The sequence below is a fragment of the Heptranchias perlo genome, unplaced genomic scaffold, assembly GCF_035084215.1.
Source record: "Heptranchias perlo isolate sHepPer1 unplaced genomic scaffold, sHepPer1.hap1 HAP1_SCAFFOLD_163, whole genome shotgun sequence".
Taxonomy (NCBI): domain Eukaryota; kingdom Metazoa; phylum Chordata; class Chondrichthyes; order Hexanchiformes; family Hexanchidae; genus Heptranchias; species Heptranchias perlo.
Window position 1 is genome coordinate 273,034 of NW_027138892.1, and position 71,708 is coordinate 344,741.

At 47.1% G+C, this 71,708-nt stretch overlaps 2 protein-coding genes, 1 non-coding gene and 2 pseudogenes across 4 annotated transcripts; 2 read left to right on the forward strand and 3 right to left on the reverse strand.

Moving 5' to 3' along the window:
• Positions 1-6,622: 6,622 nt before the first annotated feature.
• Positions 6,623-38,095, forward strand: LOC137309366 (probable G-protein coupled receptor 139; the record flags this gene model as incomplete). The annotated part of the gene is made up of 4 exons (XM_067977617.1): positions 6,623-7,577; positions 14,209-14,275; positions 23,450-23,546; positions 37,829-38,095. Coding segments are annotated over 4 exons (1,386 nt in total), but the record flags the coding sequence as incomplete, so codon positions are not given.
• On the forward strand, positions 14,748-14,919 carry LOC137309395 (U2 spliceosomal RNA; annotated as a pseudogene).
• A 6,181-nt stretch (positions 38,096-44,276) lies between the features above and the next one.
• On the reverse strand, positions 44,277-47,145 carry LOC137309367 (zona pellucida sperm-binding protein 3-like; annotated as a pseudogene).
• A 2,962-nt stretch (positions 47,146-50,107) lies between these two features.
• On the reverse strand, positions 50,108-50,181 carry trnak-uuu (transfer RNA lysine (anticodon UUU)). The gene has a single exon. It is a non-coding gene; the product is annotated as a tRNA-Lys (tRNA).
• A 16,615-nt stretch (positions 50,182-66,796) lies between these two features.
• Positions 66,797-69,663, reverse strand: LOC137309376 (zona pellucida sperm-binding protein 3-like). Of its 2 annotated transcripts, none has more exons than XM_067977624.1 (9): positions 69,287-69,663; positions 68,275-68,390; positions 68,084-68,187; positions 67,821-67,998; positions 67,609-67,735; positions 67,449-67,528; positions 67,247-67,368; positions 67,041-67,175; positions 66,797-66,958 (listed from the first exon to the last, which is right to left on the reverse strand). In XM_067977624.1, the coding sequence occupies exons 1-9, from the start codon at positions 69,428-69,430 to the stop codon at positions 66,840-66,842; spliced, it is 1,125 nt and encodes a 374-aa protein (XP_067833725.1). In that variant the 5' UTR covers positions 69,431-69,663; the 3' UTR covers positions 66,797-66,839. The 2 variants fall into 2 exon arrangements, with proteins under 2 accessions (XP_067833725.1, XP_067833727.1); XM_067977626.1 differs by having other exon boundaries at positions 68,275-68,463; positions 69,287-69,368.
• Positions 69,664-71,708: the final 2,045 nt, after the last annotated feature.

Below are 71,708 nucleotides of genomic sequence, written 5' to 3' on the forward strand. Positions count from 1 at the left end.
TCATCTCACTATAATTTATTAAGGAGGTCAAGGTCTTGGAGAGGATGGAGAGGAGATTTTCAGAATTATACCAGGGATGGGGTTTAGTTGTGTGGAGAGAATCGAGAACCTGGGATTGTTCTGCTTCGAGCAATGAAGGTTAAGGGTAGAAGTAATCCACGTGTTCAAAATTAAGAGGGGTTTTGATCGAGTGAATAAGGAGAAACTGCACGCACTGGCTAAGGTGCCTGTCCACCTCATATGTTGCAGGAAAGGATGCCCCGGAGCATGGTACATTGGCGAGACCATGCAGACACTGCGACAACGGATGAACGGACACCGCACAACAATCGCCAGACAGGAGGGTTCCCTCCCAGTCGGGGAACACTTCAGCAGTCAAGGACATTCAGCCTCCGATCTTCGGGTAAGCGTTCTCCAAGGCGGCCTTCGAGACACACGACAACGCAAAATCGTCGAGCAGAAATTGATAGCCAAGTTCCGCACCCATGAGGACGGCCTCAACCGGGATCTTGGGTTCATGTCGCGCTACATGTAACCCCACCGCGGGCGGGGGGGGGGGGGAGAGAAAAAAAAAACTTATCTGTTTTTAATACAACTGGCCATTCTTTGTCTCTCTCTCTGTCTCTTTTTTTCCCGGGGATGAGGGGGCGGACATATGAGGAGAGGTTGAGTAGATTGGGACTCGACTCATTGGAGTTCAGAAGAATGAGAGGCGATCTTATTGAAACATATAAGATTGTGAAGGGGCTTGATCGGGTGGATGCGGTAAGGATGTTCCCAAGGATGGGTGAAACTAGAACGAGGGGGCACAATCTTAGCATAAGGGGCTGCTCTTTCAAAACTGAGATGAGGAGAAACTTCTTCACTCAGAGGGTAGTAGGTCTGTGGAATTTGCTGCCCCAGGAAGCTGTGGAAGCTACATCATTAAATAAATTTAAAACAGAAATAGAGAGTTTCCTAGAAGTAAAGGGAATTAGGGGTTATGGGGAGCGGACAGGAAATTGGATATGAATTTAGATTTGAGGTTAGGATCAGATCAGCCATGATCTTATTGAATGGCGGAGCAGGCTCGAGGGGCCGATTGGCCTACTCCTGCTCCTATTTCTTATGTTCTTATGTCTTTGTAATCTGACCGCTTGCGTATTCAGTGGTCTTGGGTGTAATGTTCCCCTGTCTGAACACCATCCATGCAGAGGTGTGATAACAGGCAGTTGGAAAGATTATCTGTAATCACCAGGCATTGTTCTGTTACTATATATGCGGAGCTTTTATGGAAACCTTCACACACCTGACGAAGGAGGAAAGCTCCGAAAGCTTGTGATATTCAATTAAAACTGTTGGACTATAACCTGGTGTTGTAAGATTCCTTACATTTGTCCACCCCAGTCCATCACCGGCATCTCCACATCATATATTCTTTCAGTTCTGGTATCATACTTGTGAATCTTTTTTGCATCCTCTCCAATGCCTCTATATCCTTTCTATAATATGGAGACCAGAACTGTGACCAGTACTCCATGTGTTCTATAAGCGTTTAACATAACTTCTCAGCTTTTGAATTCTTTCCCTCTGGAGATGAACCCCAGTGCTTGATTTGCCTTTTTATGGCCTTATTAATCTGCGTCGCTACTTTTAGTCATTTGTGTATCTGTACCCCTAGACCATTTGGTCCTCCATCCAATTTGGACTTTTATTATCCAAGTAGTGTGAGGCCTCCTTATTCTTCCTACTGGTAGATGCCAGTGTTGTCGATGTAGTGGAACAGCTTGGCTGGTTCTGCAACATATGTTTTCAGCACTACAGCTGGGATGTTGTTGGGGCACATAGTTTTACTGTGTCTAGTGCGTTCATCCGTGACTTGATATCTTGTTGAGTGAATCGAATTGGCTGAAGACTGGCATTTGTGATGGTGGGGACCTCAGGAGGAGGCCGAGAAGGATCATCCCTTTGGTGCTTCTTGCTGAAGATGGCTGCGAACACTTCAGCCTTGTCTTTTGCACTCACATACTGCGCTCCACCACCTTTGAGGATGGGGATGTTCAGGGAGCCTCTGCGTCCCGTTAATTTCTTAATTCTCCGCCACCATTTTTGACTGGATATGGCAGGACTGCAGAATTTGGACCAGATACGTTGGTTATGGGATCATTTAGCTCTGTCTATCGCCTACTGATTCCGCTGTTTAGCATGTAGTCCTGTGTTGAAGCTTCACCAGGTTGACATCTCATTTTCAGCTACACCTGATGCTGATCCAGAGATGCACTTCTACACTACTCATTGAACCAGGGTTGGCTTGATGGTGATGGAGGAGTGAGAGATATGCCGGGACATGAGGTTACGGATTGTGGTGGATTAAAATTCTGCTGCTGCCAATGGCAAAACAGTGCCTCGTGAATGCCCAGTTATGAGCTGCTAGATCTGTTCTTAATCTTTCCTATTTAGCAAGTTGAGAATGTCACATGACACGATAGAGGGCTTCCTCGTTGGGACCTGGTCTCCACAAGGACTGTGCGGTGGTCACTCCCACCAATACTGTCATGAACAGATGCATTGGCGACAGGTGGATTGGTGAGGACGGTGTCAAGTAGATTGTTACCTTATGTTGTTTCTGTCACTCACTGTCACAAGCCCAGTCTAGTAGCTATATCCTTCAGGATTCTGCCAGCTCTGTCAATGGTGGTTTTACTGAGCCACTTTTGGTGACTGACATTGAAATCCCCACCCAAAGTATATTCTGTGCTTCCTCCAAGTGGTGTTCAACATGGAGGAGAACTGATTCATCAGTTGAGGCGAGGTGATAGGTGATAATCAGCAAGAGGTTTTCTTGCCCATGTTTGACCTGAGGCCTTGAGACTTCATGTGGTCCAGAGTCAATGTTGAAGAATTCCAGGGTCACTCGCACCACACTGTATATCCACTTCAGGTGGGTCAGGCCTGCCGGTGGGGGAGGATGTACCCAAGGATGATGGTGGGACTTTTGCTGATAGCTTTGATTCTGTAAGATTGACTAGAATGTGGGACTGCTGTCCCAACTTTGGCGCCAGTCCCCAGATGTTGGAAGAGTTTTCATGGTCGACTGGGCTGGGTGTGCCTTTGTCATGTCCGAATTCGATGCTTAGGAGGCAGCCAAGTGGTCCGTCCGATTTTATTCTCCTTAACCTTTTTTATAGCGGTTTGATTCAACTGAGTGTCTTGCTTGGCCATTTCAGAGGGCAGTTCATCATCACGTATCGGCCAGACCGGTAAGCACGGCAGGTTTCCTGCCTTAAACGACAATAGTGAACCACTTAGGATAACCTGACAGCTTCGTGGTCACTTTTTGTTCCAGGTTAATTTTGTTTTTTTCCATTTAAACTGAATTACAATTCACAAACTATCGGTGGCGATAGAGGGAATAGTCGGACCAGGCTGGCAATGGGAGTACAGAAAATTCAAGTAGAACTTTCACATTGGTGAACTGAGTTTCCATATTTCTTGCACGGTGTGCTTGTGGTTTGAATCTTCATTTAATATATTTAACTTAGAAATTGTGGCTCTGCCTTTGTACAATTCATTGTTCCAAAAGGTTACTCAGCTGGTCGATGTGTAATGTTCCGTCACCTTAATGATTGTGATAGTCAAAGGTCAGATGGGACCAAAACCTGTTTGTTCAAGAGTCTGTAAGTAATATCAGCAGATATGCGATCTAATTGTCTCATGAGAGGTTTACTTGAACTATAAGTATCTCGCTGCTTTAACTTCGTTACCTGACATTGAAGTCCGCATACCTCTTTACAGCATCGAAATTAATCGTCTCCACAGAGAAATGCATGTGCCTGCAATTGCGGAGACAGAAGCAGTTTATTACCCTATTCTCGCAGCAATTGGGTTACCTGGTAGGTCATTATCAGCACGTATGGTGTAAGTAACAGAACATTGAACTATTTCAACGCTGAGTCTGGTAAACATAGAATGTTATTTTGCAAAGTTTTGTGATACAGCTAAAACTTTCATTCTTATCCCATTGGTCAATGCACCGAGTAACTCACCCTCGCTCTGTGCTGACCTGTCGAGTCTGGGGTCTAAATGTGTCCTTGGTGCTCCCTGGCCAGGCAGGGGTAAAACAGGCAGGGCGCACAGTCCTGAGTGTAATCCACTACCTCCTGGTGGAAAGCGCGCCTGTTGTGGAGATCGGGTGAGGAAGGACCGGGTGAGATTGTCGTGTTTCCCGAGGACCGATCGCCTGGGGTTCCGGAGAGCAGATTGCGGCTGTGTATCCCGGCATGATTCAGTGTCTTCAGGATAGAAGGACAGGGAACAAATGGAATACGCATCAGATAAATAAAACATGTGACAGAAACTGTCCTCCTGAGTTGAAGGTACAATCTTGTATTCCCATCAAATGTTCCTCTCAGATCATAATTATATTCCTGCAATGACTTTACAGGACTTTTATGCATTTGATGTTTAAAGTATTGTAAGGGCTTGGTGAAAAAAGGTGACTGTAGGAATAAACGGATCATTCTCAGGTTAGCAGGCTGTAACTTGTAGGGTGTCACAAGGATCAGTGCTTGGGCCACAGCTATTTTCAATCTATATGAATGACTTAGATAAAGGGACCGAGTGTAATGTATCCAAGTTTGCTGACGATACAAAGCTAGGTGGGAAAGTAAGCTGTGAGGAGGACACAAAGAGTGAGCAAAGGGAGATGGACAGGTTAAGTGAGTGGGCAAGAAGGTGGCAGATGGAGTATAATGTGGGGAAATGTGAGGTTATTCACTTTGGTAGGAAGAATAGAAAAACAGATTTTTTTTAAATGATAAGAAACTATTAAATGTAGATGTTCAGAGGGATTTGTGTGTCCTTGTACACAAAACACAGAAAGTTAACATGCAGTTACAGCAAGCAATTGGGAAGGCAAATGGAATGTTGGCCTTTATTGCAAGGGGTTGGAGTACAAGAGTAAGGAAGTCTTGCTGCAATTGTGCATGGCTTTGGTGAGACCACACCTGGATACTGTGTACAGTTTTGGTCTCCTTACCTAAGGAAGGATATACTTGTCTTCGAGGGGATGCAATGAAGAAAAGAAAGAAAGTCTTGCATTTACCTAACGCCTTTCCCGACCTGCCAAAGCGCTTTACAACCAATAAAGTACTTTTGAAGTGCAGCTGCTGTTGTAATGTAGGAACCACAGCAGCTCATTTGCTCATAGTACAGTCCCACAAATAGCCATGTGATAATCACCAAATAATTTGATTTCTTAGTGATGTTGGTTGAAAGACAGTATCTACTGACAGAGCAACACCCTCAGTCCGACACTGGAAGATCGGCCGAGATTGTTGGTGCAACTTTCGTGGAATGGGGCTTTGAACCCACCACCATTTGACTCAGAGGCGAGAGTGCTCCCAATTGAACTATAGCTTATAAATAGAAGGTTCGCTCGATTAATTCCTGGGATGAGAGGGTTGTGAGGAGCGATTGAGTAGAATGGACCTATACTCTCTGGAGTTCAGAAGATTGAGAGGTGATCTCATTGAAATATGTAAGATTCTGAGAGGGCTTGACAGGGTAGATGCTGTGAGGCTGTTTCCCCTGGCTGAAGAGTCCAGAACTAGAGATAATTGACTCAGGATAAGGAGTCAGACATTTAAGACTGAGATGAGGAGGAATTTCTTCACTCCAAGGGTTGTGAATCTTTGGAATTCTCCACCCCAGTCGGCTGTGGATGCTGAGTCATTGAATATATTCAAAACTGAGATCGATAGATTTTTAGATTCCAAGAGAATGAACCGGGCGGGAAAGTGGAGTTGAGGTCGAAGATCAGCCATGATCTTATTGAATGTCGGAGCAGGATCGAGGGGCTGGATGGCCTACTCCTGCTTCTATTGCTTATGTTCTTATGTACTTATGTACTAATGACTGCATGCTGCTGCCCATGTATGTTATTGTGGAGAGTGGGGGAAACCAGACTTGGCATTAATTCAAGAGGGGTTTAGCTGGAGAACATGAATGAGAGTTGGCGGTCATTTGTTCTTATATAGCGCGGCTTCTGGGATCCATCTCTTAGAATCATAGAGTTGTTACAGCACAGAGGCGGCCATTCGGCCCATCGAGCCGGTGCCGGCTCTTTGTCAGAGCAATCCAGTTAGTCCCATTTCCCCGCAGCCCTGCAATTTTCTTTCCTTTCAAGTATTTATCCAATTCCTTTTTGAAAGAATTGTGCACATATATCCCCAGATCTCTCCGTTCCTGCACCACCTTTAGAATTGTACCATTTAGCTTATATTTCCTCTCCTTATGCTTCCTGCCAAAATGTATCACTTCACAATTCACTGCATTAAATTTCATCTGCCATGTCCCGCCCATTCCACCTGCCTGTCTGCCTAATTTACGGGAAATTATCTTGTCGCATTTGCTTTCAAATTTGTTGACGTCCTGCCCCGTGGACCTCCCAGTGTCGGAATCGACTGAATAAACTTAATCTCAAGGGTCACAAGTGAGGACTCAGCTGTCGGGTGAGGGATCCCGGGGCCACCGTCACCCGAAAGGAACCTCCCAGAATGAGCTGCTCCTTCGGAACAGAAGGCAGAAGCCAAGGGGCAAAACCAATAAATAAACACAATCATAGCCCATGTACATCGGTTAAACTGAGAGCTCATTGATCAGCCCGGTTAGTGATTTCACTGTTTCTGTTTCTCTCTTTCTCTCAGTGAACTTGCTGGCGATTGTGATCCTGTCCCGTGGAAAGTGCGGTCTCTCCAAATGTATCACTCGCTACCTGGTGGCCATGGCGACGGCGGATCTCCTGGTGATTGTCTGCAATGTGATCTTATATCGGATTGCTCATCTTTATTGGCGGGACACTTTCCTGCTCTACACTCCTGTTTGCAGATTCATTCTCTTCCTGGCTCCTACTGCCACAGACAGTTCTGTTTGGTTAACGGTCGCTTTTACCTTTGATCGTTTTGTAGCCATTAGTTGTCAGAAGCTGAAAACAAAATATTGCACTGAGAAAACTTCACTTGTGATTATCGTGACTTTGAGCGCGCTGTTCGGTTTAAAGAACATTCCCCGGCCCTTCGTGTATAATTCGTATCCGTATGTAACAATTAACAATATACCGTGGGGTTGCCTTGTATCATCACAGTTTTATAATCTACCCACATGGATCGCATTTTCTTGGATTGAACAGCTGTTAACCCCGTTGCTTCCATTCTGTTTGATTTTATTGTTTAATGCTCTCACCGTCAGACGCATTTTAGTGGCCAGTCGGGCCCGAAGGAGCCTCCGGGACCTCAGCAATGGTGAGAATGACAAGGACCCTGAGATGAAGAACCGCAGAAGGTCCATCGTTTTACTTTTTGCCATATCCGGCAGTTTTATCCTGCTCTGGATGACAACGGTCGTATATTTTTTATGTTATCGAATTAAAAGCATCTTTAAACACAGATCTTTCTATAACCCTTTTGCAACCTTCGAACAAGCGGGAATTATGCTTCAGCTTCTGAGTTCCTGCACGAACACGGCCATTTACACAGTGACCCAGAGTAAGTTCAGAGAGGAGCTGCTCAATGTGATTAAATATCCGTTTACTCTAATTGGTAAATTGGTCAAATGAGGAAAACGGCTGAAGTGAAGCGGGAACTGACTTCCCAACATCACAACTCAATTCCAGATCACAATTATCACCTCAATTTACCAAAGGGACTCAGCATCAGGGCCATCGATATCTCCTTTAAACTAATTTGTTGTCATAAGTTAGATCAAAATTAAATTTAATAGCACCCGACATAAAATGAGCAAAAGCAACAGACAGTAACATTATCAAAACATGTTCTGTATTCAGATCATTTTTTAAACACGTCCTCAGGGAGTCTGACCCGAAATGTAATTGTCCGGAGGAAGGGCTGTGAATTAGCGACTGGATATTAGTTTCCACACGGGGGGGGACAGGGTCGGGGACACACGTGGGGGACAGGGTCGGGGACACACGGGGGGGACAGGGTCGGGGACACACGGGGGGGACAGGGTCGGGGACACACGGGGGGGACAGGGTCGGGGACACACGGGGGGGACAGGGTCGGGGACACACGGGGGGGGGACAGGGTCGGGGACACACAGGGAGACAGGGTCGGGGACTGGACTGGACTAATAATCGAGCCCGCCTACAGCATCTGTGGGGTTAATTCTCTCTTTTAACTATTTCTGGGCCCCCTTAAAACATTCCTGTAACTCCGTGTCTGATATTTTAACAGCCGGTTGTCCTCAATAGTCTGGGAATGACTGGTGTTGATCACAGTGAAGGAATGTTTCCACATTCAGTCGCTGTTCTTTTTAAGGGGCACAACTAATTAAACCCAAATCATACAAAGAAGGACAAAAGAAACTTATTTAATTAAATCATTAAGTTGTTGCTGATGTCGACTGTACGGTCCAGCCCCTGCGGTGCCCACTGGTCGCGGAAAGCCTCCAGCAACCGGCGGACACCGAGTGCTCCTTCTCCAGGGCCACCCGGGGCGGACAAGGCCACGGAAGAGAGGCCGGCAGTCAGAGCTACCACCCCCTCGGGCCAGGTCTAACCTGGACCTGTGGATGGCCACCTTGGCCGGGCCCGGGAACAGATCCTCCGACTGACCGGCCCTCCTCCTCACCCGGTGGCCAAAGACGAGGAGCGTGGGACTGAAGCGCAGCCAGAAGTTGAGGAGTAGCCCCTTTAAATAGTGGAACAGGGGCTGCAACCTCTCACACTCCTTGTAGACATGAAACACGGACTCATCCAGGCCGCAGAAGGTCCGTTGCTGTTTTAAAACGGCCGATTAGCCTGATATTTTTTTAATAATGACTTATGACTCAGTTAGAATAGTCAATAGAGGAATTTAACAGGAGTAGATGAAGTTTCCGTCAGTCAGAAGGGATTAACAGAGAGTAAAGCCGGGTTAGCTGGAGACACTGCCGCAGAAGGAGAACTGAGGAATGAGTGAATACACAGAAGGCCAGTGTTGGAGGATCAAAGAGTGTGGGACATGGAGATGGAGGCGTTTGCAGAGGTAGGACAGGCAAACCTTGGAGGGACTTATAGGGAATGTGTTGAGGGACAGGAAACCAATGGAGGTCAATGAGATCTGATCAGTGGAGCAATGGGAGGGCGGGGTATGGGGATCGGCAGGGAGGTGATCGAAGAGGAGGAGTCCAGAGATAATGCTCAAAGGAAGAGATGTTGACAAAGCAGGAAGGGGTGAGGCCAATGTGTGTTTGGAAGAAATCCACGGCAACACCACAGCGGTTAGGGGGAGAAGGTGAATTGTACAGACAGGCAGTGAGGATTCAGAAAGTACCTTGTATGACAGTGTTACCACTCATCAGACAAGTTTCAGTCAGAGAAAGAGTGAAAGGGGAAAACGCCAAATACAGGGTCGGAGAGACAGGGTCGGGGACACACGGGGAGACAGGGTCGGGGACACACGGGGAGACAGGGTCGGGGAGACAGGGTCGGGGACACACGGGGAGACAGGGTCGGGGACACACGGGGAGACAGGGTCGGGGACACACGGGGAGACAGGGTCGGGGACACACGGGGAGACAGGGTCGGGGACACACGGGGAGACAGGGTCGGGGACACACGGGGAGACAGGGTCGGGGACACACGGGGAGACAGGGTCGGGGACACACGGGGAGACAGGGTCGGGGACACAGTTTTTTTAAAAAGTAAACATAGCTCCAGTTAGCTCAGTTCCTGTAGACAGCAAGTTGTACACAGGGTGTTATCACTAATATATGAATCACCTTCTTTGTAACTGTGACAAATTTCAGGAGTTTGTTGGATCCCTTTTGTACAATGTGTGACTTTGCCAGTAAGGGGTTGGACTGTGTAAGAAATCTCCATGTGCTATGTTAATAAAACTCAGGTCCTGGTGTCACTGGGGACCTGCTCTCTCTTTACTGTAAGAAATCTCCATTAAATGAATAATCTGTGAATCTAAATAGCTGAGATAATCTTAAAGAATGGCTGACCTGCAGCACGAACACAGCTGTCCGTGGGCCTGTCTCTCTGTCTCCCACCTTCCCGTTCGAGTCTCTCTCTCTCTCTCTCTCTGACACGGTCTGTATCTGTCTTCATCCCTCTCCATCTCCCATTGCCTATCTCACTATTCCTGTTGCCCTGCTTATTTGCCTCCAACTCCTTGCACACTAGTGTATCTCTCTTCCTCCCTGTCCCTTTCTCTTGATCCGCACCCCTCCCGACCTTGCTCCCCATCTCCCATTCTCTCCCAACCGAGTTCTCACCTCTGAGTCCACCTCACTGTTTCCCTACCCCTCACTCTCTCACTTCCTTTTCATCCCTCTCTATCATCCCCATCAATCACTCTTTACCCTCTCTCTTCCCTCCCACTCTGTCCCTATCCACTTTCTCTCTGTGCCTGGCTCTGTTCTCTGCAATTTTGAAGACCCATTTTCTACACAATCCCCACATTTTGCCCCGTTCCTGGATCTCTCTGTCTGCCGTCCACCCCTCTCTGTTTAAGTCACTCCTTTTCTTTATCCACCCTCCCTCTTTCGGAATTTACTTTTCTCTCTCTCTCCACATCCCTCCCTCTCCCTACCCGTCTCTCTCTATATATTCCATTTCTCTGCCTTTAACTGCAGCTGCCACCTATTTGTTCACTCCACTCCATGGTTGATGTTCAGAGATTATGAGGGTGATTTTAAAACGGAGCCGGGAAAGGGGCGGGGGTCAATTTGAGGTCAGGAAACCCATGAGGACGGGTTTCCCGGATGTCCTTACGATTTTGACGGAAGGACGTCTTTTATTTTTTTTTGTCAGTTTCCTGTCTGACTGATCGGTTGATTGACAGGCTGGTCTTTGTGGGACAGGAAACCAGCCAAGGAGAGGACGTCTCCAGGTACATCTTTGTTTGCATGGATGGGAGGGCACGGATGGGCATGGGTGGGCACGGGGGTCGCAAGTCATGTGGGATGGGATCGGGGGTCAGTGATGGTGGGGGGGGGTGCGGGATCAAGGGTCATTGCAGGGGTCAGCGATTGTTGAGGGAAAGGGTCGGGGGTTGGAGGAGAAGGATCGGGGTCGGAGGGGGAGGATCAGGGTCGGGGATCAGTGATCGGCGGGGGGGTGGGGTGTCGGTGCAGTTAGGCTTGTTGGGCCGAGGGGAAGCACTCCTGCTCCTCAGGACCCACAAACTGTGCCTTTCTAGGTACCTACCTGTTACTCTATGGCCTTCTCACCTCCTTTCACAAGGAGTAAAATAGAAGGCCCAGGAATCCTGAATGAGCCCCCCGGGGTTCAAATCTGGAATTAGTAAAAATTGGATGCCTGAAGCCTCCATGAAAGGTTTTAAGGCCCGCCCTGCCCCCTGGGAGCGGGTTGGTCGCCCGCCCCTCGCCCACCCCCGTGAAAACCGGAAATGAGCGGGTTGGAGGCGGGTCTGATAAGGTGACAATTTTCAATGCACCCCCACCCCCAACCCACCTGTTCTTTACTTTTAAAATTGAGCCCTATATTTTCAGGCTGGTGATACATCAACACAAGTTGCTCAGTTTCCATTAAACTTTGTGGACAGTCAGTTGCAATTGTACTCGCAGGGCCGAGGTTCATTATTCACGAACTAAGCAAAGATATGCTCTGCATATTAGAAGATTAAATGAGTGAAGTTTTGTTCCTATTATTATTAATTCTAAGGAAGGTGATGCGGCCCCAACACCCCAATAGCACCGACATTTTCACCAGTTTGACACTGATTCACTTTTAACACCAGCCATGCTGCAGCCTATCTGACATAGAATGTCCGGCACAGAAATAGGCCATTCCCCACAACAGGTCTATGCCGGAGTTTATGCTCCACACAAGCCCCCTCCCTCCCTGCTTCATCTAACCCTATCAGCACTGCAGCAACTCGCCAAGGCTTCTTCGACAGCACCTCCCAAACCCGCGACCTCTACCACCTAGAAGGACAAGGGCAGCAGGCACATGGGAACAACACCACCTGCACGTTCCCCTCCAAGTCACACACCATCCCGACTTGGAAATATATCGCCGTTCCTTCATTGTCGCTGGGTCAAAATCCTGGAACTCCCTTCCTAACAGCACTGTGGGAGAACCGTCACCACACGGACTGCAGCGGTTCAAGAAGGCGGCTCACCACCACCTTCTCGAGGGCAATTAGGGATGGGCAATAAATGCCGGCCTTGCCAGCGACGCCCACATCCCGTGAACGAATAAAAAAAAAGCATATTCTTCTATTCTTCTCTCCCTCATCTGCTGATCCAGCTTCTCCTTAAATGCATCTATGCTATTCGCCTCAACTACTCCTTGTGGCAGCGAGTTCCACATTCTAATCACTCTCTGGGTAAATAGGTTTCTCCTGAATTCCCTATTGGATTTATTCGTGACTATCTTATATTTATGGCCCCTAGTTCTGGTCTCCCCCGCAAGTGGAAATATCTTCTCTACGACTCCTCTATCAAACCCTCTCATGATCTTAAAGATCTCCATCAGGTCACCTCTCAGTCTTCTCTTTTCTAGAGAAAAGAGCCCCAGCCTGTTCAATCTTTCCTGTTAAGCATAACCTCTCGGTTTTGGTATCATCCTCGTAAATCTTTTTTTCACCTACTCTATGGAGTGCCTCTATATTCTTTTTATAATATGGAGACCAGAACTGTTCACAGTACTCCAAGTGTGGTCTAACCAAGGTTCTATACAAGTTTAACATAACTTCTCTGCTTTTCAATTCTATCCCTCTGGAAATGAACCCCAGTGTTGGTTTGCTTTTTTTAATGGCCTTATTAACCTGTGTCGTTACTTTTAGCGATTTGTGTATCTGTACCCCTAGACGCCTCTGCTCCTTTACCCCATTATTGAAGCAGTGGCCCACTTATTCTTCCCATCAAAATTTAAAACCTCACACTTATCTATATTGAGATTCATTTGCCAGTTACACGCCCATTGTGCAAATTTATTTATATCTTCCTGTATTGTGTCGCACTCCTCCTCAGTATTAACTATACCCCCCAGTTTGGTGTTGTCCGCAAATTATGAAATTATACTTCCAATTCCCAAGTCCAAATCGTTTATATAAATGGTGAAGAACAGTGGTCCCAGCACCAATCCCTGTGATTCACCACTCAGACCTTTTGCCAGTCTGAGTAACTACCTTTAACACTTACTCTCTGTTTTCTGTTTTTTACCCAGCTTGCTATTAATTCTGCTCTTTGTCCCGACTCCACCTGCTCTGATCTTATCTGAGTGAGATCATTAATTAAATACAATTTTTGTGGTGGGCCCACTCCCAGCAAGTAATGGATTGATGCTGCCCAGACTGATTTAATGTGGGATCCTTACAAGCAGCAGGTGAAACAGATTTACCTCCTGTCAGTGTGGGCTGTGTCCAAACACAGGCATGAGAGGCTGAAATTACCAACATCAAGCCCACAGGAACCCACAGACACCTCCATAAGAACAGAAACGTGCACGGTAATAGTATAAAATACAACAAGAGAAATGGATTGTGTGTCACAACAAACTATTGGGGCACAGAAGTACGTGATGTGGATACAACATTAACAATCCTTCGTGTTCGATTGGAAGGATTCCCCCATTGTGTAGCGATGAGGCTTTCTGCCAAAGTCATTTGGCAGAACACCTCATCGCCAGAGCTTTCAAACAAGCACCAAGACGTAGCTTGGCTGGTGGTGAGAAGGGCCCTTCCCACCAGATCCTTCATGCACTCCTGACCTCTCAGTGCCACTACGCGCTGTCCCCAAGGAAGTTGCGATGGGGACGAGACCGTCACCCATCTCCTCCTGGAATGTCCCTTTGCAAAGAAGATCTGGAGAGCGATGCAGTGGTATCTGTCCAGGTTCATACATACGAATTAAGAGCAGGAGTAGGCCATTCAGCCCCTCGAGCCTGCTCTGCCATTTGATAAGATCATGGCTGATCTGATTGTGACCACAACCCTACTTTCCCGTGTACCTACGATAACCTTTGACTCCCTTGTTAATCAAGAATCTATATAACTTAGCCATAAAAATATTCAATGACCCTGCTTCCGCTGCTCTCTGGAGAAGGGAGTTCCACAGACTCACGACCCTCAGAGAAAAATTTCTCCTCATCTCCATCTTAAATGGGAGTACCCTTATTTTTAAACTGGTTCCAGTTTCTCCCACAAGGGAGCAGTTCTGTGACACATGATTCTGTGCTTTATGGGCTGTTACCAGGGAAGCACTCCGAGACAGATATCAACTGCTACTGGAAGACCATCAACTCGGTGAAATACGCCTTTTGGTCTGCCCGAAATTTGCTGGTCTTCCAGCGCAAGGAGCTGTCCTCGACCGAGTGTTGCAGACTGGCACATTCCAAGGTCCAGGACTACGTGCTCAGGGATACACTGAAGCTGGGTGCGGCTGCCGCAAAGGCTCTGTGGGGAAAGGCTCTCGTTTAGAGCTCTCCCGCCATTGTAAACCGAGGGGCTGCAATCAGGGAAAACCCACCTCGGGCAGAATGTAAAATACAAATTTATGTAATGAAATGTAATGTACCTGTAATTAATCTGTAATCAATAAGCTTATTGATTGTAATGCAATAAGGCGCCCTAGAGTGTCATGAACTGTAATGAACAATGTGTAACTGTATTGTTGGAATCATAATTGAACTGTACTTTACGTATCTTGCAAAAAGTATATTCTGTATTGTGTATGTTTGAAATGTGATATGACAACTGTATTGTATGTATTGTGACAAATTTTATGAATAAAGTATATTTTTTGAAAAAAAAGTCTGTTCTTATCAGTTTAATATCTGATACGTCCCCTATCTGGGGACCGTATATTAATTTGATTTTTGGAACAGGGAGATGGAATAGGGGCTTGCTCCGTCCACTCCACGCATCGACCCAGTATTGCAGTGTCTCTGGGAACGGTGCACCTCCCTGTGGGGAGATATTCAAAATGAAAAACAGGTTTTTCCAGTGTCTCTGTATGTATTATTACTGAGAATAAAGTTGATATTTTGTACTTAAAAAAAAATGTGGAATAAATCCTCAATTAAAGCTGTGAAGATTAACTAGATAAATATTGAGGTGGAAATGATATTGAAGATTTCCAAACTGGACCTGAAACCTAAACTGACCAGAATTACAAAGTGACCCAGAACCCCAATCTTTTGTAGACACTTGCACGACAAGGCAAACATACAATGATACAATCCAAAACTGACACTGAAACATAACTTGATCTAAATCCCCAAACTAACCCTTAATCAGACACTGAACCATTTCCCCAAACTGAAGCAGAACCAGAGCGAGTCACAAACCTAAACTTAACCAGAACCCAACAATGACTCTGAACAAAATAAGCAACAACTCTCAATCTGATCCTCAAACCGAAACAACACGGTGCCCAACACTGGAAGACCCTAAACTCACATACAAACCTCAAATAAACCAGGAACTGTAAAATGACCCAGAGACACAAACCCTACCTGAACCCAAACTAAACTGAACTGAACATGAACGCCCAAACTTCTGAACAACCTCAACTTGATCTGGAACTTAAAAGTGCCCTGGAATCCTGAACATACACAGAACTCTCAATGAACAAGATTCCTTTGCCCTTCTTGAGACCCTCTGATCCAAAGTACTTTAGAGACCAAAAACACTAAGCTGCACAAAACCCTAAATCAGCTCACGAACCCCTGGTGACCCAGAAACTTAAACTGACCTGGAACCCTAAACTGATCCAGAATCCCAAAAGTGACAGGTACCCTAAACTGACCACCTGCGGAATACTGAGTCAGAACCTGAAAATGATCCAGAATCTTACATTCAACATAACTACAAAGTAACCCACAATTCCAAACTCACATTAAGCCCCAAATGAAAATGTAAATTGAAATGACTGGATACCCTAAACGTCCCAAAACCCAGTGATCCAAAGCCCCAAATCGACATAAAACCCTAAACCTGTACAGAAACATAAACTGACCCAGACCCTCATACTGACACTTTCCGTAGCCTAAATTGTTACAGCTCCAAAGGAACTCGAGTCAATCCAAGAGCTCCGGTCCTCTGGATTTCCCTCTCAGAGTGGAAGAACGTTAAACTGTTCCAGAATCCTAAACCGACCTGGAATCCGGAACCAAAGCAAAACTGCAACCAACTCAGAATCACAGGCTGATCTAAACCCTAAACTGATCCATTATCCTAAACGGACTCAGAATATTAAAATACAGCAAACCCGAAACACCAAGCAGACCTGGAAACCCGACCTGGCCCAGAACCCTCGCTGACTCCACTGGTTCACTTGTTCGTTCTGTAGTTCGTTTCAGGCTCTTCTGCTGTTTTTAAGATATGATGTAATGTTAGGGATCATTGAGATCAGTCTGTGAGTATCAGTCTTTGCCGGGGTCCTGTGGAAGATTTTGCAGTGCTGGGTGTTTTTGGATGTGTGGAGAATGTTAGTCTTGAGGGTCCTGAGTTAATTGGAGCTCTTGTGGTCAGTTTGAGTGCAGTATGTTACAACCAGATACTGAACCAGAAACTCAAAACAACACAGAATCTCAAATTGACCAAACTGACCCAGAATATAAAACTGAACTGGGATCCTGAACCAATCCCAATTCTAAAGTGACCAACTCATGTAAAATGAATTATAAACATAAAGAAAAGCCAAGTACCCAAATTTGTGTTGAAACTGAAAACAAGCCCAGAATCCAAGATTGAACCAAAGTCTTACACTGATTCATCAGCCTAAAAATATTAAATGCACGAAACATATCTCGAACCCAGAATGAACCCACATGACGAGGCTGACACCGAAGGCTGAGCGTCAGGGGTTTCTACAATCCCTCAGTGTTGGCATCAGTCTGGGCATGTTGAGTCATCAGAGATCGCTGTCTATGTTTGTTGTTCTGTGTCAGTTTGTGGGTGTTGTGGTTTGGGGTTTCTCTGCTCAGTATTGGGGGAATGTGCACTGTTTAAGGTCCATTTACAGATGCTGTGGTTTGCTGTGACAGTGCAGTTATCATTTTACAGGAGGCAGAAGCCCAACGTGTGATGCCATCATTAGCTTTGGGTGTTTGATCAATGTGTGGATGGTGAGGTAAGTGTGTGGGGACTGGGTCAGTTTCTGGGTATTGTGTTTTTTTTGCAGATGATGTGATCGGTTTGGGGCGTATTGTGGACAGCTTCAGGATGCTGACTCATTTGGGGAGATGGGATAGTCAGTCATTGAACACTGCCTCAGTTATGGTCCCTGAACACAGTTTGCAGTACCAGAGTCAGTTTCAGGGTGCTGTGGTCAGTTTCAGAGATACATGGTATTAGCTTGAGGTGCTGGATTAGCTTGAGGTGCTGGGCCAGTTAGAGGTACTGTACTACTTGAAGAGCTAGGTTAGGTTAAGGTGCTGGACTAACTTGAGGTGCTAGGTTAGCTTGAAGTGTTGGATTAGTTTGGAGGCTGTATTATTTTGAAGTATTAGGTTATTTTGAGGTTCTGGGCTGGTCTGAGGTACTGTTTTTGCTTGAGGTATTAGATTATGTTGAGGTGCTGGATTACTTAGGGCGGCAGCTTTAGTTTGAGGTAATCTATTTGCTGCAAGTGCAGTTTTAGCTTAAGTTACTGGGTTAGTTGGAGGTGCTGTATTAGATTGAGCTGCTGGGATAGTTTAAGCTTTTGTCAATGTCTGAGGTTCTTGATCATTATGTTTCCAGCCTATCGAGGAAGAAAGCAGTGCTGGATCTAGTTCTGGGGAATGAAGTGGGGCAAGTTTCAATGGGAGAGTGTTTTGGAAACAGTGAACACAATATGATTAGGTTTAGAGTAATTATGGAAAAGTACAAGGACAATGAAAGTTGAAGATACTTAATCGGAAGAGGGTTAATTTCAGTGAGTTGAAAAGGGATCTGGCCCTGATGGAATGGGAACAAAGATTATCAGGTAAAACAGTTAAAGAGCAAAGGGAGGCCTTCAAGGAGGAGATAGTTCAGGTACTTCATCTAACCCTATCAGCATATCCTTCTATTCTTTTCTATGTTTGACTCGTTTATCAATTATCTCCCCTTTTCTATCATAAATGTCTTTACAACTTTTTTGATTTCTGCTTCTAATGTCTTATCCATCTTGTTAGTGTCAATATTGAGGCAAAGTAATGATTCCACATTTCTGCCGTTACCTGTGAGTTTACCTTGTGCATCCCTTAGTGGCCCGACCCCTATCATGATTTTCCTTTTGTTATTTATGTGTCTGTAGAATACTTTACTTTTTAAAAAGTATTTTTTGATAATTTAATTTTGTAATTCCTCTTTGCCTTCCGAATAGGTTTTTTGTTTACTTATTTCCTAACCTCTTCGTATTCCCTTTTGTCATCCTCTTCTTTATTGACCAGGTGCTGAGTATATGCCTTTTTCTTTAGTTTCAATTCTGATCTTATCTCTTTATTCATCCATGGTATGTCATTATTAGTGTCAGTGTCCGTGGAACTGTACCCCAGTGAGAGTCAGTGTCCGTGGAACTGTACCCCAGTGAGAGTCAGTGTCCGTGGAACTGTACCCCAGTGAGAGTCAGTGTCCGTGGAACTGTACCCCAGTGAGAGTCAGTGTCCGTGGAACTGTACCCCAGTGAGAGTCAGTGTCCGTGGAACTGTACCCCAGTGAGAGTCAGGGTGCATAGAACTGTACCCCAGTGAGAGTCAGGGTGCATAGAACTGTACCCCAGTGAGAGTCAGGGTGCATAGAACTGTACCCCAGTGAGAGTCAGGGTGCATAGAACTGTACCCCAGTGAGAGTCAGGGTGCATAGAACTGTACCCCAGTGAGAGTCAGGGTGCATAGAACTGTACCCCAGTGAGAGTCAGGGTGCATAGAACTGTACCCCAGTGAGAGTCAGGGTGCATAGAACTGTACCCCAGTGAGAGTCAGGGTGCATAGAACTGTACCCCAGTGAGAGTCAGGGTGCATAGAACTGTACCCCAGTGAGAGTCAGGGTGCATAGAACTGTACCCCAGTGAGAGTCAGGGTGCATAGAACTGTACCCCAGTGAGAGTCAGGGTGCATAGAACTGTACCCCAGTGAGAGTCAGGGTGCATAGAACTGTACCCCAGTGAGAGTCAGGGTGCATAGAACTGTACCCCAGTGAGAGTCAGGGTGCATAGAACTGTACCCCAGTGAGAGTCAGGGTGCATAGAACTGTACCCCAGTGAGAGTCAGGGTGCACAGAACTGTACCCCAGTGAGAGTCAGGGTGCACAGAACTGTACCCCAGTGAGAGTCAGGGTGCACTGAACTGTACCCCAGTGAGAGTCAGGGTGCACAGAACTGTACCCCAGTGAGAGTCAGGGTGCATAGAACTGTACCCCAGTGAGAGTCAGGGTGCATAGAACTGTACCCCAGTGAGAGTCAGGGTGCATAGAACTGTACCCCAGTGAGAGTCAGGGTGCATAGAACTGTACCCCAGTGAGAGTCAGGGTGCATAGAACTGTACCCCAGTGAGAGTCAGGGTGCAGAGAACTGTACCCCAGTGAGAGTCAGGGTGCATAGAACTGTACCCCAGTGAGAGTCAGGGTGCATAGAACTGTACCCCAGTGAGAGTCAGGGTGCATAGAACTGTACCCCAGTGAGAGTCAGGGTGCATAGAACTGTACCCCAGTGAGAGTCAGGGTGCATAGAACTGTACCCCAGTGAGAGTCAGGGTGCATAGAACTGTACCCCAGTGAGAGTCAGGGTGCATAGAACTGTACCCCAGTGAGAGTCAGGGTGCATAGAACTGTACCCCAGTGAGAGTCAGGGTGCACAGAACTGTACCCCAGTGAGAGTCAGGGTGCACAGAACTGTACCCCAGTGAGAGTCAGGGTGCACAGAACTGTACCCCAGTGAGAGTCAGGGTGCATAGAACTGTACCCCAGTGAGAGTCAGGGTGCATAGAACTGTACCCCAGTGAGAGTCAGGGTGCATAGAACTGTACTCAAGTGAGAGTCAGGGTGCACAGAACTGTACCCCAGTGAGAGTCAGGGTGCACAGAACTGTACCCCAGTGAGAGTCAGGGTGCACAGAACTGTACCCCAGTGAGAGTCAGGGTGCACAGAACTGTACCCCAGTGAGAGTCAGGGTGCACAGAACTGTACCCCAGTGAGAGTCAGGGTGCACAGAACTGTACCCCAGTGAGAGTCAGGGTGCACAGAACTGTACCCCAGTGAGAGTCAGGGTGCACAGAACTGTACCCCAGTGAGAGTCAGGGTGCACAGAACTGTACCCCAGTGAGAGTCAGGGTGCACGGAACTGTACCCCAGTGAGAGTCAGGGTGCACGGAACTGTACCCCAGTGAGAGTCAGGGTGCACGGAACTGTACCCCAGTGAGAGTCAGGGTGCACGGAACTGTACCCCAGTGAGAGTCAGGGTGCACGGAACTGTACCCCAGTGAGAGTCAGGGTGCACGGAACTGTACCCCAGTGAGAGTCAGGGTGCACGGAACTGTACCCCAGTGAGAGTCAGGGTGCACGGAACTGTACCCCAGTGAGAGTCAGGGTGCACGGAACTGTACCCCAGTGAGAGTCAGGGTGCACGGAACTGTACCCCAGTGAGAGTCAGGGTGCACGGAACTGTACCCCAGTGAGAGTCAGCGTGCACGGAACTGTACCCCAGTGAGAGTCAGGGTGCACGGAACTGTACCCCAGTGAGAGTCAGGGTGCACGGAACTGTACCCCAGTGAGAGTCAGGGTGCACGGAACTGTACCCCAGTGAGAGTCAGGGTGCACGGAACTGTACCCCAGTGAGAGTCAGGGTGCACGGAACTGTACCCCAGTGAGAGTCAGGGTGCACGGAACTGTACCCCAGTGAGAGTCAGGGTGCACGGAACTGTACCCCAGTGAGAGTCAGGGTGCACGGAACTGTACCCCAGTGAGAGTCAGGGTGCACGGAACTGTACCCCAGTGAGAGTCAGGGTGCACGGAACTGTACCCCAGTGAGAGTCAGGGTGCACGGAACTGTACCCCAGTGAGAGTCAGGGTGCACGGAACTGTACCCCAGTGAGAGTCAGGGTGCACGGAACTGTACCCCAGTGAGAGTCAGGGTGCACGGAACTGTACCCCAGTGAGAGTCAGGGTGCACATGGAACTGTACCCCAGTGACTGTCAGGGTCCATGGAACTGTACCCCAGTGACTGTCAGGGTCCATGGAACTGTACCCCAGTGACTGTCAGGGTCCATGGAACTGTACCCCAGTGACTGTCAGGGTCCATGGAACTGTACCCCAGTGACTGTCAGGGTCCATGGAACTGTACCCCAGTGACTGTCAGGGTCCATGGAACTGTACCCCAGTGACTGTCAGGGTCCATGGAACTGTACCCCAGTGACTGTCAGGGTCCATGGAACTGTACCCCAGTGACTGTCAGGGTCCATGGAACTGTACCCCAGTGACTGTCAGGGTCCATGGAACTGTACCCCAGTGACTGTCAGGGTCCATGGAACTGTACCCCAGTGACTGTAGGCGCCCATAGAACTGAATCAAGTGAGAGTAAGGGCCCATTGAACTGCACGCTCACCCTCAGGAGTAGATCATTCATTCCCGCGATTCTGTTCTGCCATTCATTTCGATCATGGCTAATCTGTATCTTAACTCTTTTGACCCATCTTGTATATAATGGGCAGCATTTTAGCACCCGCTATCAGGTGCGTTCCTGGCGGGGGGCTCTGAAAATCGGGAAATCGCGGAGTGGGACCGGAGCCCGCCTCGAACGCACGCACTTCCGGGTTCCCCACTGACGCGCCGGCATGCGCGCGCAGCCCCCGCTGGTGGGAATCCCGCAGGCAATTATAGCCAAGGGGATGCCACTTGAATGTATTTATTTTGCTTGTTCAGGTCATTAACTGACCTGATTAAGGGATTATGTGAGAAGGGGTGGGATTTTAAAGGAAACTGGGACTGTTTCCCACACTGGGGGAAACACTCCCAGTTCAAATGGACCTGTTGCAGCTGTCAGCCTGTGGTAGCTGCAAAGGTCCATTTGACAGGTGGGTGGGGGGAGACCCTCACCCATTGCAGGAGGCCACTCAGTCACTTGGGACAAAGTTTGGCCTCCACCACCCTCCTCCTCCTGACAACCAAAGTCACCAACTTGCACACTTACCCCGGGGTCCAGAGATATGTACCTACCTTGCGGACCCCCTCAGATGTACATCTTCCGGATGGGGGCCGCCGTAGCTGCAGTCATGACCTCCTCGGAGGGCGAACAGCATCACCAGCCTCGCCATCCACCTCTGACACGTGGAGCTCCACAACAGTGCGCTGTGACACATCCACCTGTACAGCAGGAGGGAGGGCAACCGCAGAGAGAGATGCGTCGCAGAGGGCACTACACTCGCCACAGGGTCCACAGACCGAGGCTCAGCTTCCTGGACCTCACTGAGCAGCAGTGCACACGGAGGCTCAGAGTCACTCGACATGTAGTCGTGGACATCTGCAGCCTCCTTCATGCCAAGCTGCTCCCGGCTGGCCCGAGCACCATCTTCTTACCTGTCGCTGTCAAAGTCACCACTGCCCTCAACAACTTCTCCTCTGCATCCTTCCAAGGTACAACCAGGGACATCGCCGACGTCTCTCAGCCGACTGCACAAAAGAGCCCTGCAAATACACCGACACCCACTCTGCAGTGACACAATGGGTGGCATCAGTTGTGGGTCTTCATAGTGATCCTCAGGAAAGGGCATTATTGCACAAACCAGACAAGATTCGCGAAGACATGGCAGCAGTGGTGCCAATATAATATGTGATGTGAGTTGCTCAGAAATTAAATATAAGTAACAACCGTGACAAACCCTCAAACACCCTTGTGCATCCCCTTCATGCTCACGACACGTTTGCCTTACGCTGCCTACTGCACATATGTGATGCATGCCCTGTGGCTGCAGCACAGGTAGTGGCAGGTTGAGTGAGGCTGACCGTGAAAGAGATGCACGAGAGGATGAGTATGAGATAGAGCCATGATATTGTATGAGGATTGGGTTGAGTGGTAGTGGCGGGATGAGTACTGGCGAGGTGAGTAGGTGCAGGTAAGATGAGGATGAGGTTTGAGTGGGTATGAGGGGTGATGTGACAGAGTAGTGTTGGCTGTGCAGGAGGTGTGGGCGGTGATGGGCGGTGATGTGGCAGATGGAGTGTAGGGGAATGAGTAAGTGTACTCACTTTGGCTGACCTACTGAGGTCATTGGAGCGCCTCCTGCACTGTATGCAGGTGGGCGATATGTTGGTGGTGCTGGTGACCTCCTCTGCCACCTCGAGCCAGGCCTTCCTGGTGGCAGAGGCAGGCCGCTTCCTCCCGCCCGCCGGGGGTTTGGGGTGGGGGGAGGGGAAGATCTCTGTCCTCCCCCTCCACCACACCCCATGTATTGATACCTGGAGCGAGGCATCATGAAACTGGGAGCAGCCTTCCCCCTGGGCTGCTCCATGCTGTAATTTTTTCTGTTTGTTGCAGCATCTGTCAGTGGAGGACTGCCCCTTTAAATAGAGCTCCTCCAGCTGACGGATCTGACTGCACGCGCAGACCAGCAGTGGGGAACCCGGAAGACCAGGTAAGTGGATCCATTTATGCTCCAATCGCGTGGGGAGCTGACTGATTTCACCGGGCGCGTTACCAACGTGCCCGATAGCCCCCCCACCGAGAACCCGCAGCCCTGGTAACACCGGGCCCAATGTATTTGGATTAGATGTCAATTATCTTCAATCTGTTTTTTTCTGGTTATCAACCCTCCTGTCAGTGGAAACAATTTCTCCTTATTTACTCAAAGGTCAGTTTATTTTTTAAACTTACCTCAGTTTGCCTTGCAGGCTTCTCGACAGGTTCCCCCTGCGGGGTGGCCTCCCTGCTCAGAAGTGGGTTAAATTTCAGGGGTTATGATGTGATCGAGGAGTCCAGCGGGAGACTCGTTAAAAGCCAAGATGAGTGGCGTTAAAACGGCCGATTGACGGGAATGGAGCAGGAAATGGAGCTGCTCCATTTTAACTGCTCCTGCGATCAGGGAGAGTTAAAATCACCCTGTTTCACATTGCATGACAGTCCACATGTGTCACTGGAGGGAAAGCTATAACTGCAAGTTATTCTTGCAGGTGTTATGAATGAGTTCGGGTCTATTAGTAACTATTCACCACATTACTAGTCAATGAAACAATTCATTACTTTGCTTTTAAGTCATACTCCATCTAAAACAAGAGTACGTTTTAATATCTGCGTCTGTCTCTCCCATGTCTGTCTCTTTCGCTCTCTCTCTCTCCCCGTCTGTCTCTCCCGTGTCTCCGTCTGTGTCTCCTGTCACTCACACATATATTGTGGGGAAAGGCCTGTCGCAATTAAGCCTCAGGCCCTCTCCATCCAAAATAGTGCCACAGTATTTGCCACCTTTTCTGAGGGTGCCTCTGTGTATAAATGTGCCAAGGATCACATGCCAGGCACTGTACTTACGTGGCACATCATCCGTTCTCATTATAATGGACACATTTCAGCTTTAATGTGTAAGGTACAGGGAGAAATATGTGTTGCTTAATCACCCCTCTGCACCAACAATGTTTCAGTGAGTGATGGGGAGATGGGCTGAGATTTATAAATAGACTTGCAGTACATTCTCTCCCTCTCTCTGGTGTATAAGAGAAATGAGTCACAGTGACAGGAGCAGAAAACTGCTTGGATAGAGGATCTGACACAACACATTAAAGCTGGCGATGACTGGTGTGGCAGGATTGTAAATTTAAAGGGACATCACCATTTGGCTGGAGAGTTTTTAAGGGAAACGCGACTCCTCGAAGAGTTCACTTCTACCCGCCTGATACGTTGGCTGCGGTGGACAATTTTCTCCGTGTGGACAATATATTTGCTGAATTGTAAACTTTTTCACAGTGATTAACACTGAGCCTCGGTCATTTCTATATCTGAGGCCGTTTCTCCCCTTCTCTGGGTCTTAGACCTCCACCATTGCTGGTCTGAATCCAGCCACGAGAAGAGGGTGTAAGAGCAACCTGGGCAATTCTCCCTTGATCTCCCCCCCACCACCTGTGGAGAGTCCCTGCCTCCCTGGCTTTGCTTGGTATTTTCCCCAGTGATAAGGTCGGGTTTAGAAACATTGCAGGTGGGTGAAAACCCCTATCTTACTGCTTTTAAATTCAATTATAATTTTTATCCCTCAACCAACATCACTAAAACAGATGATCTGGTCATTATCACATTGCTGTTTGTGGGACCTTGCTGTGTTCAATGTACTGCCGTGTTTCCTACAGTAAAGCAGCAACTACACTTCAAAAGTACTTAATTGGTAGAGGAACCACCGAGGGAACAGGTTATTTTAGATCTCGTATTGTGTAATGAGACAGGGTTACTTAGTAAACTTATAGTAATGGATTCTCTGGGGGAGAGTGAACATAATATGATAGAATTTCATATTCAGTTTGAGCGTGATGTGGTTAAATCCGAAACTAGGGTCTTAAATATAAATAAAGCCAATTCTGTAGGTTTGACGGGCGAGTTGGCTGAGGTAGATTGGGAAATTGGATTAAAAGATATAACGGTAGACAAACAATGGCAAATATTTAAAGAAATAATTCATAATTCTCAACTAATATACATTCCCTTGAGTAATAAAACTCCACGGGAAAAGTGTGGCTAATTAGAGAATTTAAGGATAACATTAGATTAAAAGAAGAGGCTTACAATGTAGTCAAAAAGCGTAGTTAGCCTGAGGATTGGGAGGGATTTAGAAATCAGCAAAGGATGACCAAAAATTCATAAAGAGGGAGAAAATTGAATCTGACAGAAAACCAACAAGAAATATAAAAAAACAGATTGTAAGAGCTCCCACAAGTATGTGAAAAGGAAGAGATGAGTGAAAATAATCGTGGGTCCCTTAGAGGCAGAGACAGAAGAAATTATAATGGGGAGTAAGGAAATGGCAGAGATGTTAAACAAATATTTGATATCTGTCTTCAAAGTAGAAGACACAAAAAACATACCGGAAACAGTGGGGAACCAAGGGTTGAATGCGAGTGAGGAACTTAAAGTAATTAATATTAGTAAAGAAAAAATACTGGAGAAATTAATGGGACTAAAAGCCGAGAAACCCCCTGGACCTGATGGCCGACATCCTCGGGTTTTAAAAGAGGTGACTGCAGAGATAGTGGATGCATTGGTTGTGATCTTACAGAATTCCCCAGATTCCAGAATGGTCCTCGTGGATTGCAAGGCAGCAAATGTAACCCCGCCATTTAAGAAAGGAGTGAGAGAGAAAAGAGGGAACTATAGGCTAGTTAGCTTGACATCAATAGTAGGGAAAATGCTAGAATGTATTATTAAGGACGTAGTAAAAGGGCACCTAGAAAATCATAATATGATTAGGCAGAGTCATACTTTTTAATCTTCGAATCGTAGAATCAAAGAAAGATTACAGCACGGAAGGAGGCCATTCGGCCCATCTCGTCCACGCCGGCTCCATCCCAGAGCAATCCAACTCGTCCCATTCCCCCGTCCTATCCCCATAGCCCTGAAAATTTTTTACTTTCAAGTACTTATCCAGTCTCCTTTTAAAGGCCATGATTGAATCTGCCTCCACCACCCCCTCAGGCAGCACATTCCAGATCATAACCACTCGCTGTGTAAAAAAGTTTTACATCATATCACCTTCGGTTCTTTTGCCAATCACCTCAAGTCTATGCCCTCTGGTTCTTGACCCTTCCGCCAATGGGAACAGTTTCTCTCTATCTACTCTGTCTAGACCCTTCATGATTTTGAACACCTCTATCAAATATGCTCTCAACCTTTTCTGTTCCAAAGAGAACAACCCGAGCCTCTCCAGTCCATCCATGTAAGAAAAGTCCATTATCCCTGGAATCATTCCAGTAAATCTCTTCTGTACCCTCTCTGTGGCCTTCACATCTTCCCAGAACGGCACACAATATTCCAGTTGTGGCCAAACCAGTGTTTTATAAAGGTTTATTATGATTTCCTTACTTTTGTACTCTATGGGCTCGATTTTACCGTCGGGTTTCCTGTGGGTTTCCACCGGGGGGGGCTCCGAAAATCCCGATATCCAGTCACGTGACGGGAACCCGCCACGATCCCGCCCACTTCCGGGTTCCCCGATGACGTGCGGGGGTGCGTGCGTGGGAATCCCGCAGGCAATTAAAGCCAGCGGGATGCCACTTGAGGTTATTTATTTCGCTTGTTCAGGTCATTAACTGACCTGATTGAGGGACTGTGTGTGATTTTGGGGAACATGGGACTGTTTCACACACTGGGGGAAACAGTCCTCGTTGAACTGGACGTGTTGCAGCTGTCAGCCTGTGGCAGCTGCAAAGGTCCATTTGACAGGTGGTGGGGGGGGGGGGGGGGGGGGGGGGGGGGGGGAGACCCTCACCCATTGCAGAAGGCCGCTCTGTCATTTGGGACAAAGTGTGGCCTCCACCACCCCCCTCCGGACGGTCAAAGTCACCAACCTGCACACTCACCCCGGGGTCCGGAGACATGTGCCGACCTTGCGGACCCCCTCAGATGTACATATTGCGGATGGGGGCCGCTGTAGCTGCAGTCATGACCCCCTCGGAGGGCGAACAGCATCACCAGCCTCGCCATCCACGCCGTCCACCTCTGACACGTGGAGCTCCACAACAGAGTGCTGTGACATATCCACCTGTACAGCAGGAGGGAGGGCTACCGCAGAGAGAGACGCGTCGCAGAGGGCACTACCCTCGCCACAGGGTCCACAGACCGAGGCGCAGCTCCCCGGACCTCTCCGAGCAGCAGTGCACACGGAGGCGCAGATTCACTCGACATGTAGTCGTGGAGATCTGCAGGCTCTTTCATGCCGAGCTGCTCCTGGCTGGCCCCAGCACCATCTGCTTACCTGTCGCTGCCAAAGTCACCACTGCCCTCCACAACTTCTCCTCCGCATCCTTCCAGGGTGCAGCCGGGTACACCGCCGATGTCTCTCAGTCGTCTGCGCGGAAGAGCCCTGCAAATACACCTGCACCTACTCTGCAGTAACACAATGGGTGGCATCAGTGGTGGGTCCTCATAGTGATACCCAGGAGCGGGCATTATTGGACACAACAGACAGGATTCGCGGAGACATGGCAGTGGTGGTGCCAATATAATGTGTGATGTTTGTTGCTCTGAAATTCAATATAGGTAACACCCATGGCAAACCCTCAGACACCCTTGTGCATCCCCTTCATGCTCACGACACGTTTGCCGTACGCTGCCGACTGCACATATGCGATGCATGCCCTGTGGCTGCAGCACAGATGGTGGCAGGTTGAGTGAGGCTGGCCGTGAGAGAGATGCACGAGAGGGTGAGTATGGGATAGAGCCATGAGATTGTATGAGGATTGGGTTGCGTGTTAGTGGCGGGTGAGTACTGGCGAGGTGAGTAGGTGCAGGTAAGATGAGGATGGGGTTTGAGTGGGTATGAGGGGTGATGTGACAGAGTAGTGTTGGCGGTGCCGAAGGAGATGTGGGGTGGGGGCAGTGTTGTGGCAGACGGAGTGTAGGGGAAAGACTATGTGCTCTCACTGTGGCTGACCTACTGAGGTCATTGGAGCGCCTCCTGCACTGTATGCAGGTGGGCGATATGTTGATGGTGCAGGTGACCCCCTCTGCCACCTCGAGCCAGGCCTTCTTGGTGGCAGAGGCAGGCCGCTTCCTCCCGCCCGCCGGGTGGAAGATCTCTGTCCTCCCCCTCCTCCTCACCCCATCTGATGATACCTGGGGTGAGGCATCATTAAACTGGGAGCAGCCTTCCCCCTGGGCTGCTCCATGCTCCAATTTGTTCCATTGGTTGCAGCATCTGTCAGTGGAGGACTGCCCCTTTAACTAGAGAGCCGCCAGCTGACAGATCGTACTGCGCATGCGCAGCCCGCCCGACGCGCAGACCAGCAGCGCGGAGTCCGGAGGAGCAGGTAAGTGATTCCAATTAGTGCATTGCCTGCTACGATCGCGCGGGCAGCCCACTAATTTCACCGGGCGCGGAGGCCACGCACCCGAAACCCAACCCGCCGGAAACCCGCAGGCCTGCTAAAATCAGGCCCTATGCCTCTATTTATAAAGCCCAGGATCCCGACCACTTTTTTAACTGCTTTCTCAACCTGCCCTGCCACCTTCAACGATTTGTGCACATATACCCCCAGATCTCACTGTTCCAGCACCCCTTTTAGAATTGTGCCCTCTAGTTTATATTGCCTCTCCACTTTCTTCCTACTGAAATATATCACTTCACATTTATCTGGTTCAAATTTCATCTGCCACGTGTCCGTCCATGCCACCAGCCTGTCTATATCCTCTTGAAGTCTATCACTATCCTCCTCACTGCACACTACCCTTCCAAGTCTCGTGTCATCTGCAAATTTGAAACTGTGCCCTGTACACCCAAGTCCAAGTCCTTAATATATATCAAGAAAAGCAGTGGTCCCAGCACCGACCCCTGGGGAACACCACTGTGCATCTCCCTCCAGTCCGAAAAACAACCGATCACCACTACTCTCTGTTTCCTGTCATTTCGCCAATTCTGTATCCATGTTGTTGTTGCCCCCTTTATTCCATGGGCCGCAACCTCGATGACAAGCCTACCACGTGGCACTTTATTAAACGACTTTGGAACGTCCGTATACACAAAGTCAACCGCATTGCCCTCATCTACCCTCTCTGTTACCTCATCAAAAAACTCCATCAGGTTAGTTAAACACGATTTGCCTGTAACAAATCCATGCTGGCTTTCCCTCATCAATCCACATTCGTCCAAGTGACTGTTAATTCTGTCCAGTATTATCGTTTCCAGAAGTTTCCCCACCACCGAGGTTAAACTGACTGGCCTATTGTTGCTGGGTTTATCCTTACACCCTTTTTTGAACAAGGGTGTAACATTTGCAAATCTCCAATCCTCTGGCACCACTCCCATGTCCAAGGATGTCTGGAAGATTACGGCCAGTACCTCCCCAATTTCCCCCCTTACTTCCTTCAGCATCCTCGGGTGTATCCCATCCAGACCAGGTGACTTATCTACTTTAAGTACAGCTAGCCTTTCTAGTACCTCTTCTTTATCAATTTTTAGCCCATCAGTATCTTAACAATATCTTCCTTTACCGAGACTCTGGCAGCATCTTCTTCCTTGGTAAAGACAGATGCAAAGTATTCATTTAATATCTCAGCCATGCCCACTGCCTCCATGAGTAGATCTCCTTTATGGTCCATAATCAGCCCCACCCCTCCTCTTACTACCTGTTTACTGTTAACATGTCTGTAGGAGACTTTTGGATTCCCTTTTATATTGGTCGCTAGTCAATTCTCATACTCTCTCTTTGCTCCTCTTATTTCCTTTTTCACTTCCCCTCTGAACTTTCTATATTCTGCCTGGTTCTCACTTGTGTTATCGACCTGATACCTGCCATACACCGCTTTTTTCCGCTTCATCTTACTCTCTATCTCCTTTGTCATCCAGGGAGCTCTGGCTTTAGTTGCCCTACCTTTCTCCCTCGTTGGAATGTACCTTGTCTGGACCTGAATCATCTCTTTAAAGGCTGCCCACTGTTCAATTACAGTTTTGCCTGCCAATCTATGATTCCAATTTACCCGGGCCAGATCTGTTCTCATCCCACTGCAATAGGCCCTCCTCCAGTAAGGGATGGACTGCAGACAGAGTGATCTAGAGACAGGGCAAAACGTGGGGATTCTGGAGCACCCAAGGATCTATCCTTGGCCCCCTCCTATGTCTCATCTACATGCTGCCCCTTGGCGACATCGTCCGAAAACACAATGTCAGGTTCCACATGTACGCTGACGATGCCCAGGTCTACCTCACCACGACCTCCCTCGAACCCTCCACTGTCTCTGATTTTTCACATTGCTTGTCCAACATTCAGTACTGGATGAGCAGCAATTTCCTCCAACTAAATATTGCAAAGATCGAAGCCATTGTCTTCGGGCCCCACCACAAACACCGTTCCCGAGCCACCGACTCCATCCCTCTCCCCGGTCACTGTCTGAGGCTGAACCAGACCGTTCATAACCTTGGCGTCCTATTTGACCCTGGGATGAGTTTCCGACCACATATCTGCTCTGTCACGAAGTCCATCTACTTCCTCCTCCATAACATCACCCGTCTCCGTCCCTGCCTCAGCTCATCTGCTGCTGAAACCCGCATCCATGCCTTTGTTATCTCTAGACTTGACTATTCCAATACTCTCCTGGCCGGCCTCCCGTCTTCCATCCTCCATAAACTTCAGCTCGTCCAAAACTCCCGTATTTTATCTCGCACCAAGTCCCGTTCACCCAAGACTCCTGTGCTCGCTGACCTACATTAGTTCCCAGTCCAGCAACACCTCGATTTTAAAATTCTCATCCTTCATTTCAAAACTCTCCATGACCCTCGCCCCTGCCTATCTCTGTAACCTCCTCCAGCCCTACAACCCTCCGAGAACTCTGCGCTCTCCAATTCTGGCCTCTTGTGCATCCCCGATTTTAATCGTTCCACCATTGGCGGCTGTGCCTTTGGCTGCCTCGATCCTAAGCTCTGGAATTCCTTCCCTAAACTTCTTCATCTCTCCACCTCTCTTCCTTTAAGACGCTCCTTAAGCCTAACTCTTTGGCCAAGCTTTTGGTCACCCGTCCTAATATCTCTTTATGTGGCTCGGTGAAAAATTCTGTTTGATAATCACTCCTGTGAAGCACCTTAGGATGTTTTACTGCATTAAAGGCGATATTGGCCAAGGTGCTTACCCAGAGGAAGGGAGGAACCATCACAGGCCGAGTCTCACTGGGCAGCTGTCCGACAACTCCAAGCGGCTGATTAGATTCGAGAATCTGTCACTGGAATACAATAGGACTATTTTTGAGCAAACGGTTATATTTAATTTGAATATATTTGTCATTAATGGCATTTGATTGATTTACTTTAACATTAAATTGTTCTTTTCTTTCCACTCTTTATGTGGATTCATTCACAATATCAGCTGCCAACTCCAGTTTGTGAGGGATATCAAGGACAACACTAAAGGTTTTTACAAGTATATTAAGAAAAAGAAGGTGACTCAGAGTAATGTGGCCCCTTAAAGACAGACGCAGGGGATTATAGTAATTGAAAGGGAGAGAGGGTGAAGAATTCGAAAAATTTGTGCAGGAGAACTTTCTTAATTAGTATATTTCTGGCCCAACAAGGGAGGAAGCAACGCTGGATCTCGTTTTAGGGAATGATGTAAAGAAAGTGGAGTGTATTTCAGTGGGGGAACATCTGGGTAATAGTGATCATAATATAATTTGGTTTGAAGCAGTTACGGAAAGGGACAAAGAAAAATCAAAGGTGAAAATATTCAACTGAAAGGGAACCAATTTCAGTGATTTGAGAAGGGATCGAGCACAAGTGGACTGGAAACAAAGACTGGACAAAAAAAAAACAGTAAATGAGCAATGGCAGGTCTTCAAGGTGGAGGTAGTTCGGGTATAAACCAAGGATTTTCCCATAAGGAGGAAAGATACGGCATCCAAAGCTCGAGCTCCCTGAATGACAAAGGAAATAGAGCTTAAAATAAAACAGAAACAGGTTTATGACCACTGTCAGGTACAGAATACAGTACAAAACCAGGAGAGTGTGCAGGGAGAAATTGAAAAGGATATAGGAAGGGCAAAGAGAGAATATGAGAAAAGATTAGCGGGTGACATAAATGGGAACCCAAAAATCTTTTATAAAAATATAAAAAGTAAAAGGATAAAAGGAATGGTGGGGCCGATTAGGGACAAAATAGGAAATCTGCTTGTGGAGGCAGAGGGCATGACTGAGGTACTGAATGAGGACTTTGCATTTGTCTTCACAAAAGAAGAGGATGAAGTTAATGTCGCAGTAGAGGAGGAGGGAGTAGAGATATTGGATAGGATCAAAATAGATAGAAAGAAGGTGCGAAATAGGTTGGCATCACTCAAAGTGAACAAGTCCCCCGGTCCAGGTGGGATGCATCCCAGGCTGCTGAGGGAAGCAAGGGTGGAGATAGCAGAAGCTCTGACCACAATCTATCAATCCTCCTTGGATGTGGAAGTGGTGCCAGAGGACTGGAGGATTGCAAATATTACACCCCTGTTCAAAAAAGGGGAGAGGGATAAAACTGGTAACTACGGGCCAGTCAGTCTAATATCAGTGGTGGGAAAACTACTAGAGACCATTGTCAAGGACAAAATTAATTCTCACTTGGAGAGGCATGGGTTAACAAGGAACAGCCAGCACGGATTTCTTAAAGACAAATCATGTCTGACTAACCTGATTGAATTCTTTGATGAAGTAACAGAGAGTGTTGATGAAGGTAGTGCAGTAGCTGTTGTATATATGGACTTTCAGAAGGCATTTGACAAAGTGCCACATAATAGACTTATTTGGAAAACAGAAGCACATGGGATTACAGGGACGGTGGTAACTTGGGTACATAATTGGCTAAGGGATGGGAGGCAGAGAGTTGTGGTGAATGGATGTTTTTCTGACTGGAGAGAAGTATGCAGTGGGGTCCCCCAGGGGTCAGTATTAGGACCATTGCTTTTCTTGTTATATCAAAATGACCTGGATTTGGGTTTCGGGACCACAATTTCAAAGTTTGCGACCGATACAGGACTTAGCAACGTAGTAAATAGTGAGGAGGATAGTAGCAGACTTCAGGAGGACATAGACAGACTGGTAAAATGGGCAGACACAGGGCAGATGCAATTTAAGACGGAGAAGTGTGAAGTGATGCACTTTGGGAGGAACAACATGGAGAGGCAGTATAATCTAAATGGGACTATTTTGAGGGGAGTGCAAGAGCAGAGGGACCTGGGGTACATAGTCACAAATCTTTGAAGGTGGCAGGGCAAGTTGATAAGATGGTTAAGAAAGGGTATGGGATACCTGGCTTTGTAAATAGGGACATTGAATATAAAAACAAGGAAGTCATGCTAAACCTTTACAAATCACTGGTTAGGCCTCAGCTGGAGTATTGTGTATAATTCACGGCAATGCACTTTCGGAAGGATGTCAAGGTCATGGAGAGGGTACAAAGGAGGTTTAACAGGATGGTACAAGGGATGAGGGACATCAGTTATATGGAGAGGTTGGAGAAGCTGGGATTGTTCTCCTTGGAGCAGGGGTTAAGGGGAGATTTAATGGAGGTGTTAAAATCAAGAGGAGTTTTGATAGCGAGTAGGGAGAAACTGTTTCCTCAGGCAAGTGGGTCGGTAACCAGAGGTCATAGATTTAGAATAATTGGCAAAAGAACGAGAGGGGAAATGAGGAGAAGTTTTTTTTCATACAGAGAGTTGTTAAGATCTGAAACGCACTCCCTGAAAGGGTGGTGGAATCAGATTCCATGGGAATTTTGAAGGGCAATTAGACATGTACTTGAAGAGGACTAATATGCAGGGTTATGGGGAAAGAGCTGGAGTGTGGGACTAAATTGGACAGCTCTTTCAAAGAGCTGACACAGGGATGAGGGGTCGAATGGCCTCCTTCTGTGCTGTAAGTTTCTATGAAAAGTGAGTAAAACACTGTGAGGGAGTCTCGGAGAGCCCGCGTGGGAGAGAGGGAGGGAGTCTCGGAGAGCCCGCGTGGGAGAGAGGGAGGGAGTCTCGGAGAGCCCGCGTGGGAGAGAGGGAGGGAGTCTCGGAGAGCCCGCGTGGGAGAGAGGGAGGGAGTCTCGGAGAGCCCGCGTGGGAGAGAGGGAGGGAGTCTCGGAGAGCCCGCGTGGGAGAGAGGGAGGGAGTCTCGGAGAGCCCGCGTGGGAGAGAGGGAGGGAGTCTCGGAGAGCCCGCGTGGGAGAGAGGGAGGGAGTCTCGGAGAGCCCGCGTGGGAGAGAGGGAGGGAGTCTCGGAGAGCCCGCGTGGGAGAGAGGGAGGGAGTCTCGGAGAGCCCGCGTGGGAGAGTTTGAGAGGTCGGGTGGGAGGGAGAGAGAGTTTGTAAGAAGGGGAAAGAGAATATGGGAGACAGGGTTTGCAAGAAGGGGAAAGAGAATATGGGAGACAGGGAAGAGAAACAGTCTGTGTGTAAGACAGAGAGGAAAGGGGAAGAGAGTCTGTTTGTGCATGAGAAGTAAGGGATAGAAATGAGAAGTTGGAGAGAAATAAGAGAGAAAGAGAGAGAATGGATAAAGGACAGAAAACTGGGAGTTGTGATTAACAGATGTTTCTTGCATTGGAAGGATTTAAACAGTGGTGATCCCCGGGGTCAGTGTTGACACCATTGCTTTTCTCAATATCCGTGGATAGAAATGATCTGGACCTGGGTGCAGGGGGCAGAATATCAAAATTTGCAGCTGCCACAAAGATAAGGAGTGAGGTTAACCATGAAGAGGATTGTCAACAACTTCAGGAGGAGGCAGACAGGTGAGCAGATTGGGCAGGTAGATGTCAGATGGAATTTAATGGGGAGAGATGTGAGGTGAGGAGAATAAGGAGAGGAAATAGACACTATACTGTAAAACTATAAAAGGAGTAGAGGAGCAGAGAGATTTAGGGATTCAGATACACAAATCTTTAAAAGTGGGAGGACAAGTTGATAAAGCTGTTTTGCAAAACCCCCCATGGGATCCTAGGATTAAAAAATAGGAGCATAGAGTATAAAAGGAAAGAGTTAATGCTACACCTGGCCAAATCATGGGTCAGGCCACAGTCAGAATATTGTGTCCAGTTTTTGGTGCATTACTTTAGTAAGAATGTCACGGCCATGGAGAGGGGCAGAAGAGATTCACTGAGATGATCTCAAGGATGAGAGTCTTGACATAACTTTTCATGAGAGCAGAGAAGTTTAAATAAGATCAGAGAGTGGGGATCAAAATTATGAGGGGGTTTTGATAAAGTAAATGAGGGAAAACTATTTCCACTAGTACGGGTACGGGAGCACAGTGGTTATGTTACTGGACTAGTAATCCTAGAGGCTTGGACTAATATTCCGGAGTCATGAGATCAAATCCACGGCAGCTGGAGAATTAAATTCAATTAATTAAATAAAATCTGGAATTTAAAAAAAACTGGTATCAGTAATGGTGGCCATGAAACTACCGGATTGTCGTAAAGACCCATCTGGTTCACTGATGTCCTTTAGAGAAGGAAACCTGCCGTCCTTACCCGGTCTGGCCGAAATGTGACTCCAGACCGACAGCAATGCGGCTGATTCTTAATCGCCCTCTGAAATGGCCCAGCCAGCCACTCAATTGTTCTAGATAGTTGGCACACCACCACCTTCTCAAGGGCAACTGGGAAGGACAATAAATGATGGCCTTGCCAGCGACACCCACATCCCAGTTCGTGAGTCAGTTGCTGGAGGGCATCAAATTAAGAGAGGTTGGTTTTCTTTTTGATGCAGAGGGTTGTTAGGACAATGGAATGTCCGACCAGAAACAATGAGGGAAGCAGAATTTAAAAGGGAAGTGAATCAATATCTGAAGAAGAAAATCTTGAAAGATCTTGAAAGGCCTTCGATGAGGTACCGCATAGTAGACTCATGACCAAGGTCAGAGCTTGTGGAGTCAGGGGACAGGTCGCAGAATGGATAGCAAGCTGATAACAAAACAGAAAACAGAGAGCAGGGGTTAAAGAGAGTCACTCAGACTGGGAAAAGGTGGGAAGTGGTGTTCCACAGGGATCGGTGCTGGGAACACTGTCGTTCACCATTTGCATCAACGGTTTGGACTTGGGAATCGGAAGTACAATTTCAAAATTTGCGGACAACACCAAATTGAGGGATATCGTTAATAGTGAAGAGGACTGCGATAAAATACAGGAAGACATTAATAAATTTGCAGAATGGGCGTGTAATTGGCAAATGAATTTCAATATAGATGAGTGTGAGGTGGTAGAAATTTAGTTGCTAGAATAAGGAGGCCACATACTTCCTGGATAATAAGAGTCAAAATGGGATAGAGGAGCAAAGTGGGGTCTAGGGGTACAGATACACAAATCATTAAATGTAGTGACTCAGGTTCATAAGGCCATAAAAAAGCAAACAAAGCACTGGGGTTCATTTCCAGAGGAATAGAACTTGTCCAGCACCTTGGTTAGACCACACCGAGTACTGTGCACAGTTCTGGTCTCCATGTTACAAAAAGGATGTAGAGCCACTGGAGAAGGTGCAAAAAAGATTGACAAGGATGATACCAGAACTGAGAGATTATAACTGTCAGGATAGATTGAACAGGCTGGGGCTCTTTTCTCTAGAAAAGAGAAGGCTGAGGGGTGACCTGATAGAGATCTTTAAAATTATGAGGGAGTTTGATAGGGTCGACATAGATGTGTTTCCACTTGTGGGGGAGACCAGAACTATGGGCCATGAATAGAAGATAGTCACTAATAAATCCAGTAAGGAATTCAGGAGGAACTTATTTACCCAGAGAGTGGTTAGAATGTGGAACTTGCTAACACATGGAGTAATTGAGGCAAATAGCATAGATGCTTTTAAGGGGAAGCTAGATAAGTACATGAGGGAGAAAGGAAGAGAAGGATATACAGATAGGGACAGATGAAGAGAGGTGTGAGGAGGTTTGTGTGGAGCATAAACACCAGCACAGACCAGTTGAGCCGAATGGCCTGTTTCTGTGCTGTAAAATCCATGTAATTCTAAATGGCCCATAAATACGGAGAATAAAAGTGGGCCCAGCACTGACCCCTGGGGTAACCACTTCCAACCCTTCTCCAATCTCAGCAACTCCCATTAACCCGGACCCTCTGTTTCAGGTCCCCAGACAACTTTCTCCCCACACTGTTCCATTTCCTTTTAAACGGCCCATTTGAACAGACTGGGCATTACCCCGGGGATCCCCCAGTTACCTTCACACCGTTGCTCGCCATGTGTCTGATTTCACTTGACATCCTTCACAGTCTCATCGAATTGTCTTGGTGCCTCCCGGCCGTGTGAACATCCAAAGAGGTTTCCAGTCAGCCTCAAGTATTTTCCAGCAGATTGTTTCAAATCCAGTGCGGTTTTCCTCAAAACTCCTGGAAGTTCAGGCACGAATTCTCCTGTGGAAGAAAGTCACATCGTGTTACGGGACGGAAGAATTAACGACCCTTCTGAAGTACTCGGTGTCGGCCTTGGCTCATTTGTATCACTCTCTCACCTCGAGAATCATAAAGATTGAGGAATAAAGCTCCTCTCCAGAGACCTGAGCACAAAATCTCGGCTCACACTCCAGTGCAGGACTGAGGGAGTGCTACACTGTCGGAGGGGCCGTCTTTTGCACGAGCCGTTAAACCAGTCCGGCCTCTCAGGTGGATGTAAAAGATCCCGCGACACCATTCGAAGAAGAGCAGGGGAGTTCTCCCCGGTGTCCTGGCCAATACTTAATCCTCAACCAACACCTATAAACAGATTATCTGGTCATTTATCACATTGCTGTTTGTGGGATCTTGCTGTGCACAAAATGGCTGCCCACATGGCAACAGTGACCTCATTTCCAAAGCCCCCCATTGGCTGCGAGGCTTTGGGTGGTCCTGAGGATGTGACAGGCGCTGGAGAAATGCAAGTTCCCCCTCCCCGGGGCCGCCCTCCGCTCTCATCCCATTGCCCGTCTCTCGGTCCTGACCCCGGGCTCGGGGACTCTCGGCCGGTCCAGGGCCCTTTAAGAGGGACGCGCCACACTGCGCATGTGCGCCGTTTATTTAAATCAAACCGCGCGATTCAAAGGAAAAGTGACGTCAGTTTCCGTCACAATAAAAACCGCTCGTTCTCAACCGAAAAAACGGAAAGTTTGTCTCGCGACACAACAGGAAGCGGCCGCTGATCCGGCGGGTGATGTGCGCATGTGCGAACATTCTCCCAGAGTGCAGCGCGGCCTGTCTCACAGATGGGGCCTTTTCTCCGCCGCTCTGCATTGTGGGAGATTCGGCCGCCATGACGGGCCCGGGTCACCGAGTTCATCCAATCACAGGTGAAGCTTCCCGGATTGGTGGAACCGACAGAGTGCAGGTGGTCTGTGGAGCGAGAGAATCTCTGAGAAGAGGGGCAGCCAATTGGGGAAATCACAGGAGGTGGTGACCGGTCATAAACCCAATCGGTGAATGACGGATTGAACCAAGGAAAGGAATGAAGAAACTCGACTGGGACCTGTGGGAACAGGCGGACTAATAAATTTAACCCGTGTCCAGTTCAGGCCACCACATTACGGGAAAGATGGGATTACACCAGAGAGGGTCCAGAGGAGATTTACAAGGATGGTCCAGGAGTGGAGAATTTTAGCTATGAGGAAGGATTGGATCGGCTGGAGTTGTTTTCATTGGAACAGAGGAGGCTGAGGGGGGGATTTAATTGAGGTGTTTAAATTATTGAGGGACAGACGAACTGCATCACTTCCAAGACAGCAGCTCACCACCACCTTCTCAAGGGCAATTTCGGATGCGCAATAAATTCTGGCCTTGCCAGCAAAGCCCACATCTCATGAACAAATAAAAAAAGGATATTAAGGTCCTATTTCCCTTAGCAGAGAGGCCAATAACCAGGGGGCATATATTTCAAGTAATTGGTAGAAGGATTAGAGGGGATCTGTGGATAATTTTTTTCACCCAGAGGGTGGTGTGGGTATGGACCTTACTGGCTGAAAGGGTGGCAGAGGCAGAAACCCACATCGCGTTTTAAAAATACTTGGATGTGCACTTGAAGTGCCGTCACCTACAAGGCTGCGGACCAAGACCAACAGTGCGATTGGGCTGGAGAGCTCTTTTTCAGCTGGCACTGACACAATGGGCCGAATAGCCTCCTTCTGTGCTGTAAATTTCTATCATTCTATAACCCCTTGGGTCAAATGTGACATGGCAAAAGATACATGTTTATGGTTCAAAAAAAATCTTTACAGAGAGGGAAGGGACAATGTAGAGTTCTGCCCGACAGTGTTATTGACAGAGACTCGATGAATTATTTTAAACGGGAGTATAGAAACATAGAAAATAGGAGCAAGAGTCGGCCATTCAGCCCTTCGGGCCTGCTCCACCATTCAAAATGATCATGGCTGATCTTCTAACTCAGTATCCTGTTCCCGCTTTTCCCCCTTACCCCTTTACCATTAATAAATATATCTACCTCCTTCTTGAATACATCTAATGACTTGGCCTCCACTGCGTTCTGTGGTAGAGAATTCCACAGGTTCACCACCCTCTGAGTGAAGAAATTTCTCCTCATCTCTGTTCTAAATGGCATACCCCGTATCCTGAGACTGTGACCCCTGGTTCTGGACTCCCCAGCCATCGGGAACATCCTCCCTGCATCTAGTCCTGCTGGAATTTTATATGTTTTGATGAGATCACCTCTCATTCTTCTAAACTCTACTGAATATAGACCTAGTCGACCCAATCTCTCCTCATACGTCAGTCCTGCCATCCCAGGAATCAGTCCGGTTAACCTTCATTGCACTCCTTCATGGCAAGGACATCCTTCCTCAGATCAGGAGTCCAAAGCTGCACACAATACTCCAGATGTTGTCTCACCAAGACCCGTATAACTGCAGTAAGACATCCCTGTTCCTATACTCAAATCCTCTTGCAATGAAGGCCAACATACCATTCGCCTTCCTAACTGTTTGCTGCACCTGAATGCTCGCTTTCAGCGACTGGCGGACAAGGACACCCAGGTCTCGTTGCACCTCCCCTTTTCCAAATCTATCTCCATTCAGATAATAATCTGCCTTTCTGTTTTTACAACCAAAGTGGATAACCTCACATTTATTCACGTTATATTGCATCTGCCATGTTCTTGCCCACTCACACAACTTGTCTAAATCACATTGGAACCTCTTTCCATCCTCCTCACAGCTCACATTCCACCCCAGCTTTGTCTCGTGTCCAGGGACCTTGGAACAGAGGAACATTAAATTGGATGAGGAGCAAGAGGAAAGTCACCTGTTTCTGTACTGCAAGATCCTAAGCTTCATTGAGAATGAATTCTTTAAGCATTCCTACATAGTATTTTTTTGCAACATTGTAAACAAAATCCCAAAGTAGTTCTCCTGGTGTCCTGGCCAGTATATCTAGTTTGTAAAGTCTCCCTGAAATGTTTACATGTAAATCAGACAACAGTCAGAAGAGGGTAGGATGGACCTACACTACACTTGAATGTATTGTCATCTATTGGGTTTAAAGTTTACGAACACTATTTATCAATAGTGTGAGGAAGCTCAGAGTGAAAGTGAGGAGGGGGCCGTCTGACTGCAGTTTCCACTGGAAGAAAAATCACCTTCAGTGTGTACAGTGAGCAGAAATGAATTGCTCTTGTTAAAAGTTCCCACTAACTCATTGTTATTCTACTTCAACAGAACAAGCCTGGATCTCCTGCTATGTTTAAACACTAAACTTCAGTGATTATAGCTCAAGTAAAATATTACCATGATTTGATTTAAATGGAGAAGTGGTTTCCACCTGCCAAAGAATGTTGTCTGAAGCGAGGGTGTTTACTGCTAACAGCTCCCATCCTGTTTAGTAGGCCCCCTGAATGTCTGATTTACCAAAAAGAAAAACCCAGCTCAGTGAAGTTAAACATTCTCTTATTAATCTGAAGAACATTTTATGAACAAATTTCAATATTTCAAAGTAAAGGGTGTCCCAGACATGGATTTGGCCCAATTCACTGTAAAGTTATAAAAACAGCCAGTTTAGCGACCAGGGGACATAACCTAAAAATTAGAATCAGGACTTTCAGGAGTGAAGTTAAGAGACACTTCTACACGCAAAGAGTGGGAGAAGTTAGGAACACTCTTCCACAAAGGGCAGTTGATGCTCGCTCAATTGTTAAATCTATTATCACAGAATAAAATTTTGTGAACCAAAAGGTAAGTGATATGACTAAGGCAGGTATATGGAGTTATAGAGTCATAGAGTTATACAGCACGGATAGAGGCCCTTCGGCCCATCGTGTCCGCGCCGGCCATCAAGCCCAGTCTAATCTAATCCCATATTCCAGCATTTGGTCCGTAGCCTTGTATGCTATGGCATTTCAAGTGCTCATCCAAATGCTTCTTGAATGTTGTGAGGGTTCCTGCCTCCACAACCCTCTCAGGCAGTGAGTTCCAGACTCCAACCACCCTCTGGGTGAAAAAGTTCTTTCTCAAATCCCCTCGAAACCTCCCGCCTTTTACCTTGAATCTATGCCCCCTTGTTATAAAACCCTCAACGAAGGGAAAAAGCTCCTTAGTATCCATCCTATCTATGCCCCTCATAATTTTGTACACCTCAATCATGTCCCCCCTCAGCCTCCTCTGCTCCAAGGAAAACAAACCCAATCTTCCCAGTCTCTCTTCATAGCTGTAGCGCTCCAGCTCTGGTAACATCCTGGTGAATCTCCTCTGCACCCTCTCCAAATCGATCACATCCTTCCTGTAGTGCGGCGACCAGAACTGCACAGTACTCCAGCTGTGGCCTGACCAGTGTTTTATACAGCTCCATCATAACCTCCTTGCTCTTATATTCTATGCCTCGGCTAATAAAGGCAAGTATCCCATATGCCTTCTTTACCACCTTATCTACCTGTTCTGCCGCCTTCAGGGATCTGTGAACTTGCACACCAAGATCCCTCTGACCCTCTGTCTTGCCTAGGGTCTTCCCATTCATTGTGTATTTCCTTGCCTTGTTAGTCCCTCCAAAGTGCATCACCTCGCACTTTTCCGGGTTAAATTCCATTTGCCACTGTTCCGCCCATCTGACCAACCCATTGATATAGTCCTAAGACTGAGGCTATCCTCCTCGCTATTTACCACCCTACCAATTTTTGTATCATCAGCGAACTTACTGATCATACCTTTTACATTCATATCCATGTCGTTAATGTAGACCACAAACAGCAAGGGCCCCAGCACAGATCCCTGTGGTACCCCACTGGCCACAGGCTTCCAGTCACAAAAACAACCTTCGACCATCACCCTCTGCCTTCTGCCACTAAGCCAGTTTTGTATCCAAAGTGCCAAGGCACCCTGGATTCCATGGGCTCGTACCTTCTTGACCAGTCTCCTGTGGGGGACTTTATCGAAGGCCTTACTGAAATCCATGTATACCACATCCACTGCGTTACCCTCATCCACACGCCTAGTCACCCCCTCAAAAAATTCAATCAAATTAGTCAGACATGATCTTCCCTTGACAAAGCTATGTTGACTATCCCTGATTAATCCTTGCTTCTCCAAGTGGAGACTAATTTTGTCCTTCAGAATTTTTTCCAATAATTTTCCTACCACTGATGTTAGGCTCACTGGCCTGTAGTTCCCCGGTTTTTCCCTACTCCCCTTCTTGAATAATGGTACTACATTAGCGGTTCTCCAGTCCTCTGGCACATCCCCTGTGGCCAGAGAGGTTCTGAATTTATGTGTTACAGCCCCCGCAATCTCCTCCTTTGCCTCACACAGTAGCCTGGGATACATTTCGTCCGGGCCTGGGGATTTATTCATTTTTAGGCCTGCTAAAACCGCCAATACCTCCTCCCGCTCGATGTTATGTCACAGATCAACCATGATCTCATTGAATGGTGGACCAGGCTCAAGGGGCGAAATGGCCTAATCCTGTTCCTGTGACCACCCCTCAAATACAGTGAACGATAAATAATGTAATCTGAAAATAGGACTAACTACATACAATAAAATCCTGAGGGCCTGTCGTGAGGGGAAGCTGAAGATATCGAAACTTCAGCCTGTGCTCACAAGAAGACAGGTGAAATTCACATCCAACAGAGTTAAAACACAACCGCTGGGCTCCCCATCCCTCACACTCTCACTGTGCCTGTACCCAATGGGCACAACATTGCCTCCGGTGCACACATCCACACTGAGCATTTGAAATCTACCCGGCGTCCCAGCCCCACTAAACAAGAATCTTTACACCAGGGGCAGAGATCTTCAATCTTGGAAGAGAGTTCCAAGGCCACTGACTTTCAATTGTATTGGTGTTTGGACAATTAGATCCGAACGGGAAAGTTTAACTGGAGTTTGGAGCCCGTGTGGGGATTCAAGTGATCAATGACTGCAGAGCACCAAGGGAATGATTGGGCAGTCAACCAGCCGGCACCAGTACCTCAGGCCAGTCCCACTGTCCCTTTAAAGTTCATTGACCTGCACAATGAGGGCCTGGCAAGCCTTCACCCATTGCTGCAGCCATCCCTGGACTGGGTCTGGATACACTATTACCAACCATTCTGCAACTACTTACATGGACTCATTAAAACCTATTTCACTAACAGGAGGAACTGTGGAGGAGTGCAGAGTGTTACGAACAGTATTGAGCACGCATTGCATGCTGATTGGAGCCAGATAATGAAAAATGAGCAACCAGCCATTAGAAGATACAAGTAGTCACTGATTTACTGGTCATTTGATAACACGTTGAACTGGGTGCGCTTGTGTTTTCTGTACAGAAACAAGGCGATCAAAGAGGCAGAGATCAGAGATACAGCGGTCACAGTCAGGGCCAGGATCAGGACCACCTCAGACGCCACACCTAAAAAGGAACAAGAAACCAATGGTCAGTGAGGGAAGGAAATACTGAGGGGAAAATGGAAACTAGCAGTCGGCCAACTCACCACCCGGAGACCTCTCCTGCATCCTTTGCTCAACCTCATTAAGGGGCTCAGTTGCCACATCTGTCACATAAGGATCCAAAATGACCAGGGGTCCAAGTGAAGCCTCACCCTCCCACTTCAATTCAGCATCACTCTCTGCAATATCAAACATTCCAGTTAGAGAGGGTAAAGGGTGACCTCCAACAATCAAGAGGATCAATGTCCTACCAGGTCCAGATACAAGATCCCTCCTTCCTCTGGAATCAAGTAGGAATGCCCTTGTGGCACTGCAGTTGCCCAGATGACAACAGGTACACACGTCATTGGTCGATTCTTCCAATGGGGTCCAGCTAAACCAGAGAATCAGTTTATCAACCAGGTTGTCCATCACCCTTTAATACAACACATCCCTGAGCAAGAGAGGGAACTTACATATTCTGGAAAGTACAAGCTTTGTTCATGGAATCTCTCCGATCCACTGCAGCAACTTTCAGGTGACAGGTGATGAAAATCTGAGGGACACATTCAATACAAGTTGTTATTTAGTGACCTCCTCCCAACATGGGGAACCCAATGTTTGGCTTCCTCTTACCAAGGAACGGTCATCTCCAAAGAAGCGGAACGCATCCAGGTCAAACTGGAGTTTGTCCAGCTCACGTTCACCTCTGGGCAACGCAAAGGTTGAAAAAGGAGTCCTCAGCTTTGCTGTCCAGGAGGCAACTGAAGAAAGATTAAAAAAGGGACAAAGTGAATAAAGTGAACCTATTGAGACATAACCAGCTGGAGAAAGCAGAGAGCTCCTTACCCATGGTAGTCAATGATGTTGTATCTTGGGGTGGAATCCTTGTCTGGGCTCAATGTAGCTGCACAGCTGTCAATGTAGAGCTTCAAGGGCATGTGGTTGGTCATTGAAACAGAGGCCTCAATGTGAATGAGGTCACCCAGGTAGTAGACAGTCGAGGTGCGCTCTGTAAGCCAGTCATCTGAAGTACAAGAGGACAAGGGTTGGAGACAGTGGGTGTAACTCCCAGTGAGAAACGACAGAAAAGCACTCGCCATCCACCCATCACACACCGTTCATAAGACGCAGTGAGAATGACAGAAGCCCTTCTCCAGACTTGGTCGAGCTGAATGGGATCCAGGTGGGCTTGATAGGGTCACTGCTCACATTGCCCTTCCTGGAAGGACAGTAGATAATTTCAGGACAACTTCATAGAACTGCACCTGCTGTAGACCTTATTTGCCACAGAGGAAAGATTCTTACCTAAAATAGTGGCACTCAATGGGAATGATTCCTCCATTAGTTCTCACAATGACAGATCCACGAGCATTTGGGGTGTGGTTCAGGTGGGTGGTGTAGACCAGGAAATCTCCAGCCATCTGAAAGACATCAGGTTCAGGAATGAAGAGCTGGTCTCATTGGACAAAAGCTATTTCTGGTCATTTTCCTGCCCTGTTAAGCAGCAGTTTGAGGAGTTTCAGTTGTTCCTCAATGACACATGATTGAAGCAGCTCCACCATTGGTTGAAGTTGCCTGGAGCAGCCTCTGTTACTCGACTCAGTCCACCTTTTATTACAGGGGACTTCAGGCCTGCAGTCAGAAACCCTGAAATGATTGGCACTGCCAGATTTGATGAGCATTCTTTCCCATATAGAATAGAGCTTTCACCTTAAGGGGCTTCAAGTTACCCCTGATATGGAGCACAAAACACATCACTTTTAAACCTCATCTGTGTCCATTAAAACAAGGGGATTGGCAGGTGTAATAACCAAAAGTGGAGTTCCCCTTTAATACATTGGGATACAGTTATTATTCCACTTGTTTCATCATTTAAGAGCAGTCTCAACAGGAACTTCCACACTGAACATTCATTGACCACAAGTTGAGGCAACAGGCCAGAATATCCACAGGAAGGAACAGAAAAGATAAATCAATTGAGGCACAAGAGAACAGAGTGTTTTGGAGAAATGTAGGTGAAGGTTCAAGGTCAATAGAATTGAATCTCAGTTAGAGAGTGGTAATGACCCATTTAAGAAAGATGCAGTCCCTCAGTGACAAGTTGAAGTTCTTTTTAAATATAAAGCTAAGATTAACATGTCAATATAAAGAAAGTAGTTTCACACAGGGTGATATTTAACAGTGGGCAAGAATTTATACACTGATTTCATTCAGGGATCTCCTCAGTGGCTGGAATTTCACCTGATGTTAATGAGCTCAGAGTGGGCAGTAATCCACACAGTGAAATTGGAGCAAGAGTTGAGGAATCACATTACCTGCAATCTGCTGCCACATTCATGGAGCCCATAGTCAAAGAAGACAGTGTGGTTCTGAGAGGAGATCCCAGTTGGCCGACAACCTGCTGTCCCCAGGGTCAGGTCAGCAGCTTTAATCAGGTGCCTGGTTCTAAATAAATCCATGTCGACTCTCACCAGCAGGTTCTGCTCTCCACACTGCACCATCACAGTCTGCAGTGGAGACAGACTTCTCCCCTCAGACACACTGAAATGGGAACCAAAGGGAGGAAAAGGGGGAGGGACTCTCTGGGGCACAGGGGTGGGTTTTACTCTTCTCCATGGAAATCTCTGCCCTCTAAACTGTTGCCAAATATCAGAGCAACAAACCACTCCAACTAACACCAGCACCGAGAACAAACCTCCCACTACAAAATCCCCCATGATACCAAACAACTCAACGATCACTTTATCCACCAACCAGCACCTTTTATACGCAACCTGCAGTCACCTGACTCCAATTCAACGAGTCGCTGTTGTGATACGATTGGATGTCTTTCAGAAAAAAAACTCAATGTCTTTAGAATCCTCCTTCCATTCAATCACTTCCATTGTACTATTTCATAAGTTTCATTCGAAAGAAAGGAAAAAAAAGAAAAGAAAAAAAGATGGAGATAGTGAGCGGTGTAACTGAGTTCAGAGATACAGAGAGACACCAGCAGAGGGAGGTAGAGAGCGGTGTAACTGAGTACAGAGATACAGTGAGACACCAGCAGAGGGAGGTAGAGAGCGGTGTAACTGAGCACAGAGATACAGAGAGACAACAGCAGAGGGAGGTAGAGAGCGGTGTAACTGAGTACAGAGATACAGTGAGACACCAGCAGAGGGAGGTAGAGAGCGGTGTAACGAGGTGCAGAGATGCAGAGAGACACCAGCAGAGGGAGGTAGAGAGCGGTGTAACTGAGTACAGAGATACAGTGAGACACCAGCAGAGGGAGGTAGAGAGCGGTGTAACTGAGCACAGAGATACAGAGAGACACCAGCAGAGGGAGGTGGAGAGCGGTGTAACTGAGTACAGAGATACAGTGAGACACCAGCAGAGGGAGGTAGAGAGCGGTGTAACGAGGTGCAGAGATGCAGAGAGACACCAGCAGAGGGAGGTAGAGAGCGGTGTAACTGAGTACAGAGATACAGTGAGACACCAGCAGAGGGAGGTAGAGAGCGGTGTAACTGTGTACAGAGATACAGAGAGACACCAGCAGAGGGAGGTAGAGAGCGGTGTAACTGAGCACAGAGATACAGAGAGACACCAGCAGAGGGAGGTAGAGAGCGGTGTAACTGAGTACAGAGATACAGTGAGACACCAGCAGAGGGAGGTAGAGAGCGGTGTAACGAGGTGCAGAGATGCAGAGAGACACCAGCAGAGTGTCCAGGAAACCAACCTTTTATCTGAAATCTGAGGCGGGATCTAAACTGCACAGTAGAGGAAGCATTACTGTATATCTAACCCGTGTTGTACCCTCCCTGGGAGTGTTTGATTTGACAGTGTCGAGGGAGCTTTGCTCTCCATCTAACCCGTGTTGTAACTGCCCTTCTACAACTGGAAAGTTTCTCCTTCTTTACCCTATGAAAACTCTTCACAATTTTGAACACCTCTATCAAGTCTCCCCTTTACGTTCTGTGCTCTCAGGAGAACAGCCCCAGTTTCTCCAGTCTCTCCACATAACTGAAGTCCCTCATTCCTGGCACCATTCTCGTAAATCTCTTCTGCACCCTCTCGAAGGCCTTGACATCCTTCCTAAAGTTTGGTGTCCAGAATTGAACACAATACTCCAGCTGAGGTCTAACCAGTATTTTATCAAGGTTTAGTATCAATTCCTTGCTTTTGTATTCTATGCCTCAATTAATAAAGCCAAGGGCCCCATTTGCTTTCTTAACAGCCTTCTCAACTTGTCCTGCCACCTTCAAAGATTTGTGTAACGACACCCCCAGGTCTCTCTATTCCTCCACTCCATTTAAAATTGTTCCATTTAGTTTATATTACCTCTCCTCATTCTTCCTACCAAAATGTATCACTTCACAATTCTCTGCATTAAATTTCATCTGCCATGTTTCTGCCCATTTCACCAGTCTGTCTATGTCCTCCTGAAGTCTGTTACTATCCTCAACATTGTTTATTACATTTCTGAGTTTCGTGTCATCTGCAAACTTTGAAATTATACCCTGTACACCCAAGTCCCAGTCATTAATATATATCAAAACGAGCAGTGGTCCTAATACTGAGCCCTGGGGGACACCACTGTATACTTGCCTCCAGTCTGAAAAACAACCGTTCACCACTACTCTCTGTTTTCTGCCCCTTAGCCAGTTTTGTATCCACGCTGCCATTGTCCCTTTAATCCCATGGGCTTCAATTTTTAAAACAAGTCTATTATGTGATACTTTATCCTCCCTTAATCTCTCCCTGAATAGAAACTCCCCAACCCATATTCATGGCCAGCCCCTCGACCTTGCAAACACGTGGCCTCTCTACTCCCGATCGTGTCAATCATGGATAAGGCCATCTCTGATCACTTCCTTGTATCCCTCTCCACCCACATGGAATCATAGAATCATAGAAAGGTTACAGGACGGAAGGAGGCCATTCGGCCCATTGAGTCCATACCAGCTCTATGCAAGAGCAATCCATGTAGTCCCACTCCCCCAATGCACATCACAGAATGAACACAGGAATCCCACTTTCTATGAGCGGTAACAGGCTGCAGTTATGGTGCAGACCGGGACCCAGGGCTGAGGCTGTGCTCATCAGTTACTCTGGGAGTGGCACAGTCTGTTTCATGACTAGCCGGGGGTGGGAGGAACACCAGGGAGTCAGGCTGGTGTTTAGAAGGGTGTGGGTTCCATCTCCCGTTCCAGGACTGGGACACATGATCCAGACTGACTGTGTCGCTCTGAGAGGGAGCTGCATCGTGAGAGGTGCTGTCCTTTGAATGAGGTGTTTAATGGGGGTCCCTTCTTTCTGCTCCGAGGTGTAAAAGATCCCGTGACAATTTGTGAAGAGCCGTGTCTCGTTCCTTGTCTCACTGAGACTCTCAGTTAATTGGTTTGTTCTCTCCACAGATTCGGCCTGACTCGCTGAGTTTTTCCAGAATATTCTGTGAGTGTTTCACTGAGCCTCGGGTTTTACAGTGAATGATAAAAGGATTGTCGTCAAACACTTGGCCATGAGCTGCTGAGTGACCTGTCTGGACATTGTTGCTTTTAGTGCACTGTCCCTTTAAGAGCTGTGGTCTGCCTCATTTGTCAGTGTGATTGTGGGTCTGACACAGAAGTGAGAGAGGAAGCAGCAGCCACAGCCCGGACTGCAGGCAAATTGCGAGGCTGGGACTAAAAAGCTGTTATGTCCACACCGGGAGTCGAACCCGGGCCGCCTGGGTAAAAGCCAGAAATCCTAACCGCTGGACCACATGAGAACTAAAGGGATGGTCAGCAGGAAGGGTACTGAGACTACACCCAGAAGGTTTAATGGAGGTTCACGATTGTGATAGGTTTTGATACAGTAAATAAGGAGAAACTGTTTCCAGTGATGGAAGGGTTAATAACCAGAGGACACAGATTTAAGATCAATGGGCAAAAAAGCCACGGGCGGGGGAATGAGGAGAGATTTTTTTACGCAGCGAGTCTTTATGATCGGGAATGCGCTGCCTGAAAGGGCGGTGGAAGTGGGTTCAATCGTAACTTTCAAAAGGGAATTGAGTGAATCGTTGACATGAAAAAATTTGGAGAGATATGGGGAAAGAGCAGGGGAGTGGGACTAACCCACTTCCTTCTGTGTTCATCCCTGGAAAAAACCCTCCCCCAGGTCACTTACAACAGCACTTTCAAATTCCCAACTGTCTGGACTTTGGCCCTCCATTCACCACGACATTTCTGCAGCGACCCATCTGCTCGATCAGACCCTCACCTCCATCTTTGATGCCCTTCTCCCCATTAAAACCATTACTCTTCTCTCACCCTGGTCGATCCTCCTAGTACTGCCCTCATTTCCACTCCTGTGAGCCCAAGGGACGCAGACTTGAACATTTATGGTGGACAACTGGTTAACCATTCATCACCAGATCTGGCTGGACCACATAAAGCACTATCGGGTCCTGCTCTCCTCTGACAAAACTGCTCACTATTCCAGGATCATCCTGGAATGTAAAGATAACCCCCGGCTTCTCTTCTCCACTACAAACCATCTTCTTACACTCCCCTCCCCCCATCTTCTTAAACATCTCAATTAGATCACCCCTTAACCTCCAAAACTCAAGGGAATAAAAGTCTCGTCCACAAGACCTGTCCTCATAATTTAACCCTTTTAGCCCCGGTATCATTCTGGTGAATCTGTTCCACACCCAGTCAAGGCCAATATGTCCCTCCTGGGGTACGGTGCCCAGAACTGAACGCATTTCTCCAAATGTGGCCTAACCAGAGCTTTATGCATCTGTATCATAACTTCCACCCTTTGTATTCCAGCCCCTTCAGATGAAGGCTCACATTCCATTAATTATTTTTTGTACCTGTCCACTAGTTTTTAGTGATTTCTGGAGATGGACCCCTGAACCTCTCTGCTCCTCCATAGTTCCCAGTTTCTCGTCATTTAGAAAATACTCTGATTTATCTTTTTAATGTTCTAAGTGGATTATATCTCACTTCCCCACATTGAACTCCATCTGCCACAGTTTTACCCTCTCATTTAATCATCAATGTCCCTTCACTACTTCCTGCTCCCATCTACACTATTTACTGCGTCACCTAACTTGCTGGTTTAAGGGTGAAAACTGCCCTCCGCTTCACTGTAAGTGCAAGAGACAACTTTGTCGATGCCGTGTAGTGTTACAGACCGGCTCGTTGGACCTGCTCGTTTCATCTCATCTCATTTTCAGCAAACCGGAATATTCCTGAAATAGAGGATGGTGAATCACAGCTCGAGAAACCGATCCCCTCGACCAATGGGGACTGCGCCTTCCAACAAATAGGCATTGATGGGGCAAAGTGAGTCTGCTGCTCAGAAATAATACAGCACAGATCATCACTCGTGCAAGCTTCATACCCTTTAGTTTGGAAAAGTAAACTGATGGGAGACAGCTGCTGTCGTGAATGGGTTTCCAAAACTCAAATCAAATGGATTTGTCCTGTGTTGTGAATTACTATTTGTCTGATTCAGGTTATCAGAGCAGTGGGGACTGCATTTTGTGCATTCCGAATACCAATGCCCTGTCACGTGAGCCTGTCGTTCTATTCCCGTTCCAAGTCGTCTTTTAAATTTCGATGACTTCCCCGAAATTTGCTTGGAGGACTGTTCGAATCGCAGTCCGGCCCTTCCCACTGTCGCATCCTCTAAATCTCCACCCAGGATTTTCACTGGTGCAACTTTCATCAATTTGAGCTACTTTTTAATTTCAAAAGTAAAGTGCTGCGGATGCTGGAAATCTGAAATATAAACAGAAAATGCTGGATACACTCAGCCGGTCAGGCAGCATCTGTGGAGCGAGTTCTGATGAAAGGTCACCGACCTGAAACGTTCCCTCTGTTTCTCTCTCCACAGACGCTGTCTGACCTGCTGAGAGTTCGCAACATTTTCTGTTTCTACTTTTTAATTTGTTCTTTGCATTAGCTGTGCCGATCCGTGACTCGACCCACTGCGCGGCATCTGGTGGTTCGGATTCGGGGCTCTCATCGCCGCGGTGTGGGTTCGATTCCCGATCAGGGAAATAATTCTCACAAAACAATTATGAACTTTCATAAATGAACGCATGAAACTCTGTGAAAGTTGAATAATTGTTGTAATCGCCATTAATGAAGCGATAACTTTCTGCAGACTGACTGACGGAAATACTAACATGGTTACCGAGTGACACGTGGGGAAGTTATTGTGTTTTGCATTTAATGAACTTTTATCCGTTCTCATTTTAAAGACTGTATTTTAAGAGTCTGGTTAAAATGTTCAGTGTTTATGACACCAGGAATGTGGTGCAGCCGTTGTTAAATTCAACAGGAAAAGCCAATTATCTCCCACTTTTCACAAGAGCAAATCCCCAAATAATATTCCCACCTGGGAACCTTTCGCGTGTGAGGAAAACGCGATAACCGCAACACGATGGAAACCGCTGCTCATGTTAATTCAATTGTGTGACTCCTCCATTAAACAACATCACTTCTGTCCCACACTAAAAGCTCTCAATCCTTCCCTTTCACAAACATTTCACTGAACTAAACTTCACAAGTCACACAGGGAAAAGTCTTCATTCCAAAATCATTAAACTCCCGAAGGAGCTGCGGGGACAGACTGAGCAAACCTGCGTTCAGTCGTCAAAGGCGGTGTGGGAAGGGTGTGGGTGTGTTGTCATCCTGAGAGACAGCGACAGGCCCGTGACACAGAGCGAAGGCAGGAACTGAGAAATGTGGCCATTCAGGTCCATAAATAGGCAGACACTCAGCCCCAGTCATTCATTCCGACACACGGTCCGGTAGTTAGTCAGTCAGTCGGGTCGGGAGGCCTGCAGACAGCAAACAAAGAGCCAGAGAATAAAGCAGAGACTCAATCAGACGGATAAACCGGGAGACAGACAGACAGACAGTGAAGCGGGCAGGGGCTCAGCCCTGCCTCAGTAATAATTTAAAACCGCTTCTGGTTCGGTCCCTTCCTTTAATCCTGTACAGCAGCAGTGACAAAAACTTTGTGGATTTGAGGGTTGAGCCGAATCCGAGTCAGTTCCCCGGTCCCCGGGAGAAATTCCCTAATTCCTGGGCACTTTGTATCAAGCAGCAGTTAGCAGCAAAAAGTGTTATTAATGGGAGTAGAGGGACTGAGAAATACTTAAACAGCCGACACCCTGTAAAACAGAGCTCCAAGTATCGGTTTAAATAAAGTCCTGAACTGACAGAGCGGAGGGCAGATGAGGATTGAATTAAATCCCAATTCACTGAATCAAAACAAGGTTTAAAGAAGTGAATCTGTCCGGAGTGGGATTCCTGGGCCTGTGTGTGAGCTGCACCTGGATCGGTCCCGTTCAGTAAAGAGAGACCGGCAGGCGGCTCCCAGACACGGCTCAGGCCGGGACCGGCAGCTCTCGGCCGGCAGCGGCTGGATTCGAGAGCGGGGCTCCGAGAGCTGTTGTTGAGGCGGTCTGGCTGCTGCTGCTTCCGCCTTCTCGCCCTCCGAGAGTCCCGGCGGCGGTCGGTACCGATCTCCCTCTGACGGACCCGACTTTAACTCGTGCCAAAACCGAAAGCGTTTGACTCCCGATCAGAAAACTGCGAGTTCGAATCAGGTCGGGATCACAGCATTTTCACAGCGGCTCAGGGTCCTGGGACTGGTTTTATATCAGTGTTTGAGGGATGGGCTGTTCAGGTTTTATGCTATAATAATGATCAGAATTAAGTTTGCTGGATGAAAATGCTTTTTTTCTGTTACTTTCAATTTACACACTCACCAGTTTCAGACAGAAACGGGTAACAATGTCGCAGACTTGAACCTTTATGGCGGACAATTGGTTCAGCCATTCATCGCCAGATCTGGCGGGAACACTTAAAGCACCATCAGGTCCTGCTCTCTGCCAAAACAGCTCATTATTCCAGGATCATCCTGGAATGTAAAGATAACCCCCGGCTTCTCTTCACTACAAACTGGATTCTTAAACCCCTCTCCCCTGCCCCTCCCCCCTCACCTCCAACAACAAGTGCGAAGAGCTCATGGATTTCTTTGTCACTAAGACTGAGACCATCCGTTCAGCTGCCTCTGCCGTTTCCCTCCCTTCCCCCAGCCCACAAGCCAAACTTCCTCCATCAGTTCAGGACAAATGCATCAAATCAAATGTTCATCGGGCACCGAGAGAGACAAAAACCAGAGAGAAAGGCAAAAGGAAATAGAGAAATAAAAGCTAAATACAGACATCCTTGATGTCTCTCTATTCCATCCCCAACCGTTCAGTGTCGGTAAAAATGTCAGTGCAAATAAATGTTCGAGAATCGACCCAAAGAAGAAACAAAATAACCAAAAACCGCTAAAACCCGGGATCGAACCAGGAACCTTCAGATCTTCAGTCTAACTCTTTCGCAAACTGAGCTATTTCACCCCTACGTCAAGCTAGCCTTTGGGTCATCCTCTTGGAATAAAATCTAACCCCGGGTGGAATTGCCCCTCCCGCTCATTCCTCACTTCGGGAGAATGAGACCGACCATCAAGGAGAGATTTTCTGATCCTGTCGTTGAATCTCATTTATATTAAACATTCCTTGAACTCTCTGCCGGGGGGATTCAGAGCTGGGGTTCGCCATGAACCAGCTTCCCCTCAATTCCCAGCTTTATCAGTGAATCGAACAACAAACGCTCGACAGAGCTCAGGTTATATTAATAATAAAAACAGAAAATGCGGGAAACACTCAGCAGGTCAGGCAGCATCTGTGGAGAGAGAAACATCCTTTCAGGTCGATGATATTTCATCAGAACTCTCTACACAGATACTACCTGACCTGCTGAGTATTTCCAGCAATTTCTGGGTTTATTTTTGAGCTTTCACTATCGCAGTTTTCCTGACAACCTGCAACTTGCCTCAAGGGCGCAGCTTCAAGCACAACTTTCTTGTGCTCTTCTCACACACAAGATCACACTTTACTTTCCTGCACACGCGCTTTAAAATCTGCCGTTTCTGCACACAGCGTCCTGCGCCACGAGAATTTGATAGACCTTTTGCTCATGGCCTATAATCACTATTAAGATCAAGGCGGAACACATCTGATCCAACTGCAGCGCCCCAACTTGCCAAATGTGCACTTTTCAGCCGCCATTCGCAGCTCTGCAGCGCTGCCCGTCGCTCACGCACCTCAAGTACAGGCATGTGAGAGTGCTGGGATTTAAAGGAATGGATAGGTTTTCACCACCAACAAAAAATACTGAAGATTGATATATTGCTGCCTTTTTTTGGTATGTGTGGCAGAGGATAAAAGAGGTGAGAAAGTTATGCCGTGACTCAGATTCGAACGGAGATTGCTACGACCACAACACAGAATACTAACCACCATACGATCACAGCACCACAGCTCAGGTGTCGTTACAGCATCCGAACCACAGCAACAGGCAACGCCTGACTGCTTTGTGACGAAGGATTTTTGGAGAAGAGGTCAAAATAAGCAGCATCACAGAAATGCCCACCATCACAGAAGCCAGTCGAACATCGAGGTGAAGAGTGACGCTGAGAGCAGGTTTTAAAACCGCTGGAATATCAGTGAAATTAAATTGAGAAACTCCGAGTCAGTTACACTGTATATTCCACATTCAATATTGTAGAAAAATGAGAGAAAAGCTTTTGAAAAAGTTAAACACCCCCGTCAGGAAATTGAAACCCGGTCTCCAGCGTGACAGGCGGGGATACTCACGAGAAACTGCTGTATTATACGTGGACTCATCCCAGATGGTGTTAGACATGCTTCAGAAATCATTGCATTTCTTTTAACTATTTATTTGATGACAGTTTGTTTCATTTTCCACGAGCCACTCTTGAAAGAACCTTTTACATTTCCATCTCTTTGTTGGACAACGACAACTGACTCTGTCTTTCTTTCGTTCTTTCTTTCTCTCTTATCGTGGTGAGTTGCCCCGCCTTCGTCCGGGGTTGAATTCCCCGACGGGGAGGAAGCATTTATAAGATGCCAACTTTTAATTTTATGTCTTCGCCGAGCTTCTTCCTAAACAAAAACTATAGAGAAAAAAAACAGGTGATTGTCACTTTCAGAATATTATTGTACTGGATGCAGAGCAATTGTGATTTTTACTAACTGGTGGGTTAGGTGACAGATTCGAAATTCATTCATTTCCCTCGCGCAGGTTCAAATCTGACAGACTTCAGATCCCGTCATTCATCAACCTGTTTCATCTCTGCGTTTCAAAATTCAACAAGTTTCTTGTAGAATTAATAATTCTTAAGTGAATTCAAATTCCACAGCATTGAGTACCTCGAGTTTTATGCTCATTTTAATTGATCTGCAAGATTTCACGAAATCTACGACAGAAATAGAACAAAAATCAGCCAAATTATCCATATTCTGACTCTCAGTATTTCTGAGTCAATCCATGTGTATGTGTCTGTGTCTGTCTGTCTGTCTGTGTATGTGCCTCATATTTTCTATATTTTCCTGAGAAGATCTGTCTCACTCTCTCCCGCGTTACCCACATCATGATCCAACATGAGATGGAAAAGTGGTCGGTAATTCTTCTTTCAACAGTGGTCCGTGGAAAGTTAAACAAACTGTCACCAAATGAACAGTTCAAACAGATTCACTGAAACGTGAAGCATCTGTGGTGAATATACGGCAAACGTCTGCACGAATTCCTCGTTAGTATAGTGGTGAGTATCCCCGCCTGTCACGCGGGAGACCGGGGTTCAATTCCCCGATGAGGCGGTTATTGCTGCTTTCGAAGCTTCACTTTCATTTATCTGCAATATTGGATGTTGAAAATACAATGAAAAACTGACTCGGCCTTTCCCACTTCCACAAATTGATTTCACAGCGATTTTAAAAATCTGCTCTCTGCCTCACGCTTCAGCTCGATGTGAGAACCACAATGATGGGCAAGAAATGAAACGCACAATCGCGCTGTCACCAGCCCGAAACAGAGAGAGACAGGTCTCGGAACAGGCGCAGACATGAAAGATCTCACATGCAGCAATGAAAAGGATGCATGTTTCAGTGAATCTATTTTAACGACTTCTTTGATGACAATTTGATTAACTTTCCACATGCCACTGTTGAAAGAAGACTTACTTTCTATCTCTTTGTTAGTCAAGGTCCAGAGAAAAATTATTTGGGGAGCAGGTTAAAAGTGACAGATAGAAAGAAAGAGAGGGACACTCAGAAACGCATATAACAAGTGAGACAGACATAGTCATATTCACACATACACAAACACACACATTCCGAGCTACATAAACACTCGCACACAGACATATACACACACCAATAACCTGAAAGTAACACAGGACTACTTGACAAACAGTGGAAGCAGCATGCTGTGGACAGAGCTGAACAATCCCACAAACAACGGATCAGATCAAAGCTCTGCAGTCCTGCCACACCCATTTGTGAATGATGGTGGATAATTAAACAACTAATGGGAAGAGGCTCTATGAACATCCCCATCCTCAATGATGGTAAAGCCCAGCGTGTGAGTGCAAAGTTTTAGAAACCGTCTTCAGCAAGAAGTGCCGAGTGGATGATCCATCTCGGCCTCCTCCCGAAATCCCCAACATCACAGAAACCAGTCGAACATCGAGGTGAAGAGTGAAGCTGAGAGCAGATTTTAAAACCGCTGGAATATCAGTGAAATTAAATCGGGGAAAGTGGGAAACTCCGAGTCAGTTTTACACTGTATATTCCGCATCGAATATTAGAGATAAATGAGAGAAAAAGCTTTAAAAGGCGAGGAATTGAACCCCGGTCTCCGGCGCGACAGGCGGGGATACTCACCACTATACTAACGAGGAACTGCTGCATTGACTGTGCACTCATCCCAGATGGTGTTAGACATGCTTCACGAATCAGTGCATTTCTTTTAACTATTTATTTGATGACAGTTTGTTTCAATTTCCACGGGCCACTCTTGAAAGAACCATTTACATTTCCATCTCTTTGTTAGACAACGACAACTGACTCTGTCTTTCTTTCGTTCTTTCTTTCTCTCTTATCGTGGTGAGTTGCCCCACCTTAGTCCGGGGTTTAATACCCCGACTGGGAAGTAGCAGTTTTCAGACGCTAACTTTTAATTTTATGTCTTCGCCGAGCTTCTTCCTAAACAAAAACTACAGAGCAAAAAAGCAGGTGATTGTCACTTTCAGAATATTATTGTACGGAGACTATTTGAGGACTGGATGCAGAGCAATTGTGATTTTTACCAACTGGTGGGTTCGGTGATAGATTCGAAATTCATTCATTTCCCCCGCGCAGGTTCAAATCTGACAGACTTCAGATCCCGTCATTCATCAACCTGTTTCATCTCTGCGTTTCAAAATTCAACAAGTTTCTTGTAGAATTAATAATTCTTAAGTGAATTAAAATTCCACAGCATTGAGTACCTCGAGTTTTATGCTCATTTTAATTGATCTGCAAGAATTGACGAAATCAACGACAGAAATGGAACAAAAATCAGCCAAATTATCCATATTCTGACTCTCAGTATTTCTGAGTCAATCCATGTGTATGTGTGTCTGTGTCTGTCTGTCTGTCTGTGTATGTGCCTCATATTTTCTATATTTTCCTGAGAAGATCTGTCTCACTCTCTCCCGCGTTACCCACATCATGATCCAACATGAGATGGAAAAGTGGTCGGTAATTCTTCTTTCAACAGTGGTCCGTGGAAAGTTAAACAAACTGTCACCAAATGAACAGTTCAAACAGATTCACTGAAACGTGAAGCATCTGTGGTGAATATACGGCAAACGTCTGCACGAATTCCTCGTTAGTATCGTGGTGAGTATCCCCGCCTGTCACGCGGGAGACCGGGGTTCACTTGCCCGATGAGGCGGTTATTGCTGCTATCGAAGCTTCACTTTCATTTATCTGCAATATTGGATGTTGAAAATACAATGAAAAACTGACTCGGCCTTTCCCACTTCCACAAATTGTTTTCACAGCGATTTTAAAAATCTGCTCTCTGCCTCACGCTTCAGCTCGATGTGAGAACCACAATGATGGGCAAGAAATGAAACGCACAATCGCGCTGTCACCAGCCCGAAACAGAGAGAGACAGGTCTCGGAACAGGCGCAGACATGAAAGATCTCACATACAGCAATGAAAAGGATGCATGTTTCAGTGAATCTATTTTAACGACTTCTTTGATGACAATTTGATTAACTTTCCACATGCCACTGTTGAAAGAAGACTTACTTTCTATCTCTTTGTTAGTCAAGGTCCAGAGAAAAATTATTTGGGGAGCAGGTTAAAAGTGACAGATAGAAAGAAAGAGAGGGACACTCAGAAACGCATCTAACAAGTGAGACAGACATCGTCATATTCACACATACACAAACAGTCCTCGCTACATAAACACTCACACACACCAATAAACTGAAAGTAACACAGGAGTACTTGACAAACAGTGGAAGCAGCATGCTGTAGACAGAGCTAAACGATCCCACAAACAACGGATCAGATCAAAGCTCTGCAGTCCTGCCACACCCATTTGTGAATGATGGTGGATGATTAAACAACTCATGGGAAGATGCTCTATGAACATCCCCATCCTCAATGATGGTAAAGCCCAGCGTGTGAGTGCAAAGTTTTAGAAACCGTCTTCAGCCAGAAGTGCCGAGTGGATGATCCATCTCGGCCTCCTCCCGAAATCCCCACCATCACAGAAACCAGTCGATAATCGAGGTGAAGAGTGAAGCTGAGAGCAGATTTTAAAACCGCTGGAATATCAGTGAAATTAAATTGGGGAAAGTGGGAAACTCCGAGTCAGTTTTACACTGTATATTCCGCATCGAATATTAGAGATAAATGAGAGAAAAAGCTTTTCAAGGCTGCGAAAGTTTAATCTCCCCGTCGGGGAATTGAACCCCGGTCTCTCGCGTAACCGTCGGGGACCCTCACCACTATACTAACGAGCAACTGCTACATTGACTGTGCACTCATCCCAGATGGTGTTAGACATGCTTCATGTATCAGTGCATTTCTTTCAACGATTTGTTTGATGACAGTTTGTTTCATTTTCTCCGGGCCACTCTTGAAAGAACCTTTTACATTTCCATCTCTTTGTTAGACAACGAACAACTGATTCTGTCTTTCTTTCTTTCTTTCTTTCTCTCTTATCGTGGTGAGTTGCCCCGCCTTCGTCCGGGGTTTAATTCCCCGACGGGGAGGAAGCATTTATAAGACGCCAACTTTTAATTTTATGTCTTCGCCGAGCTTCTTCCTAAAAATAAACTACAGAGCAAAAAAACAGGTGATTGTCACTTTCAGAATATTATTGTACGGAGACTATTTGAGGACTGGATGCAGAGCAATTGTGATTTTTGCTGACTGTTGATTAAGGTGACAGATTCGAAATTCATTCATTTCCCCCGCGCAGGTTCAAATTTGACAGACTTCAGATCCCGTCATTCATCAACCTGTTTCATCTCTGCGTTTCAAAATTCAACAAGTTCCTTGTCGAATTAATAATTCTTAAGTGAATTGAAATTCCACGATGTTGAACATCGCGAGTTTTATGCTCATTTTAATTGATCTGCAAGATTTCACGAAATCTACGACAGAAATCGATGAAAAATCAGCCAAATTATCCATGTTCTGTATCTCTGTATTTCTGAGTCACTCCATGTGTATGTGTGTCTGTTTCTGTGTGTCTGTGTCTGTTTGTCTGTGTATGTGCCTCATCGTTTCTCTGTTTTCCTGCGTAGGTCTCTGTCTCTTTCTCTCTGAACAGAGTGAGACAGAAAACTGCTCACTATTCCAGGATCATCCTGGAATCCAAAGATATCCCCTGTATCTCTTCTCGACCACAAACCGTCTTCTTGCACCCCCTGCCTCTTCCACCCTCACCAAAAAAATTGTGAGGAGCTCCTGGACTATTCTGTCACAAAGATTGAGACCATCCGTTCAGCTGCCGCTCCGGTGGAAAGCTCTCCACTGGATCGGCATACCGAGCGCAAAAGAAGATGGAGTGGTTGTTGGAGGCCAATCATCTCAGCCCCAGGACATTGCTGCTGGAGTTCCTCAGGGCAGTGTCTTTGGCCCAACCATCTTCAGCTGCTTCATCAATGACCTTTCCCCCATCATAAGGTCAGAAATGGGGATGTTTGCTGACGATTGTGCAGTGTTCAGTTCCATTCGCAACCCCACAGATAAGATGCAGTCAGTGCCCACATGCAGCAAGACCTGGACAACATCCAGGCTTGGGATGATAAGTGGCAAGTAACATTCACGCCAGACAATTGCCAGGCAATGACAACCTCCACCAAGAGAGAGTCTAACCACCTCCCCTTGACATTCAATGGCATTACCATCGCCGAATCCCCCACCATCAACATCCTGGGGGTCACCATTGACCAGAAACTTAACTGGACCAGCCATATAAATACTGTGGTTACAAGAGTAGGCCAGAAGCTGGGTATTCTGTGGTGAGTGACCCACCTCTGGACTCCCCAAAGCCTTTCCACCATCTGCGAGGCACAAGTAAGGAGTGTGATGGAATACTCTCCACTTGCCTGGATGAGTGCAGCTCCAACAACATTCAAGAATCTCGACACCATCCAGGACAAAGTAGCCCACTTGATTTGCATCCCATCCACCACCCAAAACATTCACTCCCTTCACCACCGGCGCATAGTGGCTGCAGTGTGTACCATCTGCAGGATACACTGCAGTAACTCGCCAAGGCTTCTTCGACAGCACCGACCAAACCCGCAACCTCTAACAGCTAGAAGGACAAGGGCAGCAGGCACATGGGAACAACACCACCTGCACGTTCCCCTCCAAGTCACACACCATCCCGACTTGGAAATATATCACCGTTCCTTCAGCGTTGCTCAGTCAAAATCCTGGAACTCCCTTCCTAACAGCACATTGGGAGAACCTTCACCACACGGACTGCAACGGTTCAAGAAGGCCGCTCACCACCACCTTCTCAAGGGCAATTAGGGATGGGCAATAAATGGTGGCCTTGCCAGCGACGCCCACATCCCATGAACGATTAAAAAAATACAATAATGGCGCGGGTGGGATACAAAACCATGGGTGCAGAGCACAGTGGATTAGCAGTCCGTTCCCGTAACCACTCGGCCACCTTGTCGCATGAACAGTGCAAAGAAAGCCCTTTTATTTTATTCTTTCAAGGCAAAAGTCTTGGACTGAAAGGTCAGAGTAAGAAAGCCGCTTTTCAATCACCAGTTCCCAGATTCTAAAGGTGGTAGAGGTGACATGGTAGTGTGGCTGAGCGGTCGAAAGCGCTGGATTTAGATCCCAGTCTCTGTGTGCCGTGGGTTTAAATCCCACCGCTGCTCCAATTTGAGGTGCTGGTTGTTTCGGCCTCATCGCTCAGAATCCTTCTTTTCGAAGCAGCGCCATTGCTGTTGTTCGGACGCAACTGACACACCTGATGTCCCTCGTCGTGATCGTTTTGTGGTTAATACTCTGCGTTGTGGTCGCAGTGACCCCAGTTCGAATCCGAGTCTCCACAGAGTGTCATTTACCGATTTTCTCCATTGCCACATATGCTCAGAGACTGCAGCAAGAAATCAATCTTGAGCACAAGAAATAATATTATTTTGGTGAAACCTTTTAATTCCGTCAAATCCCAGCACTCTCACATGCCTGCACTTGATGTTCCACAGTTCAAACCCGCCTCTTCTCCCAGCTTTTTCTTTCTTCCACAGTCAATATGCCGCCTTTACTTTCCTCCTTCTATTTCATGGACACTTTCCTGCTCCATTGCCGACTCTAACATTCACTTTCACGATCTCACGCCTTTTAGTTTGTTCTGCTCCGACCGCTGTTTCTATTGGGCACATGTCCCATTCACACCAATGTTCATTTGCGCCTTGAAACCATTCGATACATTTCGATCTGCGTGACCGCTCGACAGACAAACACGATGAAAGATGGGATTGCACCAGAGAGGGTACAGAGGAGATTTACAAGGATGTTCCAGGACTGGAGAATTTTAGCTATGAGGAAGGATTGGATCGGCTGGAGTTGTTTTCATTGAAACAGAGGAGGCTGAGGGGGGATTTAATTGACCGAAAAAAATTATTGAGGGACAGACGAACTGCATCACTTCCAAGAAGGCAGCTCACCACCACCTTCTCAAGGGCAATTTCGGATGGGCAATAAATTCTGCCCTTGCCAGCGACGCCCACATCCCATGAACAAATAAAAAAAGGATATTAAGGTCCATTTCCCTCAGCAGAGAGGCCAATAACCAGGGGGCATATATTTCAAGTAATTGGTAGAAGGATTAGAGGGGATCTGTGGATAATTTTTTTCACCCAGAGGGTGGTGTGAGAATGGACCTTACTGGCTGAACGGGTGGTAGAGGCAGAAACCCACATCGCTTTTTAAAAAGTACTTGGATGTGCACTTGAAGGGCCGTCACCTACAAGGCTGCGGACCAAGACCAAGAGTGCGATCAGGCTGGATAGCTCTTTTTCAGCTGGCACAGACACAATGGGCCGAATAGCCTCCTTCTGTGCTGTAAATTTCTATGATTCTATAAGCCCGAGGGTCAAATGTGACATGGCAAAAGATACATGTTTATGGTTCAAAAAAATCTTTACAGAGAGGGAAGGGACAATGTCGAGTTCTGCCCGAAAGTGTTATTGACACAGACTCCATGAATTATTTTAAACGGGAGTATAGAAACATAGAAAAAAGGAGCAAGAGAAGGCCATTCAGCCCTTCGGGCCTGCTCCACCATTCAAAATGATCATGGCTGATCTTCTAACTCAGTATCCTGTTCCCACTTTTCCCCCTTTAGCATTAATAAATATATCTACCTCCTTCTTGAATACATCTAATGACTTGGCCTCCACTGCGTTCTGTGGTAGAGAATTCCACAGGTTCACCACCCTCTGAGTGAAGAAATTTCTCCTCATCTCTGTTCTAAATGGCATACCCCGTATCCTGAGACTGTGACCCCTGGTTCTGGACTCCCCAGCCATCGGGAACATCCTCCCTGCATCTCGTCCTGCTGGAATTTTATATGTTTTGATGAGATCACCTCTCATTCTTCTAAACTCGAGCGAATATAGACCGAGTCGACCCAATCTCTCCTCATAAATCAGTCCTGCCATCCCAGGAATCAGTCTGGTAAACCTTCGTTGCACTCCTTCCATGGCAAGGATATCCTTCCTCAGATAAGGAGACCAAAACTGCACACAATACTCCAGATGTTGTCTCACCAAGACCCGTACAACTACAGTAAGACATCCCTGTTCCTATACTCAAATCCTCTTGCCTTCCTAACTGTTTGCTGCACTTGAATGCTCGCTTTCAGCGACTGGCAGACAAGAACACCCAGGTCTCGTTGCACCTCCCCTTTTCCCAATCTCTCACCATTCAGATAATAATCTGCTTTTCTGTTTTTACAACCAAAGTGGATAACCTCACATTTATCCACGTTATATTGCATCTGCTATGTTCTTGCCCACTCACACAACTTATCTAAATCACATTGGAACCTCTTTCCATCCTCCTCACAGCTCACATTCCACCCCAGCTTTGTGTCGTGTATAGGGACCTTGGAACAGAGGAACATTAAATTGGATGAGGAGCAAGAGGAAAGTCACCTGTTTCTGTACTGTTAGATCCTAAGCTTCATTGAGAATGAATTCATGAAGCATTTCTACATAGTTTTTTTTGCAACTTGTAAACAAAATCCCAAAGTATATCTAGTTTGTAAAGTCTCCCTGAAATGTTACAATGTAAATCAGACAACAGTCAGAAGAGGGTCAGATGGCCCTACACTACACTTGAATGTATTTTCATCTATTGGGTTTAAAGTTTCCGAACACTATTTGTCAATGGTGTGAAGAAGCTCAGAGTGAAAGTGAGGAGGGGCCGTCTGACTGCAGTTTCCACTGGAAAAAAAAGTCACCTTCAGTGTGTACAGTGAGCAGAAGTGAATTGCTATTGTTAAAAGTTCCCACTAACTCATTGTTATTCTACTTGAACAGAACGAGCCTGGATCTCCTGCTATGTTTAAACACTAAACTTCAGTGATTATAGCTCAAGTAAAATATTACCATGATTTGATTTAAATGGAGGAGTGGTTTCCACTGCCAAAGAATGTTGTCTGAAGCGAGGGTGTTGACTGCTAACAGCTCCCATCCTGTTTACTCGACCCCCTGAATGTCTGATTTACCAAAAAGAAAAACCCAGCTCAGTAAAGTTAAACATTCTCTTATTAATCTGAAGAACATTTTATGAACAAATTTCAATATTTCAAAGTAAAGGGTGTCCCAGACATGGATTGGACCCAATTCACTGTAAAGTTATAAAAACAGTGAGTTCAGCGACCAGGGGACATAAACTAAAAATAAGAATCAGGGCTTTCAGGAGTGAAGTTAAGAGACACTTCTACACGCAAAGAGTGGGAGAAGTTAGGAACACTCTTCCACAAAGGGCAGTTGATGCTAGCTCAATTGTTAAATCTATTATCTCAGAATAAAATTTTGTTAACCAAAAGGTAAGGGGTGTGACTAAGGCAGGTATACGGAGTTACGTCACAGATCAACCATGATCTCATTGAATGGTGGACCAGTCTCGAGGGGCTAAATGGCCTACTCCTGTTCCTATGACCACCCTTCAAATATAGTGAACGATAAATAATGTAATCTGAAAATAGGACGAACTATATACAATAAAACCCTGAGGGCCTGTCGTGAGGGGAAGCTGAAGATAAAGAAACTTCAGTCTGTGCTCACAAGAAGACAGGTGAAATTCAAATCCAACAGAGTTAAATCACAACCGCTGGGCTCCCCGTCCCTCGCACTCTCACTGTGCCTGCACCAGATGGGCACAACATTGGCCCGTGTACATTAACCTTTACACTGAGCATTTGAAATCAACCTGGAGTCCCAGCCCCACGAAACAAGATTCTTTACACCAGGGGCAGAGATCTTCAATCTTGGAAGAGAGTTCCAAGGCCACCAACTTTCAATCCTATTGGTGTTTGGACAATTAGCTCCGAACGGGAAAGTTTAACTGGAGTTTGGAGCCCGTGTGGGGATTCGAGTGATCAATGACTGCAGAGCACCAAGGGAATGATTGGGCCATCAACCAGCCGGCACCAGTAACACAGGCCAGTCCCACTGTCCCTTCAGAGCTCATTGACCTGCACAATGATGGCCGAGCAAGCCTTCACCCATTGCTGCAGCCTTCCATGGACTGGGCCTGGATACACTATTACCAGACATTCTGCCACTACTTACATGGACTCATTAAAACCTATTTCACTAACAGGAGGAACTGTGGAGGAGTGCAGAGTGTTACGAATAGTATTGAGCACTCATTGCATGCTGATTGGAGCCAGATAATGAAAAATGAGCAACCAGCCATTCGAAGATACAAGTAGTCACTGATTTATTGGTCATTTGATAACTAGTTGAACTGGGTTTGCTTGTGTTTCCTGTACAGAAACAAGGCGATCAAAGAGGCAGAGATCAGAGAGACAGCGGTCACAGTCAGGGCCAAAATCAGGACCACCTCAGACGCCACACCTAAAAAGGAACAAGAAACCAATGGTCAGTGAGGGAAGGAAATACTGAGGGGAAAATGGAAACCAGCAGTCGGCCAACTCACCACCTGGTGACCTCTCCTGCATCCTTTGCTCAACCTCATTAAGGGGCTCAGTTGCCAGGTCTGTCACATAAGGATCCAGAATGACCAGGGGTCCAAGTGAGGCCTCACCCTCCCACTTCAATTCAGCATCACTCCCTGCAATATCAAACATTCCAGTTAGAGAGGGTAAAGGGTGACCTCCAACATAGAGAGGATCAATGTCCTACCAGGTCCAGATACAAGATCCCTCCTTCCTCTGGAATCAAGTCGGAATTCCCTCGTGGCACCGCAGTTATCCAGATGACAACAGGCACACACATCATTTGTCGATTCTTCTAATGGGGTCCAGCTAAACCAGAGAATCAGTTTATCAACCAGGTTGTCCATCACCCTTTAATACAACACATCCGAGAGAGAGAGGGAACTTACATATTCTGGAAAGTACAAGCTTTGTTCATGGAATCTCTCCGATCCACTGCAGCAACTTTCAGGTGACAGGTGATGAAAATCTGAGGGACACATTCAATACAAGTTGTTATTTAGTGACCTCCTCCCAACATGGGGAACCCAATGTTTGACTTCCTCTTACCAAGGAACGGTCATCTCCAAAGAAGCGGAACGCATCCAGGTCAAACTGGAGTTTGTCCAGCTCACGTTCACCTCTTGGCAACACAAAGGTTGAAAAGGAGTCCTCAGCTTTGCTGTCCAGGAGGCAACTGAAGAAAGATTAAAAAAGGGACAAAGTGAATTTAGTGAACCTATTGAGACATAACCAGCTGGAGAAAGCAGAGAGCTCCTTACCCATGGTAGTCAATGATGTTGTATCTTGGGGTGGAATCCTTGTCTGGGCTCAATGTAGCTGCACAGCTGTCAATGTAGAGCTTCAAGGGCATGTGGTTGGTCATTGAAACAGAGGCCTCAATGTGAATGAGGTCACCCAGGTAGTAGACAGTCGAGGTGCGCTCTGTCAGCCAGTCATCTGAAGGACAAGGGTTGGAGAAACAGTGGGTGTAACTCCCAGAAGGAGACGACAGAAAAGCACTCCCCATCCACCCATCACGTACCGTTCATAAGTCGCAGTGAGAATGACAGAAGCCGTTCTCCAGACTTGGTAGAGCTGAATGGGATCCAGGTGGGCTTGATAGGGTCACTGCTCACATTGCCCTTCCTGGAAAGACAGGAGTGTAATTTCAGGACAACTTCAGATAACTGCACCTGCTGTAGACCTTATTTGCCACAGAGTAAAGATTCTTACCTAAAATAGTGGCACTCAATGGGAATGATGGCTCCATTAGTTCTCACAATGACAGATCCACGAGCATTTGGGGTGTGGTTCAGGTGGGTGGCGTAGACCAGGAAATCTCCAGCCATCTGATCGACATCAGCTTAAGGAATGAAGAGCTGGTCTCATTGGACAAAAGCTATTTCTGGTAATTTTCCTGCCCTGTGAAGCAACAGTTTGAGGAGCAGCTGAAACCCCTCAATGACATGATTGAAGCAGCTCCACCATAGGTGGAAGTTGCCTGGAGCAGCCTCTGTTACTCTGCTCAGTCCACCTTCTATTACAGGAGACTTCAGGCCTGCAATCAGAAACCCTGAACTGATTGGCACAGCTGAATTTGATGAGCATCATTTCCCATATAGAATGGAGCTTTCACCTGAAGGGGCTTCAAGTTACCCCTGATAAGGAGCACAAAACACAACATCACTTTTAAACCTCATCTGTGGCTGTGGAATCAAGGGGATTGGCAGGTGTAATAACCAAAAGTGGAGTTCCCCTTTAATACATTGTATCCCAATTATTATTCCACTTGTTTCATCTTTCAAGAGAACTCTCAACAGGAACTTCCACACTGAACATTCATTGACCACAAGTTGAGGCAACAGGCCTGAATATCCACAGGAAGGCAAAGAAAAGATAAATCAATTAAAGCACGAAAGAACAGAGTGGTTTGGAGAAATGTAGGTGAAGGTTCAAGGTCAATAGAATTGAATCTCAGAGTTAGAGAGTAATAATGACCCATTTAAGAAAGATGCAGTCCCTCAGTGACAAGTTGAAGTTCTTTTCAAATATAAAGCTAAGATTGACATGTCAACATAAAGAAGTAGTTTCACACAGGGTGATATTTAACAGTGGGCAAGAATTTATACACAGATTTCATTCAGGGATCTCCTCAGTGGCTGGAGTTTCACCCGATGTTAATGAGTTCAGAGTGGGCAATAATCTGCACAGTGAAATTGGAGCAAGAGTTGAGGAATCACATTACCTGCAATCTGCTGCCACATTCATGTAGCCCATAGTCAAAGAGGACAGTGTGGTTCTGAGAGTAGATCCTAGTTGGCCGACAACCTGCTGTCCCCAGGGTCAGGTCAGCAGCTTTAATCAGGTGCCTGGTTCTAAATAAATCCATGTCTACCCTCACCAGCAGGTTCTGCTCTCCACACTGCACCGTCACAGTCTGCAGTGGAGACAGACTTCTCCCCTCAGACACACTGAAATGGGAACCAAAGGGAGGGACAGGGGGAGGGACTCTCTGGGGCACAGGGGTGGGTTTTACTCTTCTCCATAGAAATCTCTGCCCTCGAAACTGTTGCCAAGTATCAGAGCAACAAACTACTCCAACGAACACCAGGAACAAACCTCTCACTACAAAACCCCCCCATGATACCAAACAACTCAACGATCATTTTACCCACCAACCAGCACCTTTTATACACTGCAGTCACCTGATTCCAATTCAATGAGTCGCTGTTGTGATGCGATTGGATGTCTTTCAGAAAAAAAACTCAATGTCTTTTTTTTTGGATCAAGGCAGTGACAAAAGCCTCGGACTCTCACAGTACTTCACCTGCAAGTAAAAATGCAAGAAAACTAGTGAGGACCTGTCAACATTTCACTGGCGACAGTCACCCCATTGAAACTGAACCTTTTCAGTCAAATGTTGACAAGCACTTGACCAGGTTTCTGCTCTTTTTTTTTTTTATTTCTCTCTTTTCTTTTTTTTTTCTTTTTTTTTTTTCTTTTTCTTTTTATCTAAAAAAAGAAAAGAAAAAAAGATGGAGATCGTGAGCGGTGTAACTGAGTTTTTTTTTTCCTTTTCCTTTTTTGTGCATTAGGCCCCCCTTTTATAAGAAGGGGGGGTGTGGGGTGTGCTTAAATACTAAAAACCAAATAAACCAAAACCAAGTGTTCAAATTAAAATTTTATTATCCTCGTCCAGGATGCACTCCAGCCCCTGCGGTGCCCACCGGCCGCGGAAAGCCTCGAGCGTACCGGCAGACACCGCGTGCTCCATCTCCAGGGCCACCCGGGCGCGGAGCATTCCGCGGAAGAGAGGCAGACAGGCCGAGCGACCGCCCCCACGGACCACGATCATCCGAGACCTGTGGATGGCCACCTTGGACAGGCCCAGGAGCAGGCCCACGAGAACGTCCACCGACCTGCCCGCCCCCCTCCTCACCGGGCGGCCAAAGATCAGGAGCGTGGGACTGAAATGCAGCCAGAACTTGAGGAGCAGCCCCTTCAAATAATGGAACAGGGGCTGCAGTCTCGCACACCCAGTGTACAGATGGAACACGGACTCCTCCAGGCCGCAGAAATCACAAGCGGCCTGGGTGTCCGTGAAATGGCGTAACCGCCGGTTGCACGCGACTGCTCCGTGCGCCACCCTCCACCCCAGATCCCCAAAGTAACACGGGAGGACCCCTGTATAGAGAGCCTCCCAATGGGGACCCCCGTCTCCGCCGGACGGCAGGCTGGCACGCCAGGGCGTGTCCGGCCGAGAGACGAGGGCGAGGAAGTGGATGGTGTGCAGGAGCAGCCCGTACAGGAAATCCCTCCGCGCGGTGTGAAACGGCACGGAGGGAATTTCCGAGAGACGACTCAAGTTGTGAGGCGCGGCCCCCCGAGGGAGGTTCCGGGGTTTGGCGCCGAGGAGGAACTCCGTCCGAACGGGGGTCAGGTCGGACGGGATGGCTCCGCACGCCTGAGCCGCCTCCACATCCCGAGTGGAGTCAGGGCCGAGCGCCGATTTCAACGCCCGGATGGCGATGGCCGCGTCCCCGGCACGCCACGAGGACATCCGTGCGGCGAGCGCCCACGGCTCCAACCAACCCGACCCACCGCCATCCAGGACGTCCCTGACTCTGGTCACCCGACTGGCCACGGCCCTCCGCACCGACAGCCGCGAGCGGCCGAAGCCGATATCGCGGAGGAACGGATTCCCGAGCAGCGGCTCCTGCAGGACGGCCGCTACCCCTGACGGGCGAGAGCTCCGACCGGAGGCGACCATGTTCCAGACCCTGAGCAGATCCTGGTAAAAGACAGGCAGCTCCTGCAAAGACATGCGGCCGCCCACCAGCGAGATGAACAGGAGCTGCGTGTCGTAGTTCAGGCCGTGCAGCTGGCGGAAAAAATACGTCGCCAGCGCACGCCATCTAAGAGGACGCTCAACGTACAGGTATCGCCGCAGCGTCCGAAGGCGGAAAGTTGCCACCTGGGTGCGGACGCACACCAGCCCCTGACCGCCCTCCCTAAGCGGGAGACTCAGGACCGCGGCAGCGACCCAGTGTATCCCTCTGGCCCAGAAGAAGTCGACAAACTTCTTCTGAATCTTGGCGACAAAGTCAGGGGGGGGGGTCAAAGTGACCAACCGGTACCACAACATGGCGGCCACCAGCTGGTTTATG

What these genes read in the sequence shown, in the direction of transcription:
- LOC137309376 (XM_067977624.1), bottom strand. Translation starts at nt 69,430, where the DNA reads ATGGATTTATTTAGAACCAGGCACCTGATTAAAGCTGCTGACCTGACC. An exon ending in AACATCATTGACTACCATGG is followed by an intron (nt 67,736 to 67,820) that starts GTAAGGAGCTCT and finishes ATCTTTCTTCAG; the next exon opens with TTGCCTCCTGGACAGCAAAG. An exon ending in TTGGAGATGACCGTTCCTTG is followed by an intron (nt 67,529 to 67,608) that starts GTAAGAGGAAGT and finishes TGTGTCCCTCAG; the next exon opens with ATTTTCATCACCTGTCACCT.